The sequence below is a fragment of the Anguilla rostrata genome, chromosome 14, assembly GCF_018555375.3.
Source record: "Anguilla rostrata isolate EN2019 chromosome 14, ASM1855537v3, whole genome shotgun sequence".
NCBI lineage: Eukaryota > Metazoa > Chordata > Actinopteri > Anguilliformes > Anguillidae > Anguilla > Anguilla rostrata.
Window position 1 is genome coordinate 34,707,166 of NC_057946.1, and position 72,089 is coordinate 34,779,254.

At 43.0% G+C, this 72,089-nt stretch overlaps 2 protein-coding genes across 33 annotated transcripts in view; both read left to right on the forward strand.

Annotated features, from left to right (window-relative positions):
* Positions 1 to 10,558: 10,558 nt before the first annotated feature.
* sh3bp2 (SH3-domain binding protein 2) lies at positions 10,559 to 30,985 on the forward strand. The gene is given in 14 exon segments (XM_064307868.1): positions 10,559 to 10,803; positions 20,115 to 20,260; positions 20,860 to 20,962; positions 24,444 to 24,561; positions 25,154 to 25,221; positions 26,475 to 26,560; positions 27,137 to 27,208; positions 27,677 to 27,909; positions 27,912 to 28,255; positions 28,529 to 28,637; positions 29,260 to 29,315; positions 29,583 to 29,658; positions 30,099 to 30,158; positions 30,848 to 30,985. Coding segments are annotated over 14 exon segments (1,635 nt in total). The 5' UTR covers positions 10,559 to 10,777.
* Positions 30,986 to 42,391: 11,406 nt separating this feature from the next.
* The window catches only part of vldlr (very low density lipoprotein receptor), a 42,857-nt gene continuing 13,159 nt past the window's right edge, over positions 42,392 to 72,089 (forward strand). For 9 of the 32 annotated variants that reach the window (XM_064309290.1, XM_064309298.1, XM_064309307.1 and 6 more), the window contains exons 1-13: positions 42,394 to 42,649; positions 54,431 to 54,550; positions 59,243 to 59,365; positions 61,253 to 61,375; positions 61,608 to 61,982; positions 62,690 to 62,812; positions 63,243 to 63,365; positions 65,398 to 65,517; positions 65,836 to 65,961; positions 66,890 to 67,061; positions 68,301 to 68,525; positions 70,761 to 70,879; positions 71,366 to 71,505. In XM_064309290.1, coding sequence (XP_064165360.1) covers positions 42,583 to 42,649; positions 54,431 to 54,550; positions 59,243 to 59,365; positions 61,253 to 61,375; positions 61,608 to 61,982; positions 62,690 to 62,812; positions 63,243 to 63,365; positions 65,398 to 65,517; positions 65,836 to 65,961; positions 66,890 to 67,061; positions 68,301 to 68,525; positions 70,761 to 70,879; positions 71,366 to 71,505 — 1,956 coding nt within the window. In that variant the 5' untranslated portion in view covers positions 42,394 to 42,582. Of the gene's footprint in view, positions 42,650 to 54,430; positions 54,551 to 59,242; positions 59,366 to 61,252; positions 61,376 to 61,607; positions 61,983 to 62,689; positions 62,813 to 63,242; positions 63,366 to 65,397; positions 65,518 to 65,835; positions 65,962 to 66,889; positions 67,062 to 68,300; positions 68,526 to 70,760; positions 70,880 to 71,365; positions 71,506 to 72,089 lie in introns of all 32 variants that reach the window. The other 23 variants (XM_064309294.1, XM_064309293.1, XM_064309302.1 and 20 more) reach the window with 8 other exon arrangements.

A 72,089-nucleotide genomic window follows, 5' to 3' on the forward strand; every position in this document is an offset into this window, starting at 1 on the left:
TCTTGATCTTTCACTGGGAGGTTGTGAAATCTGACATCTGGCAACCATTTTACTATCCTAGTATTTGAATATCAGCCCAAGATGCTACCCGTTTCTTTCTGTACCAGCTGTTATTGCTGTGTTTCTGTTATCAAGCTATCAAGCAGAACAGTACAAATCAGATAAAGCTCTTGAAAAAGACTGCAGCTGAAACTACCACTGTCAAGCTTAACATGATGGCTTCACTGGGCCTTTAACTGAATCCACAGCATGTAGTACTTGTGGCAAAATTGCTTCTAGACTCATACTATAAATAAAAAAACATTCTTTACTCTTTTAAATGGTGTTGAGGAGCAAAGATGCACATTAATGTCTGTTAATAAATGGCTTTCGTCATGGTGAGCAGCTCATCCTGTTAAGGCACTGCTCTTGTGTGTGGAAGGGCCCCATGGTCTGGTATCCAATCCAAAACGTGCGCATGCCGACTGGTCTGTCGGCTGCCAGTCCTGTCGGTTGCCCCTCAGAGCAATGAGCAATGCATAATTGGCCACAGTGTCATCCAGGGAGAGAGGATTTCATTTGGTGCAGTGACCCCTCCCAGTCAACTGGGCACCTCCAGTCTGCTTGCTCAAGCTGTGCAATGAGGTGTCATCCTCAAGCTCACGTCTGTGCAAGCTCAGCTTGTGGACTGTGATGTGAAAAGAAGCAGTGGCTTAACATGGAATGTTTTAGAGAACACGTGCTTGTCTACTCAACTTGACTCCCAAGTTGAGCAGAGGTTGAGCAGGGGTGATTATGACAAGGCATTTCAGATTGGGAGAAGGGGAATTTGAGTGAGAGACATAAAAAGTACATAATCATCAATATTTACATTTTTACCATCCTTTCATCATTTTTGAGTTTTACTAATATAATCTCAAAGTTGGCTCATCCTAAATTACATTTACACATAAACTTGTAGACACCACCGACTAAGCATGAGCCAGAATCTAGATACCTACAGTAGATGTTTTCACATAAACAGACTAGATTAAGCCCAATATAGCTCAGGTTTTCCTCAGATATAGCCTGGCTTGTCGGCAAGAGAACTTTCACTTTTCAACTGAATGTTCAGAAATACAGCTAGTTAAATATGCATGTGTTTTGCATTAAAGTGGATATTTTTTGGTTTTTCTTTCATTCACAGGATTCAACCAGGATAATGTAAAGTGCAAGTCAATGCCAGTTATTCTTAAGCTTCACAAAGTAGCTCCAGAACTCCAACTTGAGGGCCACTACAAACTGTGGAAGGGACAGGTAGGTGTCGAAGTCTAGAGCGATGGAAACATTAATCTGAATGCGGCGTCCCCACCCACAGTACTGACCTTTCAGATATTTACGAACGTCTGGATGTTCGGCCACGGCCCCGACTGCCCACCATCTTGCAATGTTGAGACTGTGCCCTAGAGGAAGGGAGAGCGCATCTGAAAGATGTGACTCAAGGGCGGCTGAGTGCGCGGGGAAATTTCTGCGTGATATTGTTTTTCATGAGGGCGATCGACAGCACACGTTAATAAGTGCAACTGCGTGTGTGGACCACAGAGTGGCGTCCCAGTCCTCTGGATGAGTGCTACCTTAGCCAGGTTCTCCCAGCTCTTCTGTGGATGAAATGCTTCTTCCAATTAATTCTGACATACCCAGTGTATAATATAATTAGATATTATATTGACAGTTATGAGCTTCATTGGTGAATAGTTAAATATGTTGGTACTTTGTGAGTTTGTGCCATTCTGATGTTATTCTGAGCATCAGTCCCTCCCCATCCCCCAACAGACAGAGAGATAGACAAACAGACACAAGCTACAGTGAACAGTTGTGGTGTCGTGGGTGATGGTTCCTGTGATCACACTTCAGACGTCATCAGGATATTATTCACAGGCTAACGGACCATAGACTGGTAGACATGTTTTTTGTTTTATTTTGAAGCCGAGGGCGTGAGCAGGCCAGAGAGGAAGAGCTATGAGAGTCAGTTTGTGTCACATTTAGCGTCTGAATGAGGGGGAAGAATCCGGTGTGTTCAAGGTGAGTAATCTTTTCCATCTGCAAGGAAAACAGACTAAGAATAGAAAGCGATCGCGTTTAAAAAATCAGAGGGCGGAGCGCTTTGTTTTTCCCCCGCTGTTCTGCTTCCTGTATGCCACTTGTGGCGGAACAGCACGAGCGAGCGTAGTTGCATGACCACGAGAGTTCCGGTGGTCGCTGCAGTTTTGCTCCGCGAAACTCTAACTGCAGAAGACAGTAAAGGAAGAATGTATCTAATTAGGCGCCTGCTTCGAAATTATTTCGTCAAACTGTTTATTATGTTTAAAAACACTGTGGGATAACTAGCTCTCTGGCTCCAAATTCTACCCCTTGAGTGACTGATAACTGCATGCAGGGGTGGCAGTACTGTCACAGATTCGATTTGAAACTAAGGCACTCATTAATGCAAGTCAACCACTTTTTTTTTAAACCCACACCTCTGGATATCAATAACAGATAACTAATAGCAAAAAGAATCCTAATTATGCTAAATCTTTCATTGAGTAAAATTAAATCTTAAATCCACTTTTTGCTGTTGGTCATATAACGGAATTGGTGCAAAGTCAGAGCAGAATATAAATGAGTTGGAGCATATGTTTAATGTTTCAGAGTGATTTATGACCAATGTCACCTGAGAATGATGCAGTGGACAAGGATAACTGAATTCTTATGAACTCTTTCCTAATATCCTCCTCTCCTCCTCCCCTTGTCTTGTGAAATGATCAGAAGGAATCAACAATGTAAGGACACAACAAAACTTTTCACAGAATCTGACTGCAGCCAAACGCATGTTAAGGGTTCTCCAGGTCTCCAGCTCAATTCAAACTCATAATTCCTGGCTCTAGGGACTAGTCGGTTCTTCTACTGAAGCTAAGCACTAATTTCTCTGAATGGTTGCAGTTTGCGAATTCCTAAAGCAGTTTTTGTCAGAATAAGATTTTACTTTTTGCTCCCTGTAGCTAGTATGTCCAGTAGAATGTTGAAATGCCATAAATAATTCGTTCCAAATGCACTGCACTTCTAGCACAATATTTTCAGTCACAAAAATTGTTTCTCCTCTCAAGAAGGGGTAGCTGGGGTGTTCAAATATAAATATAAATGGAGCACGAATATTTCAAATGTTTTCATAATGGGCTAGACGGGGGACTGCAGGATGTTGAGCAGGGAAATCTTAACAATGAGAAAGGAAATCGCCTAAATTTAACTCCCCTGGAGTTGAAGGCAGTCTCTGAAAGGTGTCAAAAACCCCTGCAGTTGATGCACTGGGAACCTTCTAGAGGAGCAGCTCCCAAAGTTTGAGCCCATGACCCATTTAATAAACAAGTACATTTTTTGGGAAGCAACCAAAAATAAATAAATAAATAAATAAATAAATAAATCACATTCTTGTAAAATAGCTGTCAACACAACTACATTTACAATTTGACAAGTGCAATGATTGTAATAGATGCATTTCAGGTGAATTTTCCATTCTGTTTACTGTAGGTCAAAGTAGGTCCAGGGGGCTGAATAGGTTGGGTCAATTTAGGTTGAGGGGTCTGAGTATGTCGGATCAAAGTAGGTCCAAGAGCTTGGGGTAGGTAGGACCGTAATAGGGCCAAGGGGCTGGTGTCGGTTGGGTAAAAGTAGGTCCAGGGGGCTGGGTACATGCTGGTTGGGTTAAAGTAAAGCCAGAGGGTGGCTGGAGTAGGTTGGCTCAAGGTAGGGCCAGGAGGCTGGGGTAGGTTTAGTCCAAATGGGACCAGAATCATTTCCAGAATCTCTTCTGTAATTTTCTGACTCATTAGCGATCTACAAACTAAAATGCAAGATGTTAGTATTATATGAAATGCCACTCAACAGCTATTTTTGCACGGTTTAGATTTGCATTTGAACTATGAATGAACTGTATATTTTTCCCACGGAAAGAAGAGAACCGAGAAGACAATGCCCACAAGACTATTCATCTCTGAGGCTACTGGAGTCACTGCTACTCCCACCAGACGCGGAGCTGCGGTTTGTTTCCGTGTTTGTTAGCCTCTTCGATATAATTAGCAATCATTCAAAATGTGAGTGACAGCACACTCAGATATTCACAGAAATCACATTCTTTAGATCTGCGCAGGACTGTGGTGATTTTCTGTAATCTGATTTGGAAATAGATGGTTTTACAGGAGCTGCCATTACGAATTGATCAGAGCTGTTCCTTTTTGTACCTCATTCCAGCTGTATCCAGGTGCTTCCCAGGGCTGCACCTCACAGAATGGCTGTTCAGTACCAGAGCAGTGGTCACAAAGGCCCATGTTTGTGTCTAACAATCCTTGGTGAGGGTTTGACGTTGCAAAGCTCAGTATAGTGGCACAGTAAACTCAAATTGCTTCAGTAAATATATCAGAATTTAGAAATGCATAGACTGCCTAGGACAGTGGTAACCAACCCTGTTCCTGGAGATCTACCGTCCTGTTGGTTTTCATTTCAACCCTAATTTGGAACACCTGACTCTACTAATTAGTAGCTCAACAAGATCTCTAGCCGTTGAATGAATTGCACTTTGTTATGGTTGGAGTGAAAATCTCCAGGATGGTAGAGCTCCAGGAGCAGGGTTGGTTACCACTGACCTAGGAGAACGGTATGCGCCAAAAAAGAAATAAAGAAACATCGGCCAAAGGTTGCTCGAGAAGTTCCAACATGACAGTCTTGCGCAACACATCTAATGCATTAGCATTACAATTAGTCATCATTTTTTAGCCACACACCCAGAGAAACTATTAGAGCATGCACCAGCAGCATGTGGTTCACACATCAGATAGCTCAGAAGACCAAAAGACTTCCACCCCTTTTTCATTTTGCTCTTTGGGGAAGTGGAATAGTCAGTTATCTCCCCCCCCCCCCCGCTGCCAAGGTAATAATTTCAACAGCCTTTGCTGCTTTGTTTTTTCTTCTTTTTTAAAAATCAATTTCCACCCCCTCTTACCAGAAAGCACAAATGTTCCTCGGGGAGTGGGCGGTGTTGTTGTTTTTCGAGAGGCGTTTAAGGTTCTAACGGTATTGGGCTGGTGGGTGAGTAAGGCTGTCTTAAAAGGAAAGGGGTAAGAAAAAAAAAAAGAAAAAAGTTGCCTGTAAAGATCAGGGCGCAGTCTACAAAGCGCTCTCTTGCCCTGTCTCCAACGCGACGCATGGCAGCGCAAAGAGACTGCTAGTGAGGTGGAAGTTGCATAACGAGGGAGCGCGACTACTTCCTCCCCAGGTTCGTGTGACGTGCTGCCTGCACTAATTACACACTCACCCACATTATCTGAGCATGACTCACCATGGTAAGTTCAGCGTGTGTGACTGACTTTTCTCGCACTGTACACTCGACTCTCTTTGTAACAACCGCTGCTGGGAATGAAAAGGCAGAATTTGTGATGCAGCCAAGCATGATGCGCCAGTGAATGGGCGTTCAGGCTCATTGTTATTGGTAAACTATTGCGGTAGGTGACTGCTGATGGCCTTCAGGCTCTTTGTAATTGAAAAACTATTGCAATAGATGACTGCTGGTGTAGAATATGAGGGCTGATAGGGCAGGGACACTGTAAGGAGACAGCACAGTTAGATCAAGCACTTGGGCTGTAGTGCTTTAACCTGTAGACTTCAAGCACGGGTTGTTCGAAATCAGAAAATGTTTCTTTGAAAAGGCGTGACGGCATCTGCGTTGTGACCACAGTGTAGGAGGGATGCCGTTTACTGAGAATTTAGGGGCAATCAGACCAGTTGTGTTAATCCCACCTTCTCTTCTGCTTTGATGAGAATTTGCAGAAAGACAAAATGACATAATGGCAAATGAACAGGCTCGTAAGGTTACGTGTCCCACTGTATGAAATGAAAGTATGATCGCATGTTCATTTAGCAGGCACTTTCATCCAGAGCGACTTACAATGGAAATATCTCTCAAGCTGTAATGTCACCTCTGCACTTTGGACTAATGCACTTGTTGTACGTCGCTCTGGATAAGAGCGTCTGCTAAATGCCTGTAATGTAATGTAATGAAATGTAATGTAGGTTATCTATTCCAGCCTAAAATCTCGACACAATTGTATGTGGGTAGAATAAGAAAAGAGTAAGTGTTGGCAGTGGGGTTGAGATGAAAGTCAAGTTTCAGTCTGAAGGGGTTGCTCTTCAGTGTCCGAAAATGGCCAGTGATTTTTACTCTCCTAATCTCCATGGGAAGTTGATTTAACCGCTTGGGGGGTGGGGGAATAGAGAAATCATTATGCTGCAGTTTATACAGACAAAGCCAGACTGCGTCTCATAGGGTGATGTGCCATAGCATTGGCCAATGACAGGGTTTCTGAGCCACATGGTTGTCATTGCTACCTCTTCACTCGATCCCTGCTCCAAGCAGGTCCATCAGGGATGGGAAAAACTGTATATGTAAGTTGGAATTTATATTGAGAATTGGGAAGATAAAGGAATTTGGCATGTAATGAAAAGTTTGCTTCCAAGGTGGATGTGCTCATTGCTTAAATGTAGTCAAAATTGTTGTGGGATAGATTGTTTGGAGGTGAAAAATCTGCCAAAATGACTTGTTCGGGTTTGCTTACAACGGCGTATACTGATAAAAAAGTAATAAAAGAAAGAAATGATTTTGACCAAAAAGGAACTAAATCAAGAAAGAAACAAGACAAGTGAATATTAGTTTGGGTTTTTAGCGATGCCGAGCACAGAGATTTGAAGGGCTTAAAAGCTGAACAGGTAATTATCTTGCTTCTTCTATTTCTGTTCAAATTTGTTGTAGAACCAAACTGTGTAACAAATGTAGTTGCTTACTTGCAGCTGCTTCATCGACAAACGTTATTGGTGAAATGTGCTCTAGCAAAAATGCAGTTTAATTAAAAATAAAGTTTGTGTGTGGAGCATCGCTAGCTTTCTTGCTTTTTTAATTTATTTATTAGCTTTGTTACAGCAGCCAGCCACCGCTAACTAGCCAGCAATACTACATCAGACTCAACAGTTTTTGACGATAATATCATGCTTGCTGTAGCCCGTAGCTGTAAATTAGAACTATATGTTCATTTTGTACGTACATTATGATGACACGTTTTTTTTCTACCTGTGAATGGCACATGATGTGCTGCCTCCCTACTTTTTCAGTCGTCTTGTCCTCTCCAGTACTCAGATGCCAGGCTGTGTGCATGCTTGTGTGTTTGGAGGGAGAGGCTTTGGAGTAAAAGCTGAGGGGAGGGGGTGGAAAGTTTTTTTTTTTGTTTTTTTTTGCCAAAGTCTAGCTCTGTTACTCATTTCTCCAAACTTACATACTGCACCTTTAAGTGCTTGATTTAAGTAACTGATTGGCTAAAGAGCCTTCACACCATGTTTCAAAGCTTAAATTGGCTGCTGATTGAAAGGAAATCACAAAAACCAACAGAGACTGCGGCCCTCCAGGACTGGAGTTTGAGGCCCCTGGGCTAAGGCCTTAGACCGTGAAAATGCAATGCTGTGCGGGACGGTCTCATACTGGAAGAATGAAGTATCATACTCATCCTCACTGTCACCGACTGATGTTCAGGCACAGTAGCTTTTGTCCCATTGTTTTCCTCCCAAATGTGGAATGCCCAAGCATGCTCCCACTGCGATTCGAGAGCGCGATTTCTGCTGCTGCTCCTTACTACGCGGTGGTCGAGGGTCACGCTCGCACAGACGTGAGTCTTCCCATGACTTGTCCCGTGCAGCTCAGCAGGCAGACTGCGAGCGGCCGAGCGACCACCGGGGTGCGCCGGTGCGTCATGAGACGCTGTAATTCCGGTCAATCGAAACCCACACTCCCTGGGAGGCTCCAGCACCAATCACACGCCATCCTACAGAGCTACTTGCCACAGTTGATCCTGGCAGGTTCTGAGTTCGATACCTGACTGTGGGGCCCATACACTCACTAGTAGAGTGCCCCAACACAAGGGTAATCGTGGTCTTCAATCAAGGCCTTGATAAGTAGAATCGGGTGTCTTAGTGCTGGACTAAAGCAAAAACCTACACCCACACTGAGCCTTTTTGTACAAGATTGGACATCAACCTGGACCCATACTGGCCCTTTTCAGAAAAGATTGGACATCCTTGCCTTAAAAGATACCAGACTCTCCATGCACTATAACTGTGACTTCACAGATACCAGACTGTGGGGCCCACTCATGAACTAAAACAGTGCCTTAGCAGTTACCAGTCACCAGTCCATGGAGTCTATTCAGGCACCTTAACAGGATAAGCCACCCAGCAGCCCCAGACTGTAGGTTTTTCTCAATAGTTGCGCTTCATTTTTTCTTGCACGTCATTAAACATCATTTGCCCCAGAGTGACAAGATATTGATCACCTGTTACGTATTGATTTGCAAATTAGCAGTCTCATCTGTGAAGTACTGTAATGCTGATATGTAAATGATTGGCAATGTCCTTTTGTTTTTGAGCTAGTGGATGCATGACTTTGACACTTCTGGATTATGCGCAGGCAATGCATTTGTGGGGAAATGACATCATTCAACATCTAGCGCAGTTAATATGGGAAGTTGATATAAAACGTCTTTATACATACTTAACTCTGAAATTAAAATGGACTAAAACACGGCTATATTTCTTTAATCTCCTGCCACTTCAGTAATGTGGACAGTGAATGTGCTATATTTACTATTAACAGCGTGCAGACTGCTAAAGTTGATATGTGCATTTAAAATGGTGGAGTTAGGATAATTTAGTGAGCTTGTACTTCTTTTTTTGTGAGTCACAGCAGGTGTCATTGTGGTGAATCATTCTGAGACACATTTGTATTGCATGGTGTGTTTTTGTGGTTTATGGCACAAACAGTATTATGGGTATTTGTGGTTAGGGGATTTCTCCTCTTTTTTCTGCTTACCGAGTACTACAGTTAATATGAATTAATTGGTCAGTACTGTTCTCTTCCTGTATGCTTCCTGTAACTGCTGTCCTGTCAAGAACTCTAGCAGACTAGATTGCAAAACGATTTTATCAAAAGACATCTTAAAATAACACCTAATTGTAATGAATCCTGTGTCCTCCCACCATATGCCTGTGCGTGTGTGTGTGTGTGTGTGTGTGTGTGAGTGTGTGTGTGTGTGCTTTTGCTTTGCTCTCATGTCTCAGTGTTGCATAATCAAACAGCAGAGTTTTTCCAGCTCCATGTACAGGTGCTTAACAGGTGTGCCACAGACTTGTGGTCCGGGTGTCCTTGGTCTTGCCCACCACCACCCCTCCCCCCCTCCCCCCCTCACCACAACTTTCAACAGTTAGGTCCATTCTCAGGCAAAATAGTGCTTTCATTTTCTGCAATGAGCAATATGGTACTGTATATACAGGCTAATATATAGACTGGCGGGTGAAGTTATTTTTTTAAATATTAATCGCTGAAAGCCTGGGTAACTGGTCACTGAAATGAATCAATTTGTGCAAAATAAAAGCATTCAAAAATAGAGAAGTAACCAAACCTGCATTGTGTTAAAAGAAGTTTAAGGAGAAAAAGAGATAAAAATTTAAGCACAGGTTAAAAAAAGAACCACAATTCATGAAGATATTTGTTGTAAAAAAAACCTGCATGCACAGGGTAGACCCCAGGAATGAATTTGAGAACGACGGTGCTATGGTGGTGTTTCGCCTCATTGTCCTCTCTACCATGTCCAGTAGTTTTGCCTCACTTTGGGACGGGATGTCGAGGTGCTAGCAACACAACGATTTCTTGTGTCCCCTTGAGGGCCTTCTGACCGACTCCCCCCAAAATTTGTAGTACAACAGGCAGGCTTCTCCCCACCCACCTGCAGTTGTATTAAAGTTGTGCACTGAAGCAAAGTGCGTCGGACTTCAAAGACACGGTGGCACGGTGGTCTTCTTCTTGCTCTTCAACCTTTTGTTTTGCTTACTGCAGCAAAGATCTCAAAAAACTGGTAAAAGGTTGTTTGTTAACGTATGAATGATGGAATTGTTACAGTACATGCTGACTCTTGAGATTTTTATGTGTGTGTGTGTAGTCTGAGTCTTGAATCGAGGGATTTGTGTGTAAATTTTAAGCTAAAATTTAGTTTTGAACATGCATAGTTTTTGGAAATTTAACAGGGTTATTTTTCAGAGAGCGACCCTGCATGCTTCAGAAAGACAGAAAGAAAAAATGAACTCATCATCTCGAGAACAGAAGCTTTATGTGGTTGATGCGTGATCATTTGGCCCGATCAAGAGACACAAATGAAACCATAGTCATAAGTGAATTGGTCACGGGGAAAACAAAAGTTAGTTTGGCTGAGAGGGGGTAAAGGGGGGGGGGGGCTAAAGAAGCCATTTACTGTCAGTCTTCGAAAAGCCAAAAATCTGTGTTACCGCATCAGCATATTTAGCTATGTCCACGGCTTCAAGTTGTGCTTTTCCGAAGTTGTTCCGATGAGCTATGGAAAGCCCCTCTGGCGGTCACTGGCCAGCCTGCGGGCTCTGGGTCTGAACGCATCGGCATGACCAATCAGGGACCTCCAGAGAACAGGAAGTAGCTTCAGCGGCACGACGGCCAACACAGGGGGCCGGGGGAAGGAGGGGGGCCTTATGAAACAGAGCCTGGCGGAAATGACTTGTCACAAAGCAAACGCCGCCGTGTGAGGCCCTCCTCCCTCCGCTGTGTCTGCTCGGCTAACCACTGTGAGTGCGATAACATGGTTGTGTGGTCCTTCCATCTCCCATGGCTATGTTGATGAAAAATAAAAAATCGTTTGCCTTCTCAAACCAGCAGAGCTCCAGAATGTGCTTCAATGGGAGGGATCTCAGGTAAGTCTGCTTCCAGCCCCCCCGTTCTTCTCTGCGTTCGTAGCTCTACGCAGCGTTTTTGCTGTAGAATACGGCACCGAGTTTGAGAAGAGAGAAAGGACGTGGTGAGCTTTAGTGGTGGTTTGAAGATCATCGCTTGGTGCCTTTGGGCATGGCGAGCGCCCAAGTCCTATGCTTGAACAAGGACAGCACACACGTCGGGTACTGCTTCTGCGGTAAGACTCCAGCCATGAAATCTGACAGGCAGTCGTGTCCGGCTCTACGTTAGATATGTTCGGGTAGCCGTGGGTCCTTCCAGTGGGAAAGAGTTTGCTCACTGGTTGAAGGTGAGAACAGAACCACGCGAGTTGAAGCAATGGCTGAAAAGGAACACTTGGAACGCGGTCTGATAAGGGTTTCGCTTTCAGTGGGAATTTCTGCACTACCATGTCTACCCTTGCGTGACAGTGAATTTGTGTCACGTTACGTGGTGGTTGGATTGTGTGTATGAACGTTATGAACATGGACGCTGGGATACATTTCTTCCCTCAGATTTTGTGTGTGGCCATATATGCAGCTATAACAAAACAGCAGTTACCAGCTAAAATGTTTCAAGAGCGTTGTGGAATATTACGGTTAGGCTTTCGTTTGGTTGTGAATTATGCAAATGCTCGTCTTAAAAGCAGAGTCTTAAAATGTACTCGTCATTCAAATATTGTACTGTCAGAGTCACAGAAAAATAGTCCAGCATGGTAATATCTCCTAGTGGCTATCATTAAGTCAAGAAAAACATTGTGGAGGATGTACCAATACTGTTTTAAGAATTTCCCAACTGTAAGTTTGAAAATGCCAAGTTCATCAAACTATTTTTCCCAATAAAAACCTGTTATGCTGTACAGAATCCGTACAACGCTGTTCCAGGCTGTTAAACCTAAACGGCCATGCTGGTTTGAGCCACACAATATCCCTGCCTATTACTTTGTTGTCAGAGGTGGAGGCAAGAGCATCTTTCAGCGGATTTAACTGAAAAAGAAGGATGACCTATAAAGATGGTACTAGTGATACTGGTTTTTCATTTTGAAATTCAGTCTTTCAATTCCCAGATAAAGTGGACTTGATATAATAATAATAGCATTAGCATTGCCACAATTCTCTAATTCAAAACATATCATGAGAAATAAATGGTATACATTAGAATAGTTATAGACACCATTTAGTTGAACTTTCTTGTTATTGCATGAAAATCAAAGTAAAATGTGAGGCTTATTAATATGTAATGTAATTGAGTAATTTGAATCTGGTCAATGAGGTTTTTGAATTGCAATATGACGTGATGATTGTACTCAGAAGGAATACATGCAAAGAGCATTTCTCCCATGATTGCAACATATTTTGCAGTTTTTTATTTTTTATTTTTTGAAGCTCATCAGAGTCTGTTTGAGTCTATAATTAGAGAGCACTGCTTCCTTTGGAGAAGATTGTGCACATATTAGGAGACAGGAAATGATGCACAGGAAAAGCCACTTCTGCCCCAAAGCAGAAATGCTTTGTGTGAAGGATCGGTAGTTACTTCAGCAATGCAGGCTGAACAGGGGAGGGAAATTCAAATAATACCCACCGAAACCCGGAGAAAACAGGACCAGGAGGGAGATACAGTAGCCACTGGGTGCTGTTAGCTTTTCTGTATCTAAGATTGAGCACCATGACTGTACAATTTGAATGGATAGACAACATTTGCCTTAAATTCCCCTCCTACAGACACAACAGGTACAAACCACAAGTGATTTCAGTAAGTGAAATTGAAAATCACATAAACATAATTTCTCAAATTCAAGCTAATACGGGTAAATCTTGCATCAGTGGGCGGTTCCTAAGAAAACAATGCTAATGCAAAGATGGGAATTTCCTGACAACTTGCAGGGTGGGGGAGTGATTAGATCTTTTACAACCACACAAGTATTTCCTGAAACAAAATACAATTCAAAGCATAGCACTGTTCTGGCGGATTGTGGTGATTGGTGGATTTCAGCACTGTACTGGTGGATTGTGGTGATTAGTGGATGTCAGTATTGTTCTGGTGGATTGTGGTGATCGGTGGATTTCAGCACTGTACTGGTGGATCATGGTTATTGGTGGATTTCTGCATTGGTCTGGTGGATTGTGGTGATCGGTGGATTTCTGCATTGTTCTGGTGGATTGTTGTGATTGGTGGATTTCTGCATTGTTCTGGTGGATTGTGGTGATCGGTGGATTTCTGCATTGTTCTGGTTGATTGTGGTTATTGGTGGAATTCTGCATTGTTCTGGTGGTATTGGTGGATTCGATTGTTCGATTGGGATTTCTGCATTGTTCTGGTGGATTGTGGTGATTGGTGGATTTCTGCATTGTTCTGGTTGATTGTGGTTATTGGTGGAATTCTGCATTGTTCTGGTTGATTGTGGTGATTGGTGGATTTCAGCATTGTTCTGATTGATTGTGGTGATTGGTGGATTTCAGCATTGTTCTGGTGGATCATGGTGATTGGTGGATTTCTGTATTGTTCTGGTTGATTGTGGTGATTGGTGGATTTCAGCATTGTTCTGGTGGATTGTGGTGATTGGTGGATTTCTGCATTGTTCTGGTGAACTGTTGTGATTGGTGGATTTCAGCATCGTCTGGTGGATCATGGTGATTGGTGGATTTCAGCATTGTTCTGGTGGATCATGGTGATTGGTGGATTTCTGTATTGTTCTGGTTTATTGTGGTGATTGGTGGATTTCAGCAGTGTTCTGGTTGATTTTGTTGATTGGTGGATTTCAGCATTGTTCTGTGTTGGGATGTGTTTAGCTTGTCTGGTGATTGGTGATTGGAGACTGTCGGCCTGTGATCTCTGGTTTGCCCGCTCCCACCTGCAGTGCAGCTCCATCATCTAACGATTCTCAGGGGCTGCGCCATGCAGCCAAACAGACGATCAAAGGAGGACACGTGGGTGGAACTCCTCAGAGATCGGATTGCATTATTGAAATGAAGAGGCTTGTGGGCCGCTGGCATGCAAGGAGATTAAAATACCAGAGCAACTGCAACAAAGGAAGTGAGTGCCAGGAAGCTTGCGGTAAAAGGTTAAGACGGAACACATGGCCCCCTGGCATCGTGGGCTTGATGCTAATCGCCTTTTCTCTCCCTTTTTATGATTCACAAGCTTATTGTGTGATTTTCTGGGGTTTTTTTTTTAACTTTTATTCTATTCATGAAAATGGTAGCGCTGTTTCCGCCGTTTTGTTTTTTATATAAAGGGAACTGAGGCTTCAGCTTTGTGTTAAACATCACATGGCATGCCAGTATTCAATCAACATTTGTCCTTAACTATAATTTAAAAGCAAATGCAAGCTTTTAAATTGAAGTTGTGCAACTGTGGCATCAAATGAGAAGACATACCGTGCAACTGATTGATTGATTATAGTTGAAGTGCCTGCTATTTTAAACTAAATTTCAACCAATGTGACTGTTCTTAAATGTTCTAAATAAGAGCTTTTCTGGTTGGGAATCACCCATCTTCCCCCTGACGGTAGTGCAGAAGGAAGTATTGGCCTTATTTGTTAGTCTCAGCGAATCAGGAAATGGTTGAATTAGATGCATTTCTTCTGGCCAGTCCCATGTACACTTCACTTCCTACCGAGTCCTAGTTCCCCATTTTTGATGGGCAGACCTCATCACAACTTCTTTTAATTTGACGGTAGCTTCCAGGAAACCAAGGCCTTGCTCAGCCGATCTTTTACTGGCCACATGCTTGTCCTTGTGAGGATGAGTGTAAACACGACTTCAGCTTTATTATATACAAATAAACGCAATACAAATCCAAAAAGGTGATCTACAGTAGTGATCGCACAAAAGGGGAAAAGAAGGAGAGAACAGTCAGTCATTCAGACTTTGCCCTTTATTCAGATATAAATAGGGCTGCCAGACGTTGCTATGGAAATGCCACACATTATCGTGTGTAAACATAACTGCCAAACTCTCCCGTCTTCCTGCCTTGAAACATCATTCAGGCACGGCTATGTTAATTCACCCTCTGATATTGTCTTTAATGGAGGGAATGGGACAGTCTTGAGCTTCTTGTTGACCTGCTGATTAATAGAATCGGGTGTGCCAAATTAAGGTTGAAATGAAAAACTACAGGATAGTAGATCCCCTGGTACAGGGTTGGGCAGCCCTGGCCTAGAGGTCTGGAACCCTGCTCCCAAAGAAGCACAGTGTGCTGGTTCCAGTTGTCAATTTGTTGTCAATTGATCAATTAAAGTCGTTAATTATATAGTTTGCTCAACTCCTTGGGTTCTTGGGTCTGAAATGGTTGTTGATTTTAAGCTGCAGATCCTGTGGCTTCAGGGTTACCCACCGCTGGTAGACCGTGCTACAGAATAACTAATGACAGGAAAGTATGTGGTAGGCAAAAAAAAAAGTATGTTTTGGCCCATCAAGGTAGCAATGCTTCTTGCTATCCAACCAACGATTTCTCAGAACACTCTCAGAAAGTTTGGAATGCTAGGGTAAACATTTCCAAGCAACATGTCGGGAATAGCCTTAGAATGTCATTCAGTTTTGATAACTGAAGATGAAAATAGATTTAATAGTGAATGGAACATTTACAGTATGTTCATTCTTATCAGGAATGTTAGCAACAACAAAAAAAGTCTAACAAATCTGCCATTTTGAAACTTCCGGTAAATATTTAATATGTATTAGACACACATCTAAATGAATTAGGCACAACATATTTTTCATGACTAAATAATAACCATCAGGGTCATCTGATGCTGCCTGATCTGAGGTTGCCTGTAAGTTGCCAGTAAGTTGTATGTGACATTCTGTGGAACTTGGGTAGAACAATTCATACTTTCTAAGTCATCTTTGTATTAAGAACCATAGTCATCATAACATTACCTAACAATGAAATGATGTAATATTTTTCTATTGTAACGATAGTGGCTTTAAATGGCTCAAATGGCTTTCAATACTTTGTGAATACTGTAAATACTTAAGTTGTGTAAGCAGATACAAGTGTCTGCTGAATGCAGATGCATAATCATGTATAGTCATTACTGGTCCTTTTTGCCCTGTTGACCTATAAACTAGGGAGAGGATAATTAACACTAAAGCAGATTAAGGTCTTTATTCAGCGCTCAATCTCACACTCTTGGTCTGACGTAATAGAACAGGGTCTTGGCGAGAAGTGGCCTGACTGTTGAAGCTGCTGTAACTGCTTACTTCTGTTTAGTAATCTCAGCAGAGCAGCCCTTGAGAAGAAAAGGCAGATAATCAGCCACAGGTGCACACAATCATTCTAACAACTAACGGGTTTGTGGGGGTAAAAGTTTGATTTTTTTTCATCCATCTAGCTCTCTTACTCTAATTCCAGTAAGCTACCGTAATTTAGACCAGCTGGTACGGAAGTATTTTGAGTGACCCAGACCTCTTGTTCTGAACTGATCTGTTTAATACCCCAGTTGTCTATGCCACCAAATAATGTCTGTCATCTCTCCCAGAGCATATATGAGGTCAGGAAAGTCCAAGTGCACTTTGGTAGAGTTAATGTGTTTCCTCTTCCTCTGTACCAGCATTGTAGCCAGAAATATTCTTATATTTGGGCCTGCATAGAACTAGGTGGGCCAGAATTGCCTAGGTGGGGATTCTCAATTGGATGTAGTGGTTCAGTCAAGACAAATGGATACTATTTATAGTAGGTGGCTGTGGTCCACCGTGGCCGACCCATCCGTACACGGTCATTGTGTTCCTAGCAGCCCAAGAGCAAACAGTGTGTGACCGTACTAAGGCAGTGTGGGGATGTGGTTAGAGGATTTGGGCAAGTGAGGCAACCTGTGGGCACTAAAATCATGCGATGTTCAAGCCTCACTCTGAGAAGGCCATGAGCTTCCAAGGTTAAACATTCACAGTGACAAGAAAAAGTTTGCTCTCTTTGCCAAATCTTTTCCACGACACTTTTAACACGTCTCTGTAAAGTTTATGAATTCTTTCCTTTTGGCTACTGTGGAGGCCATCATTAAAAACTGGGTTTGCTTCGGTAGGTTAAAAATGGAAATGTACATCCATCGTGTGTGTGGTAGGAAACCCAGGGAAGGGGAAGGAGCACTATCGCCCCATCCCCCTGCTCCCACATGAAAACAGCTCAGACTTCAAAACTCTGCAGCAGAGGAGACAAAACCCTGCCGCGGGCCGAATTGAGACCCGGGTCCCCCCCCCTCAGAGGAGGGGTCAGGGCAAGGTCACCCCCGCTGCGTCCGAGATGCAAATGGCTACCTTTCGTGGTCGCGAGGGAGGGTCCACACGTGCGGCGTCTGGAACCGCTGGTGGAACTTGAGCCGTTTGTTGATAAGATTTCCGATTCGGGGAGCAGAGAATACCGCTGGAGTGCCTTTCCACCCTGCCCGACGGGAAAGTTAAATTACCCCCCTTTGCTTGAGGATGCCCCGGATCGGCTGTATCCGAGTCTGGGCCGTTAGCCCTGCCCCGTCCCGCCCCATCCCGCCTGGTCTGCGGGATCAGCTGTTTTTATTTCCGTCTGGGGTTTCGCCGGTTGCCGCACAGCAGAGGAGAGAGCCGAGGTTCCTGTCCGTCTGCCGTCCCGGCTGGCAAGGGGCTTCAGAGGAAGGAAAGATGCCAGAACGCGATCAGCAAGCGTTGCCTGGGGAAACGTCCCTCTTCCTGCTCCGCTCCCATCCCTTCCTGTCCACAGAGGGGGGAGGGGGGGCTGCCAAGGTTTCAGTTGAGTCTTTCTCGCTCTTCTCCCCCTGCGTTGCGTCCTGGGGTGGTTAGAGTTTAGAAGCCAGCGCTACGCTGCGCCGCACGGTCACTCGCTCGCTCACTCGTGGATCTCCACCCGGGTGCCACCGCGCTTCTCAGCATGTCCAGGGAGAACCTGACCAATCGGACGCCTCAGAGGCGAACCGGCCGGAGGTAAGCGGATGGAGAGGTGGGAGAGAGACTTTCCTCTGTTGATTTTACCCAGGGACGGCCAGTGTTGCAAACGCATGTGTTTGAAATATTTGGTTGCATGTATTGCTTGTATTTCTGTGTATGACCAGTCTGAATGTAATACAGGTTTCTCACCTCTTTTGTGTTGTCTATACCTCTGTGTCACCTGCATTGCATTACTACAGCTTGGTTATTTTCATTTCAGTTTATAGAAAAGTTTATTGGGGATGTGTTTTATAGCACAATACATTTTTGTGTTCTATTTTTGATCTTAAACTGGGGGGAGGAACTGTTTCTGGTCTTTTGAATTTACTCCATACCTTGATGCTTCTACAAAGCCATTTAAACCAGCTTCTCTGGGATTTTGGTATTGCATTGCCTGGAATTCAGCTGCAGTTAGAAGGAGGAAAGTTGCATTACCTGTTACATCTGAATATTGGACCCAGTCAAGTTCAGGAAAAATGTATGGAGGTCATTGTGTTTCAGAGGGGAAAGAATCTCGGAGAAGAGAGGTGACAGGAGACGAGCCAGTAAAAACAGTATTTCTTAAGGAGTAGCTTTGAAAAGGACTCAAAGTTTTTTCTCCTCTTTAAAAAATTTAAAAAATGTAAAAAACAATTATTTGCACAATCGTGCTAGTGTTGTTAACTCCCTGGAGAGTTTTGTGCTAGAATGTTCCGTGCACGTTGAACGTGGGCACTTTCATGCCGTGAGCTCAGTGCCCGTCTTTCTGGGAAACTGCGCTGTGTGACGACGGAGGCTACGGGTTCAATTCCTGCTCAGACCACAGGCAGTCATAGGTCATGCTGCACCTGGCTTTAGATCCGGGCCAGTTTCTGCACAACGAGGGCCACTCTGCTTGAGGATTTCACTGCAGTTTCCTGCTCTAAACTGTTTAATCACCCCCTGTTATGTATCAAATCTGACATTTATATTCAGTTATAGCTGCAGACTGCACATGCATCCTTGGAGAATATGTGTTGCCAAGGTCTAATACAGAGAGAACCAACACAGGTGTATATGCATGTTTACATAAACAAACATGGGTGTCTTCACTCAAATATTTTGTTAAATAAAGCAGGAGATTGAATCATAAGAAATGTTTTTATTCTTATACTCATCTGATTGACATTCCGAGCTACTATCATTTTCAGCACTGCTTGACAAAAAATGGTTGTTTTAACAAGATTGTCATGTAAATGTACACACAACACACTCTTAACAGTCAGGGAAACAACTTCAGCAGCTAATTTACTAGAACAGCTCTTTTGTGTCATGAATTGGTAGACTTCAAATATTTTTAAAGCTTGCTCAAAGTGAAAGTGCACTTTAAGTATACTACCTGGGATTTTTAAGGCACACTTAAGAGTACTTAAGGCAGACTTACAGTAAGTGTCCTTAAGGCACACTTAAGTGTACTCAAGGCAAACTTCTTTTTTGTAACGGCCCGCCAGTTAATGCCTGTTCATAAAACATTGGCAGGCCGATGGCGGGCCACTGTTTGCTTACTAACTGGGTTACTTGGGTGCACCTGTACAGTACTGTGGGAAACTGTCTGTTTCCATTTGTGTCCAGATAGCAAGCGACTCCGTCCCGGATCTGTACCAGTTTTGGGCCAAAGTCAGCGCTGCCGGGCTGGAATCGCTTGCTGTCTGGGTGGATTTGGGGGAGGGAGGTGGGGGGCATTTCTGTAAAATCTCTGGGCAGCGCCATGGAGCAGTGGTCCTGCCCTTTTTTAACGCACAGTGTCTGGCCGGGCGGAAACCCAGCTGTGTAAATGAATGGAAAGCGAGTGAGGTAGGAAGGACAGTTGGCTCATGCTCCCGCTGTGTTTCAGGGGAGCTAGCGTGTGGCTAGGCGGTGGCCTCAGCCCAGGCAGATGTGTACGGTCGCCGATGCTTCTAGGGAAGAGATGGCACCCCGCTGTGCTTGATGTTTGTTTTGGTCATGTCTCCCAAGATACTGCCTGACCCTTCCCATCCAGTAGTCGTGCAGTACAAAACAATTACACTACCATCTGGCCAAAGATATCAAATATCAAATGAACAAGGACAAAGAGAGTACTTACTTCTTTCATACCCAAGACTCATATTCAGACTCATCAACAGATGTTGTGATTGTTGATTATTCTGAATAATATCATGGTATCGATTATTTTGTAATTAATTGGAATTGTATAGGCAGTATAATCTTCTAATGTGTGATATATTTTTATTTTTATACTGTGTTTATGCTTAGGGTCATGTGCAAAGCAAATTTCATTCATTCATTCATTCATTCATTAATTCATTCAGTCAGTCAGTCAGTCAGTCATTCATTCAAGGAATGGCTAGCAGGTTAGTTGATGGTGTGTCTCCCCTCCACAGAAACATGGCCACCAACTGTACAGAGATATCCTGGCCGGTCCCCATGAGGGCTATCGGGGCCCAGAACCTGCTGACCATGCCAGGGGGGGTGTCCAAGTCTGGGTACCTACACAAGAAAGGGGGGAGCCAGTTCAGCCTCCTGAAATGTGAGTAACTGTACCCCCCGAATCCATCTTCTACAGTACCCTGAATCTGCTTCTTGTACCTCCTGTGGCACTAAGTGTGATGAATTTCAGGTTCTGCTCTCAGTTGTGAGTCATTACCATTGTCTTTGCTTTTTGCTTGACCTTTTTTATGCACTTTAGTAAGTCTCCATATGAGAGTCTGCTCAATGCCATGATTTATTTTTAAAAAAAATACATTTTTGAAAGTCATTCTGAGTATGTGAGAATGCTAAATGCCAAAATGTAAATGAAAATCCACATTTACTATAATGCAATATGTATGCTTCTCCAGTGGCGGAAAACACAGGGTAACTGCAGCTGCCTTGGCTTGCGTAAAGTCTTGTTGGTGATTATATGAATTTCTCACTGAGACACGTTAAATAACACTCGCTTTCCCAAATCAGTAGCCAGAGCCTGCTGTGGCTCCACATGGTCTTTCTACATACGCTACCAACAGTTTGTTTATGCAACCCCAGCAGATCCCCTTTATTTAACTCCTGTTTAAATAAGCAGACGTGCTTTTAGGAGAATGGTTTCCAGATGTAGCACCTTGTAATAGGCGTGTGTGTCTATCCCCACAGGGCCGCTGCGATTCATCATCATTCACAAGGGCTGCTTGTACTACTTCAAGAGCAGTACCTCCCCCTCGCCACAGGGGGCGTTCTCTCTCATGGGCTACAACAGGTTTGTACACGTCCTGCTCATTCACACTTGTTTTCCCTTTCCTTCAAGGATGTGCAGCCATGGTAGGCATGGTAGGCACCGCCTCCCTTGTGAAAATACAACAAAATTAAAATAATTGAATTGCGTATGACGGGCCATTAACCATTATTTTCACAACACATTTTCTGCATAGTATACATATCTTTTGTTAATATAAATACCAGTAATGCGCAGTGAGATACAGTATTTCCTCAGCTGGTACAATGCATCGACATTTTCCAGTGCACTGAAATCAGACACAGTGAAGGCAGCTCTGCCCTGTGTCTACCCCACCTTCCCTGATCGCACATCCCTATTTTCCATCATTTGACTTTGTGAGCCGTTTTATTTTTATTTATTTATTTTTTGGTCGCTGGTTTAGGAACAGCATTTGCTAAAACGGTATGCTAGAAGTCATTTTAGCCAAAGCGCATAGCTGGAGCACAATGCTTCCTTAGTCAACTGACTTTGTAGCCTCTGTCCATACCTTTCAATATGAGTGACTTTTCCCCCCCACAACCTCAACATAACTAAACTTGCCCCCCACAACTTCAACTTGGGAGGCCATAGGCTTTAAAAACTGTTCTATTCTTGCATCTGGAAGAGGAATATTCAAGCAGAAAATCTTCCCAAATATTCTCACAACTGGTCTCAAAGTGTTCACTCGCTGAAGTTCCTGCTTGCATTACCTTTCCACCAACAGCAATTTAACCCTTTGAAGAGTAGTTTTTTGGAATGTTTTTTTTTTCAAAATTCTAAGTCAATGTTGTAGTTCCATTGCTTTTGTTGGGAAACAGACAGTTTTGTGTATTCTGCGTTTGGGAAGTTTCCGCTGGGCCCCAGGGGGGAAGGGGGTGAGCCCCCCTGTTGTATTCAATTTCAATGTGAATGGTACCTGTTTGAATAGGTAGGATGGATTTGAATTTGAATGGTCCAATCGGAAGGAAGCACAGCCTCTATCACCAATCAGAGGCAGTGCTCCCTTTCAACAATACAATTCCACAATATGCAAATACCAGTCTACTGTAAACTGTATAAATCTGATCACCCACCAATACTATTTTGAACTTCCTTGCTGAGTTGTTCCCGTAGCCGGCTGCGTAATAAATCTTCCTGTTTTTACTACAAACTTTTGATCTGCTTCTTCCTGGGCTAACGGTCATTTTACCTGTTTTTGGGAACATCTTGATTCCCCTACACTTTCAATTACCAGTAGTGATTGTTACATCAGCATTAGAATGTTCAGATAAGAACATTGTAATCACATATTTGTGATATTGCACCTTCGAGCCCAAAGTTTTTTGTGAAATATACATGGTAATTAAGGTTAACCAAGTATTTATCCCCTGCCTTTATCACATTTACAGATTTTATGGTTCTGTGTGCAGTAAATCTTCCATAAAGTCTTCAGGATCAGGGGGGAATTTTCACCTCAAAAATGTTCACTGGGGATTCTCTATTGATTCTCTGCTGACTAAACCATAAAGGTCCCCTGCATGCTTTATCCTTTCTTTCATGTACACTGATAAGGGAATAAGTGCAAATTATAGAAACAGAAACAGAAACTAAAAGACGATGCAGCTAGTCAATTCCAAATATATATATATATATATATATATATATATATATATATATATATTTGACATCTGGATGCTATATGGTCAATTTTCATACCTGATTCATAGGTTTCATGTTCATCCTAATTTAGGCCAAGTGTGGCTTTCGTGTATCTCTGTTTTGCATGTGCAGTGTCCGTAGGCCACATCCTGTCTTGCAGGACAGCTGCGTCGTGTCACTCGTCACCTTTAAAGGTCTTAGGGTTTCGACTGCTGCTGCTAGAACCGCCTTCAGATGTTAGTTCCCATGGTAACAGCATGGCGCTCTTGCAGAAGAGCCAGGGTATACCTCTGTTGCTGTTGTTTTCTTGTCCTTTAGAATTTAATCTGTTTTATTTCTGTGGCACAAACAAATCAGTGAAATCACAATGAATTTGCCTCTAAAGCCATGAATGCAGAAGATGTTCTGGTATCTGATAAGGCACTGCTCCAGTGAGTGGATGTTCTGGTATCTGATGAGGATCGACTCCAGTGTGTGGATGGAACCCATGGTCTTCTCTGTGTATGAAGTGGTGTAAAGACTGCACAATTCAGCTTCAGGGTGTAAGAAAACAGTGGCTGGCCACAGGCACTAAGGCAGAGGTGCTTGTGGTTGTCTGCACGCTCCAAAATGGCTGACTTTGCAGCCCTGAGATGATCCTACACATACAATAAGTCATTCCAAATATCGAGATGGGGAAAAAAAAAACTGGGTTAAAATGGATTTTAACCGTTTAAGGTGTAAGGTGAATGGTGAATGTTGTTAGACATTCTAATGCTGATGTAACAATCACTACTGGTAATTGAAAGCGGTGGAGTTCTAGAACACTTTTGCGAATTTTGCGAAGAGAACATTTAAAAAACCTGTTCTTCACAGGGTTAAAGTGAATGCGCTGTAAAGGGCTAATGCTGCTGTATAGCTGTGGAAGTTCCCAGCATTCTGCAGTCAGCTTTGCCAGAGCCCGGTCGGCTCCACGTGGCAGCGTCTGACTCTGTAATTACGGACCGCGTGGCCGTCCCCTCTGTGGTGCTGCATAAATAGCGCTTTAATAGCACGGGTCTGGGCCGCAGGCGAGCCAGGCCAGCACAGCTTATCGCCCGTCTAGCAAGCTCTCATTCTTGAGGAAACTGGTGGCCTGCTTTTAACCGTCACTGAAACTGCATTTTTGTTGTTTACTGTAATAGGAATTATTATCTCGCACATGATCAAGATTCTTAATGATCCAGTTAGTGAAATGTTTACAAATCCATGGGCACAGGGGTGGAGGCTAGGAAAAGTAATTTTGGGTGTTGTCATTTTATCATTTGGATACTTAATGGTCACCCACCCATTTTTATGCGAGAAATACCATTGTTGGTGAATGAATTTGTATTGCAATTATAATATTGTTTTTGAATACATTTTTGTATTCGTAAACTATGTTTACAGAGTTGGAGATTATTATCAGTATTTAATCCTTGAATTGGGATTTGGTATTAATAAGAGTGAATAAAATCTACATTGCAATTATTTTTATTGTATTTGTTTATACAGAGTCAGAAGGGAGCGCATGTTATGTAAACTGTGATTAAAAACTCATTACAGGCATAACAGATATTGGAACTGCCAGACAAACTGGGAAAATTGGAGAATGGGGGTCACACACACTATATAACATTTTAAATAGTTGTAAATATAACCAACAGTGGTCCATTACCCCTCTGTCCCCATTTAATGCTTATTTTACTCTTAAATATTAAAGAAAAACAAAACGGCAGTTTAAAGAACATAACTGTTTTATTATGTGCTCAGGTCAAAATTTTAATTCAAATGTTTACCTCCCTCCCTCCTGATTTGTTTTATTTCTCCTCTCCTGATTGGCTGACAGGGTGATGAGGGCAGCGGAGGAAACAACCTCCAGCAACGTCTTCCCTTTCAAGATCGTCCACGTCAGCAAGAAACACCGCACATGGTACTTCTCTGCAGCCAGTGAGGAGGAGAGGAAGGTGAGGCAGAGGCCTTGGTCATGTGACCAGATGGCGCCCTGTGACATCAGCTTTGGTTGGGCAAAAATAAGTGGATGTCTCAAATAATAATGGTTTATGTGTAGGTTCCAAAAAATTACTAATGGTCTTTATTCCAAGAACCAATCTTCATGTTACTGATGGAAAATGGAATCTCTAGCACTTGGATTACAGACCACAGAAAACACAGAGACAGTTAAAGTATTTTAAGGCCACAGCACAATCATTCAATGTTCAAGAGATGAACATACATTACCTCAGTCTATGACAGGGGTGCAGTCTTGGAGGTCTGGCATGTATCTTCATTTTTTTCAAGCAACTATTCAAGCTACATACAGTACTCCAGTGGTGTTTCCCTAGTGTATCAGTCCACAGTGGAACATTTTCACCAGGGATACGCATGCAAGCCGTAGCTGTGGCACATGACTTTGCAAAGAGCGGCAGATCACATAAATGGTTGGGGCTAATTAAACAATCAAAAGCAGAGACTGGAATACAAGCTGCATTTGTGCTAAATATGTCTGTACCTAAATATTTCTGTACCCTAACTGTAACGCCTGGCTTCCCTGGGCAGAATTGGATGCTTCGTCTGAGGCAAGAAATCGACTACTACCACGACAGGAAGGAGTCACAAGTTGAGAGGTAAGCGTGTTTTTTGTAATACGAATAAAATTAGTGACATTTTTCCCTCATAAGATGGCTTCTGTGGTCATCTGTTTTTTCTATGAATGTGGAAATTAAGGTTGCTGTTAGCCAAAGGGCTAACCAAATATTTATTATTGATACTGGCTTCAGAGTTTCCATATCTTGTAGTTTTCTTCATTTCACTTTTTTTATTTTTCAAATGCACATCACAAAAACAATGAAACAGAATATACACTACATTTAGCAGATTCTCTTTTCAAGAACAACTTTCTTGCAAAGCTGACTTTTTTTAAACATACAGCTGGAATTTGGGTTGCAATACCTTGCACTCAGGTACAGTGACCATGCTCCACTTGTGAATCAAACCTGCAACCTCTGAGGTTACATTACATTACATTACATTCTCATTGCCATGCTACACTGCCACCCACACCAGCACTATTCACAGCAATAGCAAACATTACAAAACAGAAACAAGTGATAATAATATTAACAAACCAACAAGAAAATTGCCATATTTCACATGCTAACAACCGGTTCTGTTACAAAGAGTAACCTTGCTATTATAATATTTTCAAAAACAATGAATGGCAATATGCATTAATGCTGAACATAGGCCCACGCTGTAAAGTGATAAATAAATTCCATACTTGTTGTGCTTAAGATGCGCTCTTACATATAGTGTTAGAGGCCTTGTGGGCGGCGTTATTTCACTGTGGAGGTCATTTCTAATTTAGGCTCCCTTCCTTCCCATATCTGTAGTTTCTCACAGAACTGTAACAGCTACGGCCTCTTCCTCTTTCTGATAAGCCCAGGCCTGTTATTTTGACTGCATTTTGAATGGCTGCTTTCCTGTTCCTTTTCAGTTAAATTAGAGGTCTGTTCAATCTGACTGCTCTGAGGAAATTTATTACAGAGTTTTGCTTTCTTCTTTTTTCGGTTCAAAACAATATTTAAAATGTAAAACTGTTCATGAAACAAGAAATGGTCATTCTATATGCAATCAATCGGCAAAAATATCAGGTCACTTGCATCGCTGGGAAAGTGAAATAATTACGAGCAGAAGTTGGCATGAGATGTAGAAATAGGCACAGGCCCACCTTTGCTCTGCAGAGGTGATGTACAATGTACTATTAGTTAGCCATTTCTGCACTTTCGTACTGAGCTCAGCAAATTGAGAAGATGTGTTGAACAAATGAGAGTTTTCAGATTGAAAATAAAGGGCCCATTGCATGGCTATTTTGTTTTAGTGATCCCGACTCTGATGCGGACAGTTTCTATGGGTCCGTAGAGCGCCCCCTGGACATCAGATATTCTGCCGATGCGCCTGAGGAGGGTATGTACTGTACAGCAGGCTACGGATGGCCACGTGTTAAAACTGTAAATGAACCAGGGTCGTGGGCTGTGGTTCAGAGCCAAAATGGGTGGTTTATCCTGCTTACACCGTGGACATCAGCAAAATAAACACTTAAATACAATTAGCGGAAGTAATAGATCACAAATTTGGTCCTGGGGGACGCCTGTACGTGCTGGTTTTTGTTCCAGAGATCTCTTGAAGAATCAAGGTTACTGAAACGGCCTGTTTAAGTTTTCATAACTTTGTGCTAACGCTGATTTTTACACAGTGGAAGTCTGGGTTATTATCAGTTTGTTCGTTTTAAACTTTTTCCACAAATGTTTTAGTTTCAGTGTTTAAACAATCTTTAATATTTCACACCTGCTATAACTTTCCTACGAGGTAATGTTAGATCACTCATGCTGGGTCTCTATAACAATAAGTATTTGCACTATAAGTACACTGCCTAATGCACATATGAGGGTTTGTAGGACTTGTTTTTTCAACCAAACTAAGCTTGATTTTTAGCAAAGAACACATTTAACAGCTGACGTATTTTACAATCTACTTTTTTAGATTATGTTGTTGATGATGATGAAGATGATGAAGAAGACTACCTAAAGCCAGATGGGTCACAGAACTCAGCAGGTACACCGGATTTCCATAAACATTTCATATTTGTCGAAACCGAAGTGTAGCTGTTAGCTGTCACAGTATAGCTCTTCGAAGTTGTCCCATCACGATTCAAGTGAACTCTAATAAACTCTGTGTTTATGATCATAACTCAAGTCAAAACTACCATGAATGCTTTAAGTCAGTTTTTCTATTCAGTCTATCCGTCACCTCTGGGCTTTCTGCTAGTAAGTCATCGTGCTACTCATTTCTGGCATATGGTGTATAATTTGCAAATAAAGGTTCATTCGGAGGCTTCATCACTGGCATGTTACTGATGCTAATCTGGATGCTTATGTCCTTGCTCTTGTTCTAATGGCATATTGGATATGCTAATACACCACGGACCTTCCCTGAAAGAGGTAGAGATAGTGTTAAAGAAGCACGCAGAACAGCTAGGGTTGGTCAACTCAGATAAACTGATCAGTGTTTTTTGTCTTCCAGATCGGCCCGCTGTGCCCCCTCCGTCATACCCCCCTCCCCCAGTCCCAGTGCAGTCCATCAAGGCCCACCCAAGACTGGAAAACCCCCCGTTGTTCTCCAAAGGCCCCCCGCCCCTCCCGCCCCCAGCCCCCGCCAAGAACCTTCCAGAACCCGTCCCCAAGAAACCGCCCCCTCCACTGCCCCCCAACAAAGGCCCGCCCCCTACCTTACCTTTCGCCCCCCACTTGGTGAAGCCCCCCATGGAGAAACCCATCCAAGTGCCCAAAAGCCCCAGCCCCCCCGTACCTCCCCCAGCCAATCTGAAGAAGCCCCACCACCCTGCCTCCACCATGCCGTCCCGGGGGAGCGGCCCCGCCGTCTCGCTCCCCCGGCCCCCACCACCCTGCCCGTCTGCAAGAAGGGGTCCCCACCCCCTCCCCCTCCCCCCAACCATCGGACCAAGCCCCAGGTGGCCCTGCCTCCGGCCCCGCCCACAGTTCCGCCCTTCAAACCCCCCATGCACAGGCCGTCACTGGGGCCCAAGCCCACGCCCATGTCCCTCCCTCCCACCAAGCCCACACCCAAAGGACCCTCCCTCCAGTAAGAACCTTCTTTCAGCATCACCCCCCCTCCCCCTTTTTCCTGGGACAGTGTGAGAGATTCCATTCACATATCAGGACAGTTCATAAATAGAGCTGTTTGTACAAATGAACAAGCCATAAATCCTCCATATTATAAAAAAAGTTTTTTCCAAAACATTGTAGTTTAACTTTATCTGATTGAAGTAGTAGTGTTTCAAAGCCATTTGGATTCCTGATTTGACGTTCAGCACTATGAGGGTCACAGCCAACAGTCCACTGCTTTTCTCCTCAGAAGGTCATGTCCCGACGGGCAAAGTTTCCGATCCTCGGTGGACGAGATGCCAACGCACTTACGGACGAAGTCGTCGTGCAGTGACGACTCCAACGAAGACTACGAAAACGTGAGTGAGCGCAGCTGCCTTCAGGACCAGAATAACTTTTAAAAACTGAAACGTTGCTTTATTGAATGCATGCTTGCTGAGTGCCATCACTGTGGCTGCTGATTGGACATTTGTGTACTGGGGAAAACCAATTATTAAATGTGCCAGTCTCTTATTAGGATATAACACCAAGACAGCAAAAATATCTGAAAGATCATTCCAGAATGCTGTAACCTGTTTAGAGTGAAACATTTAAAGCTAATAAATCATATCAGAATGTAACATAACTACTGCAGCACACCCCAAGCCTCCAGAATGGCTGTTTTCTGATCTTTGACCCTCAGTGTCAACCTATCATAGACAGAGATGGGCCAGTCAGGAATGAGTCCTTTGTGATTAATATTTTGAACGTCAGAGGGCTATGTCTGGTTATTTATACACACTGTGCTGTCTGCGTGAGCACCAAGCTTCCCCCTCATTTCCACTTCCCCTCACATGCTGTCAATGCTGTTTGTTGCATGAAAGTTCTTCTGTGGTGCCCCTACAATACAATGACGTTGAAAAAAAAAAAAGGTGTTAATATCAGAAATATCAGCTATGCGTACGAAAGGTCAACATTGTTCTCCTGTTTGTTCCTCACTAGGTGCAACTGCCAGATTCTGTGTTCATCGACACAACTGACACCAGTGACGTTGAAAAGTAAGACATCAGACATTTCCACTATATTTCAAAAATGAGCAGACATACATGTAGCAGGAAGTTTGTTTTCTATAATCCTTCCCTCTAACAATGTACCGTTAGAATTGTTTTGGTGTGTTTTGGTGTTACTTCCTTGTATTTTTGTGTTTTCTGCCCTCTCACGGCAGTTTTTGGAATTGCAGCCGTAGCCTTGAGTGTTTGTCTCCTGAGCAAAGCCATCCTCGGGCATGGCCACATTCATAAATCACTAACGCCCTGTAATTACAGGTTATTTAAAGAAACGGCCAGATCTCCACAGGATGGTCTGTACTGCATCAGGAACTCTGGGACAAAGACATCGAAGGTAAAGTCAGTACAGCTTCCTCTGCGCAAAGGAACATCTCACGTTACCAGTTCAGTGACATAATACTGTAAATGCCAGTTAATTCAGTTATGTCTGAATGGACTTCATTCTTCTACAGTGATGAGTTGTAGACCAAAATCCAACCATCATCTGCCTTACTTCATTTTACAATCAGAATGTAAAATGATCAGTTTAGACAGATGGACTATATAAAACACACACACACACACACACACACAGTATAGTCTAGAAAGAATATTTTTGCCTTACTAGGGAAAATCTAAATAAAACGTTATCCATATCCAGAGAGATAAAAATTTTGTAAAATGTAAATCTCTAAAAATTTCCTCACCCTTCCCCAGTCATTGTCTATGCTGCCTATAAGAGGTTGATAAAATGCTTGATGGGAATTGTATTTTTTTTTTTTTACATGAACACAGGTCCTAGTGGTGTGGGATGTCAGCTTAAAGAAGGCCAGGAACTACAGACTGTTTGAGGAGGTAAGTGTGTGACTGTGTTTCTTCTTCTTCCTCTTCTTCTTATTATTATTATTAGTAGTAGTAGTATTAGTAATAATAATAATAATAATAATTAATTAATGATTTTAGTATGTTCCCTTGCTCAATTGCTGTACATGTATTTTTAATCATATAATTGTAATAAATGCAATGATACAATTCGAATTCCTAAGCAATTATTCTTGTCCTATGTAGAACACAACTGCCAATGTGTTGGTGTGTGGTGAAATCAAAGCTTGTTTGAGCGAAGCCGTATAAGAATCCATGAATCATGAACAAACACTGCACTTGCCATTACGTTGCCATGTGATCAATTTGAATATAACACCATGTAACACGCAGATAGCCAATAATAATCGGATGGGCAACTCCGTGTCATTTATTTATTTGTCAGCTTCTGCTCTGAACTGTTGCATTACCCAGCATGCTGATTTACTTAAACTGACATTTTTTGAAAAAGTCACAAGCTGCAGCTGTATACTGTGGAAGGGCATTTGATGAGAATCTTTCTGCTGTGGTCTGACACAAGCATGAACCAGCACTGGTGTGTACAGCTGTTTACTGTAGATGAATTAAACTAGAATAACTGGATGGAATGAACACCAGAAAACACATGCTTAGAACGCGTGTATACAGCATCCGTGTTTGACTCTTGCCTCTGATTTCCCCAGAATTCCAAAATCTACCTGGAGGCGGAGATTACTTTCCCCTCATTGGCCGCCCTTGTGGAACACTACTACAGCCACGCCCTCCCCAACCACGGCTCCCTGTGTCTGCAGAAGCCCTACGGCTACACCGGCCCCAGGTGACTAGGGCTGGGAAAACACGTCCCAATTAAATGACATCACATTACATTACATTGTGTAATGTACACGATGTGTCTATAATCTATAGACTGCTTTCAGAGGCGTGAATTTCATAAAGAAACATAGGCGGCTGACCTGTATTATACACACAATTCATGCAAGTACAACTTTCAGATGCATGGATTTAAAACACTGTCCATTCTTACAGGTTGACCCCACCCTGACTTGGATCTGGATGACCCTCCGCCTACCAGGGTCTGACCACGGCATGTAACAGTCAGCGTTCAGGTGCCCTGAACATAACGCAGGCTGCGTGAGACGAGTCTCATCTTACTACACTGGGTGGACGTTTGGTACAGAGACGGTGTGTGGCACAGAGACAGCGGGTGGCACAGAGACGGTGTGTGGCACAGAGACAGCGGGTGGCACAGAGACGGTGTGTGGCACAGAGACGGCGGGTGGCACAGAGACGGTGTGTGGCACAGAGACGGCGGGTGGCACAGAGACGGTGTGTGGCACAGAGACGGTGTGTGGCACAGAGACGGTGTGTGGCACAGAGACGGTGTGTGGCACAGAGACAGCGGGTGGCACAGAGATGGTGTGTGGCACAGAGACGGCGTGTGGCACAGAGACGGCGTGTGGCACAGAGACGGCGTGTGGCACAGAGACGGCGTGTGGCACAGAGACGGCGTGTGGCACAGAGATGGTGTGTGGCACAAGCGGGACTCGGTGAAACCCTGTGCGCGTCAGGGCGGGCATTTACCGCCGGGAAAAGCAGCACCGCACCGGGAATAACGGTGAAGCGAGGGATCGGAGAGACGGGACAGGAGAGCAGACGCAGGGAGAAAAGAGGGAGAAGAAGAGGTGGGGTTCCCCGGGAGACTAAGTTCTCTCTGTGACATGCCGAGGCCCCGCCCCCTCCCCCTGCTTCGCAAACCCTGAACTGAGAGCTGCTCAAAGCGCCACGCAGCTGCCCTGACTGCGCGCCAGAACTTTCTGCAAAAGCTTCTGACCCGATGCACTGCTGAGAACGTGCTCGCCGCAGGGTCAGTCAGAACCGAGGATAGGCTCGGCCAATGAGAGCGGTGCTCCGTACGGCGAGGCACGGACCGACGGCCCGCTGCTGTGACATCACGCAGAACAAACTCCCCTGACTGGCCACTGCTGTGCCATCACGCCAAACAGACTCTCCTGACTGGCCACTGCTGTGACATCACGCAGAACAGACTCTCCTGACTGGCCACTGCTGTGACATCACACAGAAGAGACTCCCCTGATTGGCCGCTGCAGTGTGTTTCCTTCATACCTCACGGATGCGTGAAACAGTATCTGAAATTACACATGCTATGACTGTTAGCATTATGGTGCTATGGAAGCGACTGACACGCCAGAAATATAGTCGGATGGCAAGGGAAAAAAATTGTTCAGTTTTACCTACAGTATGACGGCGAAATAATTTTTCTAAATACATGAAATTGTTGGGCCTATCCAGGCTGTTCTTGTCTCGTGGCAAAAACACATCCCCTTAGCTTGGCCTATAAAGAAATGCTGATCACCCAAACACAGATACAGAGACCTTACTAAACATAAATATGCATTCTTAATATAGCCAATCCACAAATTGGAAAATAATTTTTTGCATATTATTGATGTAAGATCAATATATGTTCATGTAATGTAATGCATCACAAATCAAACATGTATTGTAGTTTTTTCTACAATATATGTATACAATTACAAATACAAAAGTAAAGATTATTTTAGCGAAATAAATGCACATAATTTTACAATGCGTAGAACACATTTTAATATTTTAGCATGTTTTAACATATTATTTTGTTGATACGGTTGTTCCCAGTTCCAGAATAGAATGTTACGTTGGTTTACTGTGTAGTATGAGATACATATGCTGTGATATAATAATTCAGGTTCTCAAGCCATGGTAAAAAAAAAAAAAAAAAGGTTTGCTTAAGTAAGCCCTAAGCTCTGTTATGAAACAGGACCAATTCATATTCAAGGTTGCCATTGAAGATTATATATCGTTGACACAACGGTTAAGGAATCTTCCAAAGTCATCCAAAGCTCATCATGTTTGATTACAAGAAACAGGCAAACTTTGTGTTCAAGTGTTTCAAAAAACAATTTTTAAATACAAATGGCTTAATGAATCTGTTGTTAAGTGTATCTGACATAAAGATCTGTACATTTGTTAGTGTTTGTAAATGGCATGTACATTCATTTTTGTAAAAAAAAAAGAAAGAAGAAACAGTTAAATTATGCTTTGTATAACTGTACATAATATTAAACTTATTATTTGATTGAAATCTTGCTGTTCTGTTGCTTATTCAGCGAAGCTGAATTTCAGACATGCGTTCCTTTTCACTGTACGTTCTCGCGGAGTTCTGCTGCAGCGCGTCGTACCGCCTGCGGGGGCAACGTGAAGTTCACTTTTTTTTAAACGTTAAATGAGCTGCCTGGAGCTGGAGAATGTCTGCCGTGTTACAGTCTCGATTCAGAAGTCTGCAGTTTTTAGTAGTTTTATATTTTTTCAGAGTCCAGAGCATGTGACAAATAAATGAGTTTTATATCTAACAGGTCCCAATAATCGCTTTATGGTCTTGTTGGTGTGCATGTGCACATCTTCATTTGCATGCAAATGCGTGTGTGGATGTGAGTGTATTTGTGTGCATAAGTGTATACGTGCTTTGCTTGTGTACGAGTGAACATATGATTGTGTGTGTGTGTGTGTGCACATGTGTGCTCCTATATACATATGCGAGTGTGTCTAGCATGTATGTGTGTTGTATAAGCAAGTGCATATTTGTCTGCATGTGTATTTGTGCACGTGCTGTAGCTGTAGATGTCCTGATCATGTAGATGTGCTGTAGCTGTAGATTGCCTGAGCATGTAGATGTGTTGTAGCTGTAGATGTTCTGAGCATGTAGATGTGTTGTAGCTGTAGGTGTACTGTAGATGTTCTGAGCATGTAGATGTGCTGTAGCTGAAGATATCCTGATCATGTAGATGTGCTCTAGCTGCAGATGTGTTGTAGATGTTCTGATGATGTAGATGTGCTGTGATGTGCTGAGCTGTGCAGGTTTGTGTCTTGTCTCATGGTAGCTGTGCTGTACTTGTAGCTGTGCCACACTTTCTGTGTTGTGCTGTGATGTGCTGTGCTGTGCTGTGCATTTATGCCTATATGCAGGCATGATGGCTGCAGAGGTGCTCTGGCTGGCTGAGTATGACGATCGATTGCCTGTGCAGAGCGCACACCTCACATCCTCTCTGCCGAGCTGCTCTGAGCTGAAGACCCCCAGGGCTGTGTCTGGATAACTGTGTGAATGAGCCTTTTCTTCACTGTACTTCTTCACATTGTTTCATCTACGTATAGGATTAAGAAAATATTTAGGCATAGCCCTGTTTCATGGTATTCCACAGTTTTAAATTTTCATGCTCCTGAAATCACTGTCATTAAAATGACCATGCACAAAGCTGTGTGAAACAATGTATAAACTATGACATTGATTAACATTTTTTTTAACCTGTGATTTTACAATACCACAACAGAGGAGATTGTCTTCCTGTCTTAAAATCTCATAGAATTCCATGCTTCCATAGTCTTGTGGCTATCAATCTGGCACCTCCATTCACCAGCACTGTGGTGTTAGGCGGTACCTAGTGGACATGCTATATGTGCATAGTTCAATTGAATGAGGGTGACCAATGTACCCAAGGCTTTCTCTTTGCTTGGAATCTCCAGAAGAGTCACTTGTTCAGATCTTAAAACTGCAGCAGATATGTGCCAGGCATGAAGCTTGCCACTGGGACAAGTTGATTTGTGCCATTTATGATAACCTCCTGGTGAATTATTTTGTACTGCCTAATATATTCGAATATAAATTGATATTTGAACAAACCAATTTGAATTTCATTCAGCTAGGCTTGATTCTACACCAGTTTCAGGCCGAAATTCTGAAAGATTAGAAAGAGTATATCACCATTAAAAAATCGTGAAAAAAAGCTTACTGCAACACTTTTTTTTAAACATACAAATGAATCGACCGATTTTTAAATTTCAGATGTTCCTTAATTCCACCAAGGCTTTACTATTGGGCAACATAATGAGTGAATAAGCCTATTAGCTGTGTTCGGATTTTCATTTAGGAGGGTGTGTCTTCAGAGAATGACCAGCAGATGGCGCCGTAAGTGATATAATAATAAATTCATGAACGGTACGGCGATAAATAAATCATGACAATACTAAATATGCAGAACATACACCTCCTGTGCAGTGAGGGAAAATCTGAAAATACGAATAAATAAAAAAAACAACATCTAATTCTGATGTTTAAACTCACAGAAAATAAGTCTCTCTCTTAGTTTTTGGTGCTGTCCTATCTCTTCTAAGACGTCTATAGCCTACCAGATGTATAGAAAATGGTAGTTCGGTATTATTCCGACATAACGCAGGCTATAGTTTGAAATGTAAAAAGCCTATAATAACGTCAGTGAGGACTCATTATCAGATAATTGCCAGATTCTGTTAAAGAGAATTAGCAGTGCGTATTGGACGCCCACAGACTACCATGATTGCAGTTCCCAAAAAAAGACTGCATCAATTACAAGTTAATTATGAACATTAAATAATATGAAAACAGCACAATTTTGTATTTCGTGTTCAGTCTTTAAACATGATTAACACACGACGCTCTTATTCTGTGACAATCGTGCCTAAATGACAATAAAAAGATTAGTCTTTTTTCCCCAGAAATATGCACATATAAGGCTCTATATTACTATTGAAGTGGATTCTATTTAAAATATGCTTTTCAATCAATTGCATCACCGCTTGATTAATCCAACAGTATTGCGAACATTCAACTTTTTTAAACCAATATCAGCATGAACTGATTGTTGTTGTAGTCCTAAAGTCTATTTTAAGGGACACGTTTTGGGCCCTCTGGCTTTGTATCTAAATCACAGCTATGTGAAAGCGAACCCATTCTAACAACCTTTTGAATTTTTTCATAGAAGGAGCCTACTGACCTTTTCCGCTTGTAAATGTGTTACGACCAGGTTGCATAATCTTATGATTAATTGAATGCATGCAAGGTCACGCAAGAGCTGCAAATAAACACAGTAGGTGGGCACTGTAAAATATTTCGCTATGCTTGTTAGAGATGTGGTCGCTAGTACAGCAGAGTCCACTCATCCATCACCAGGAAGGGAGAAATTCCCTCAGAAAAGGTGAGACTAGCTACAGCTCATATCCAATGATCAGTTTGGATCCCCAGACTTACTCCCTTTCTCATCTCCCTCTTCTGGCAACAAATCATCACATTCAAAACCTTTGTGCTAGCTTACTGGGCAGCTGAAGGGACAGCTCTGTTATATCTTCAGAAGATTGTCAGACCCTACACGCTTAACTGACCCCTCTATTCTGCTACCTCTGGGCATACGGCATCTGTTCTGGCCCCCTGGTGGCAGAATGAGCTTTCCACTGCAGTCAGGACAACAGAAACCCTGCCCATCTTCTGACACAGACTGAAGACTAATCTCTGTGAACCCTTTAAACACCTTTCTCCTGTGGACCATTTAGGTATCCTTTCCTTTTTTCTTCTTTCTCTCTCTGGATTTGCTTTTGGATAATGCCATCCCTATAGCTGCGTAAAGATGTAATGATGGATAAGGTTAGGATGAGGGCAGGGGACACCAGGTCCTACAGATCAGTGCTTGTACCCTGAGATGCCTTAGGAATACACACTGACTACACTAAGTTGGCAGTCATCTGCTTATCTTAAGTTGTAAACCTGGCAGAGCTGTATTATTTTTACTTTGTCTCCCTAATGACACTTCAGTAACGGAAATGTAATTTGCTATTAGCCGGTGTATCAGACAACTGATGTTATCAGGGCTTCAGCTCCGGCCAGAATCTCTCCCTAAGACAGTCTGTGCAGTTTAAAAGGGCTTACATAAATTCTAGCCAGGGTGCCTTTTGCATGGGGGCTATTAATTGTTAAATTAATGTTAGAGATTATGCACTGCGCAGTTCAAGGGAGGAGGACTAGAATTGGCTTCCACACTTTAGTAAATCCATTTTCATTTTGGGCGAATGGGCAAGACTTTACAAATCTATTGATACTACTGCATAGCAGCTGGTGACTGGTGCTTGATCAGTATTAACCAATTATCCATTTTCTTGCCAGTAGAATTCATCGAGTTGTTTCTACTGGCAAGAAAATGCTTACAGTCACGCTAGCATAATATAGCCTATGTTAATGTTTAATGAAAGTGTGCATCTAATTGAACATTAACAAACATGCTTGTTTGATATTGTATCTAGGCAAGATGTATTTGGCCCACACCAATCCGATATATGTGTGAACATCTACTAAAATGTTTTTCTGGCCATTTATTTTCAATTACATCACCCCTTGTGCATTTAAGTAGGTGCTAAGGTACTCCCTTAAATGCACTCAAGAGCTGCAATGGACAAGAGTTTGTGGGGTTTGGGCTTCTAATGGTAAAATACCAGATAAAAATACTGTGTGTGTGTGTGTGTGTGTGTGTGTGTGTGTGTGTTTGTGTGTATACAGTATGAGCTCCATAATGTTTGGGACGAAGACATATTGATTTGGCTCTGTACTCCACAATTGTAGATTTGTAATCAAACAATTCACACATGATTAAAGTGCACGTCCTTAGCTTACTAGGCTCTTTGTCGTTTCTGAGCTCACCAGTGTTTTCTTTCTTCTTAATGATGTTCCAAACTGTTGATTTTGGTTAGTCTAAGGTTTGGCCTATGTCTCTGTTTGTTTTTCTCATTTCACAGCATTTCATTGGCACAGCTCTGGTCCTCTTGTTTACAAATGCCAATAACAGGCTCCACAGGCAATCAAAAGGCTATAATCAAAACTAGATACAGAAAGCTTTCTTATACCTGCACTAAGGAAACAATTGAATACACCTGACTAAATAGAAATGCATGTGATACCCAGATTTGTCCCAAACATTATGATGCCCTGAAATCGCAGATATGAATTCTTTGTTTACAAATTGTACAGAGCCAAATCAAGAAAAAATATGGCTTTGTCCCAATCATTATATATACATACACACACACACACACACACACACACACATATATATATATATATATTACTTGATGGGACAGTTACTAAGAAGAATGCAAATTAGGATGTGCATACTTCCTTCTTGGGTGGAGAGAAACTAGGTCAAAACTGGCCTTCGGGAGGTTTAGTTCTGTTGGTAACTTGGAGAAGGTGCTGGGAAATTCTTCCGACTGTAAGGCTAATTTTCCCATTAATATCAAGCTGTTTCCAGTCATGTTACATTTCTGTCAGTAGAAACATCTGATGATGTGAGGTTTGCTCTATAAACTTGAAACATTTTCCTGTTAATAATTTAAGTTTTTAATTTAAAAGGGGAGACAGAGATTGAAAAAAGGATGGATGCATAGCTCATGATGCTATGTGTCTAGATGCTGTGATATATTGCAGACAGGTATATGTCTTAACAACCATGCTCATTTCCATGCTCAAAAACCTGTGCAAATTTTCCTAGAAGCAGCCTAAGATGTTTTTGGTCTGGAGTATTACCATTGAGCAATCTGACCTTGGAGTTTGTTTTAAAGATGACAATGGGATGTTAGAAAGATAGCCAAAAATATAAAAATATCTCATCTTCCTTGCGTTGCATGCAAGGTCTGCATTACTCTAAACACTATGTTAAAATAGCAGTTATGTATATTAGTTTATATTATATTCAAATTTACAGAGTTCTCAATTTCAAACCCATGAGATAATGCTATGATTTAGCCCTGCCATCCTAGTCTTCCTTTTAGTTCTGCATTTTTGATTACAATTCTCCTTTGTGTCTGTCTCTTGTGTCCTGTCCCTGTGGGTCAGAGATCACGGACAGGGGCTGTGCCTTCACCTCTAAGACCCTTGTCAGTGACAACCTCACTGAAGGCTGATTTATCTAATTTATCTCTGGTATAGGATGTTTCTGTCCTCATTTGTCCACGGGTTTCATGAAGTGCTGTAAATGTCCCCGCCTTGTTTGGCACACCAACACAACAAACCTGTCTCCCCTCCAAACACTGATGGACGACAGAAGTGGCAGTTGGCAAGTCATTTACATTCCATTTGAAGTGCTCCTCCGTCCTTTTGTTTGTGAGGTTTGCATCACATCATCAGATGCAATAATAAACTGCTCTAATTTGTTGCATTTTAATATCATATTACACCTCAGATGCCACAGTTTCAGCCCCACCAAGGCCGATCACAAAATTGTATTATGCTTTCATGCTAATTGAACTACAACATTCACTCCTTGTCTTTCAAACAATATCATGTACTGCTTATTAGCTCTAGAAAGAACATAATATATTTGCTGCAGACAGATGTAACTTGTGTGTATAAACCCCAAACATTCTGGGGCTGAATATCCGTATTTCTTGATTAATCATGAAAAATCACAAGCTGTGAAATCAGCGCTACAACAGCACAAGGCTGAGGGCAGGCCCTGGTGGGCCTGGCCTGCATTGTTTTGACCTTTTCAGTCAGTCTCTTCCTTTAGCCTCGTTTCAGCTGTGGCTCGCTTTCAGCTCCTGCTAAAGCAGCCGCCCTCTCAGCAGCACCTCCCGAGAGGGCGGCCTGTTTCTGAAGCTGCCAGCGTTTCTGCATCTACCTTCTGCGACGCTTGCGCATTTCAGCTGTAGGAATTTCTTAACAAAAATGACAGTGTTGAAGATAAAGATAACAAACGACAGAGTCAGGAGCTCCTTCATATAATTTAATAATACGACCAGTCGAGAAGAGGCACAAGTACAGTCCTCGAAAATATAAAGTCCAATATATGAGTTTATATAGTTTTCAGAGACAAAGAACTGTTGTCCCAGCCTGTGAGATTCATTTAATCACCATATGCAAACATTCCATTATTTGCCAATCATAAGTTAGGATCAGGGAGTCCATAACAAGGCTGACCATGCAGGCCTAGAGGTCCTCTAAACCCCTAAATCACTTTATATATACCACAGCTGGATTCTATTTCCTCTAACTTAGATTCCAACAGGAACAAGAAGAAGAAGAAGAAGAAGAAGAAGAAACTAATCTTATGGTATTGAGTATGTTTTTTTTTCTTCAGTTGACATTTAATTCGTTTTGTCTTATCCTGCAAAGCAACAAAGTTCTCATACTGCCCACTGGAGGAGGACTTGGCATTGGTCCTTATGAGAGCATGTTGCTTTCACAAGTAGCATGGAGATTTACACTGTGGTACAGTTGTTTAGTGGGCTACCAATCAGAAGTGAACTTGAAATGAATAGCCATTATATCAGAACAGAATATCAGAATAGCCAGGCATCATATCTGAACTCTAGCTCTTGTGTGTAGAAATAACATGCTTTACAGGAAAAGGAAATCGTATTTATACATTTGGAAAGAGTAAGTATTCATCTTCATCTTTTAACTTAATGAACATTTTAAATGCAAGAAAAAACAAGATGCACATAGTCTTTAAATAAGTGCTGTGCACGTGGTCTTCCAATCAGGGCTGTGCCCACGGTCTTCTGATCAGGGCTGCGCACGTGGTCTTCCAATCAGGGCTGTGCACGTGGTCTTCTAATCAAGGCTGTGCACGTGGTCTTCTAATCAGTGTTGTGCTGGTGAGAGGATGGAGAAATAGTGAGGAGGGAGGGGTGGAGGCTCTGTATAAAATCTGTATAATCAGGAAAATCAGTACCCTGAGAGCAGTGTAGTGGTGGCACTCTTGGTGTGGTCAGCCTCCGTACTTGCAGTGCTACACAGGCATGCACACCTCCGCAATTTTGTGCAGGTGCTGGGAATAAGAATACCAACTCACTTCTGTCACGCGCCCAAAGTGGTCTCCGGTGACCAGTCCGGGCAGTCACCGGATAGGGGTACACCTGAGCTACAGCTTTCAGGGTGTGGGAAAGCACGGTCATCTTGTGTTCACGGTCTGCAGAGCTAATGCAGCCTCTTGCATTTCTCACTTTCTAGCCAGGGTGGCTTCTAGGCCAGCACTAGGCTAGTAACTGAGAGACTGCAGGGTTGATTCCCAGATGGGGTACTGCCAATGTGCATTCGAGCAAAGTACTTAATCTAAATTGTTTCAGTATATATCCAGCTGTATAAATGAAAAGGTAAACTAAGTTGATCTGTATAAGGGCATCAGCTAAACTGATAAAATATATGTGTAGTTAAAAGTTCAGCAGGGGTGCTTCAGCTATTTGGACTAATTTAGACCTGTGGCTTGGATGTATAAACAGACCCTGTTGCTTTATCATTGTCATCTAAAGTGTTTGTTTGTTTGTTTTACTTTGATTTAAAAACTTTATTTAAGCTTCGTTTGTTGTGCTTCTTTATTTGACTGCCAATGTGACAACATTGGTTAAGGCAGCGTTTTAGAAGCACTAGTGGGTTTATAAGACGAGGCAAAACAGTATTCCATTAACAACCTAAGTAATGCAATAATACTCCTTAAAACAGCCTCTACTGGGATACTAACATTCAGCCACACCTGTACAGTATGGTAATTGTAACTGGGTTATTGCGTGCTGTTGTCAGATGTGTTCAACACTGATGGGTTAAAATGAAAATGGGAAGGTCACGAGAGAGAAATGTGCCAAATTAAATTTTTAACGTTACTTGGCTGACATTGGCACGAGCGATAACATGCAACACAGACACAACCTCGCATCTGGCAGCAGTCATGCTGACGCAGTTCTCTGTGAACAGTTACAATCCCTCGGTGACCAAAGCGTGTTTATTTTCTGATTAATGTAAATAAGGCCACCACTAATTCTCTTAATATAACAGAACAAAACAATGCACATTTTAGCAATTAGGCAAACGGATTCAAGACATCCTCGGAGAAATCGAAGTTACGTCACTTTCAACAACGTCAGCCTGATCAATTTGGGGGCGGAATAATGGACACCTGGTTACAATTAGCCTACTTGTCTGTTATAATTGGAGTTGTGTTTTGGGCGTCATCAACACTTGTAAACGAATTATCGGAACACTTCTTTTAGATTAATGTTTTTTAATTAATTTAATATCCAATTCAGTGTGGTGGTACGTGCCAAAGACCATATTCCAACAGTTTGCTAAAATTATAATGATCATTATTAGGTTGCTGTGGGCTAAATATATTGCAAAAGACCCAGAACAAATTTAAATAGTCGTATCAACAATAACAGCTGCCTAAAAAATATAGAATGAGCCTATATGATAAATCATAGCTGTTAGCGGTTCCGTTGAGGCGCTGAAAGGGTTAATTATGTGTAAATGACAAGTCGAGAGAGGAAAAAACCGAGCTCGACTGGCGCGGTTATTTGCTGCAGGTTCACGCCATCAGTAAATTAGGACATGGATTGCCGCTCTATAACCAGCTTGGCAAAACGGGGAAACTGAGCGTCGCTGACTAAATGAGATAAAAGCGCGTGTTTTACGGTGGTTTCTGTTTGTCCAACAGGCATATCGGGTAGTGCCACAATATCAGCGCAGAAGGACGAGGCCAGTGATCACTGCAAAGCTATAGCCTACCACGAAATGGTCACGTCTATTCTGGGGTTTCTTATTCTACCAATATGTCTTCAACAGTGTGGTTATGTTCAGGGTGAGTACATTTAAAGGTTAAGTCGTTTTTAGCGGTGAATTGCGTTCTGTTGCATGTATACGGCGGTGCTAGTGGTCACGATTGCCACACTGCATTTGACACGGGTCTGAGAAATCTCATTTTTCTCCTTTCTCCTTCTCACCCGAAGTGTATATAGCCTCTATGCCCTGGTACATTTCAGCAGTATGTTTAGCTATATTTATAGGCCTGCACTACGTGTCTTTATTCTCTCCGGGAATATAAATGTCTACAAATAAACCTTTTTGATTTTTACGAGATTAAACAATTGTGTTTCTTCGCAATAACCATACTGTTTTATATATTGTCAGGTAGCTAAATGAACGAGCAGCTAATGCGTTTAGAATGCATCCGGGAAAGACGCACTTGCCTATGTTTAATTTGTAACCTCGAGCTGTTGCAATTGATATTCGCAACTTAAGGTGACATAGGAAAGGGCATATCATTTTATGGAATACTAATGTCTAAGGTTGCGTGAAATATAGTGTTTATTCCATGGGAACGTGTTTCTGGGGAGAAATGGTCTTTGTTTGGACCAAAACCTAAATGAAAAGAATTCGCTTTTTGTTTGGTTTGTTTTATTCACGGTTTTTGAGCGGTTGTTTTTAAACTAAGGCCGAGCCTATTTTTTGTAAATTGCTCAGTCACTTAGTTATTAGTAAGACCGCATTTTCCCATGGAGGGGGTGGCCAATTGGTCATTAACAGGTGACTAAAATTACGTAGCGTTAAAGCGCTTTGTGGTACTTGTGCGTGTTACAGTCGGCCTAACCATACGGCATTTGTTGCTAGTTGTCATTGAACGCATAGGCAGCACTTTGTTCTACCGTGAAAATGACATTTGTTACACTGTCTAGCTTTAGCTACGTGCTATTGTTCCCGTCTCGCATGGTGTAGGCTGGGTTTTTTTGTTGGTTGTTCAGGTTACATCAAATGGAGAGCTACGCAAGTCAGATGGAGCTGGCCTAATTTTAGAAAATTATTTAAATCTCCAGGAATAATTCGGAATACAGTACTGTATAATGAGATTGGGGGTCTGTAGATGGTTTCACGGAGGGGGCGGGGAATAGCTAGACGGCAACACACCGAGGAAAGCTGGTGATTCGCTCGCATAAAGTCCCGCTGTCAGAACGAGGCCCGCCTTGAAGCGCAATCAAAGCTTCTTACAGTGTAGTCGAGTTATGTTTCGTTATGTCTGTTTCCGGAAGAGTGCCGCAGGTTCACCTGTCATGGTTCTGCAGAGTAGTGCTGCTAGAGAGATTTTTCCCAAGTGCGTGTATTGATTCTGTTGACAAGATTTGCATCGATGGAAATGCAGACATTTTCTCTAAAACGAACAGTTGACGAAGGTCATTCAAAGCATTAGTCTGCTTTTGTGGTGTTCTTAATTTTAACGGACTGTTAGGACTACATTTTCTAGAATTATTTATTGCACCTGGTATTCAGTCTTAGTTTGAATTAACTTATTGCAGTATGAGGTAGTTTTGAAGACCTCCATTAAACATGCAGTCACCAGGGCAACATGTTGAAAGGCAACTGATTTTACTTTTCTAAAGATAAATGACTATAGCTAAATAAATGATAAATGACTATGGCAAGGTATTACAGTTTTGCTGACACTTAACACCCCTTGAGCAATATATATTAATTGTCCGTGCTTCGTCTTGCAGAGGTTGGCATATTTGCAAAATGCTTGGAGTTTTCACTGGGCTGTCCTCCCCCAAGGTAGGACAAATCAAGTGAATTGGGATTTACTGGCTTCAGTCCATATAATTTAATACAGTGGAGCACAATTGAATCCACAATTGAATCTCAAACTCCTTTAAAAAAAAAAAAAAAAAAAAAAAAAAAAAAAAAAAAATATATATATATATATATTCTTAGAATTTATTAGGAGTAGATTTGTTGCTAGGATCTTGCAGCACAATTCCATGTCTGCATTATGATTACTGATTTTTTTTTTGTGCAAATGCAAATTGGGAACAAAATGCAGTGTTATCTGTGCAGTTTGCAGATGACTACAGTTTTGCTGGAAGATGTTTCATTACCATTGTTAAAAAAAAAAAAAAAAAAAAACCCATTTCCATTGTCTGCTGTAGTAAAGTAGCTTGTGATGTTTCCTTTGACATGATGTCTGTGTAATGGTGTCTGAATGAATTTGAGCAATGTTGCCAGATTTTTTTTTTTTTTTTTGGGTGGGGGTTGGGTTTGGGGTTTAACAGAATCTCGATGTATGAGACTGAGGTAATGACGGATTGGCTTTCAGAGGGCTTTAGAAATTAGCTTAATTTGTCCTTGTTTTTGTCTAAACAAATTGGAAGGGTGGTGGGTAAGCAATGGTAGTCTCCCACATGAAATCAATTCACTTTCATATTTGTCTGATGCTTAACCTTAGATGACCCTTGTTTGAGGTGGTGCAGCAAGTGGTTTGCAGGTTAAATTGGCATGAGTTTCTGCATTAACTGCAGCCTTAACACATCTGTCAAAACATGTCCCTTTGTCAAATGCAAGTGACTACTGAAAGGTTATATGGTGTCTTTTAATAGAAGTGAATGTACTGCAGTCATTAGTTGGAATTGACTTGGATCCTTTCAGTATGCAAAATTGTTACAAATGTGGTGGACGCATTCTTAATGGCTGAAAATGAATCCTCTTTAGAAAACTGTGGGTTCAGAATTTACTTTGGGTATTGGTTTTGGATGTACCCAGTTACGGGTGTTAGATAACCCCCCCCCCCGTAGTAATTTTAATTGCATGCAAAACTTTGCAAAATTCTTGAAGTTTGCTTTTGGTTTAGTGTAGTAAATTTAAACTTTCTTAGTTCTTTGTTGTACAAAAGAAATTAGGCCAAAGGGGTAGATGGAAAGACCTATCTGAGGATAGGAGTTTTATACTACACGCAAGTTTACGCAACACTGCAGCCTTGAAAAATGTAGATGCAAATTGGTGAGATTGTAAAACGCTCATTAAGATTTGAAGACCACTTTGCAGAGTCAAGGTTTTGAGGAAATGTCTTGAACCAGTACTGTTGCAAAGCTGACTTCGTAATTAAAGTAGTTTCTCGGATCGGTATTGCTTACTGATTTTAAGATTAAAACCAAAAGCCACCGCACTGCAGTTCTTTGGCACAATCTTTTCTTTTAGTTTTATTTACCATGCAGTGCCAATTGCCAGGGTCTCACACTTAAAATTGCTTTGCATTACTAGAACAAGTCCTGAAATGATTCCCTAACATTCCTGCTCAGATTTGGCAAAATGAGCTAGCAAAGCTTGTTTTCATCTAGGCAAGACTTGTTAAAGAAAATTATAGTACTTTTGAGCAGGTAAAAATAATCTACGTTAAGTGCTATTCTTTCGTAGAGTTGGTTACTTGTTGGATGTTCAGAGTAAGCATTCTTGGCTGCTGACCAGTGGTTCATTGTACAACCATTAATTGATTATTTGGTTACGTATTATAAAGATAGTTGGAAGCAAATAAACATGAATTGCCTGCATTGCATGTTTCACACCCGAGAACGTCTTGCTTTTAACTTTTTTTTTTCTAATCAGGAAATTGATTTTCAAGACTCAATGTTTCTGTGAATGTTTAAGATCTGAAAAACATTTCAGCGCTGCCCAACCCTATTCATGAAGATCTACTGTCCTGTAGGTATTCATTTCAACCCCAATTTGGCACACCTGATGTTATTACTTGGCAGCTCAACAAGATCTGTAGCTGTTGAATGAGGTGCTTTGTTAGGGTTAGAGTAAACCTGCAGGACAGTTGGCCCTGAGGAGCAGGGTTGGGTGGCCCTGCTTTATTTCCTGATTGGGTTAATAATTGCTTTGCTAATTCATACAGGTCTTCAGTCTCACTTCATACCCTTTAAGAAATTGACACTTTTAGTACATATCACTATGTGACTGTAGGATACGTATGCCATGAGATCTTGTAAGTTACCACATGAAGGTGCAGGGCAGTTTTGCAGAGATGCTGTGCTGCAAAACACATCTAATGGTCTGGTCTAAAATGGACATGTGTCACTGTCAGCTTCTAAGCTGGTTGATTTATGTGGTTTGCTTTATGTACAGTGCTGTAGCTGTTGGGTGCTGGACTTTTCCATTACCCAAATGCTTTCCTCCCACCGTTAGTGAAAGTAGTGTGGCCCATCATCAGTCTGCAGGTGTTTCATGTGCCCTCATCATAAACGTGTACACTGCTGAACTGGATTTAATCACTTTGCAGAAAGGGAAGCACTGCCATTCAAAGTGCATTGGTAACAACCAATAGAATAACCATGACTGTGATTGGAGGATACCTCCTGGCCACTTCCTGGTAATTCCCACAGGTATCCCAGAAGCACAGACAGCTGTCACAGACATACTTCGATTGGTAGAGCTGTGTGTGATGTCCTCTTGCTCATAAGAATTTCTCATAAGAAAGGGTGGCATCATGACTCCCATTATTACCCTGCTAAATGGGAAATGGAACATTGTTTGAGCTGCAATATTTACACGCCGTGCTGTACTGGCAGTGGATCTGTCCCTCTGCCATGTCCTTGTAGTCCCAGAGCACTTTGTGGCTGGTCTGTGCTCTGATACCATAGCCCATGTATATTAAACAGGCCTAGTTGGAACTGCTGCTGCCATGGTAATTTTGCCCCTGGCACACCTGTCTCCTCTTCTCTGGGCCTACCTTTTTCCTCCTGAATTTCCACCGCTATTTTTAAAGGTGCACGTGTTAAAGATCAGGCACACTTCTGACATAAGAGCATTTACAGAGCTTTTTAAGACGAGCTTTGGATACACCTCTGCCAAAAGCTGGGAAACGATGAGTAATGCTACTTTTTTATTAAAATGGCCAAAAGCAAATTATTAAACTGTCGCAACAACTACTTTTCACATTGAATGTAAATGTTGAATTGGCTGTGGAAAGCCATGGGTGTGCAATAATTCACTAGTGTGTATTGAAGTGTTGAGTTCATTCAAATTGAATTGCCTTGTAATATGTGAAAACCGACTGTGTAGAATGGAAGGGGAGGGGGGTTTGTTCAGTGAAAATTGGTTAACCTTCTACTTATGAGGTCTAGTATGAATATCTGTTGGAAGCCTACCAGGCGCATCATTTTACATGAAACATTTGGCAGATGTTCTCATCCTGAGTACATGTAAAAATGTTTGGCCAGGAACAGAGTACAAAGCTGTAAATGTCTCAATGGGTAGTATTCATTGCATCATCTTACAAGTGCAGTACCGCAGTAGATAAGGTCTGTCTTTAAATTGACACTGAAGTGAGAATTCCTAGGCTAGTTTCTCAGGTTGTGAGGTTCTGGAGGACAGTTTCTCAGTCTACTCTAAAGTTGCATGTTTTCAGACCAGTTTAAAATTTTTAAATTGAGAACCTGGGCTCCCCAACCCTATAGAGGTGCTGGGTTTTTGCTTTTTTGTCTACAACCAATTTAGACCCAACTAACCAGTGTCGTGTTCACCAATTAACTGCTTTAATTGGTAAATTCAATGCAGAGAAACTGTGAAAGTCCGGATACATTGCAGCTCTGTATGACCAGCGTGAGGACTCCCTTTTTAACCCTGTGGAAGGTAGAAAAACTCCTGTAGGTCACTGACATGTTTAGGAGAAACCTCTTTTTCAGTGACATTCAGAACAAAATTCTCTTGCATTTTTAATTCTCTGATCTTCTGGAGTGTTTGCAAATATTACTAGCATCTGAAGAACTTGACACCCCCCGCCACCCACATCTGCTTGTTTCACAATTGCTCAATGTTCCACCGTTGCCTGTAAGGCTCCAGATGAGTGTGGGATTGTGCTGTATCTTAGAAGTTCACTGCCAGGGGTGCCTAGCATAATCTGCTTAACATGATCTTTGGTGTACACATTCTCCAGACAGTGGTACCAGATGGTGTTGAAATTTGTACGTCTGTTGGATTTTCCACATTGGAGTTGAATTTCTGGTTTACTCAATGTTTTTCAATGAGTAACTGAATGAGTGTCTAGATGTTTGGCTAATTCTTTCATGCAGTTGGTTCTGATGGATGTCTTGTGAAATTATGGTTCAGGATCAATGTAGCTCAGGGGTCCTCAATCTTATCCAGAAAGGGCCGGTGTGGGTGCAGGCTTTCATTCCAACCAAGCAGTTTACACACCCGATTCCACTAATCAAGGTCCTTAGCAAAGACTCTAGTGGTTGATTAGTAGAATCAGGTGTGTAACTGCTTGGTTGGAATGAAAGCCTGCACCCACACCGGCCCTTTCTGGATAAGATTGAGGACCCCTGATGTAGCTAATGGAAGCAGCATGTAGTAAAAATATACTGATCCATGATTAGATGTTTCCATACAAGGCATCTATGTCTGTGTACCACATGTGCCTTGCCAGTGTATAAGCTGTGCTTGGTGTGTTTTGTATCATTGTTTTGCTTTGTGGCTTTGCAGCTTATACACTGGGTTTTACTGAATTAAAATGGGGAAAATGGTTGCATGAGGTAGTTGATACTTGAGTATGGGGAAAATAAAGACTCCAGGACATTCTAACTTAACCTGTAATGGCACTGGTTTTCAGTATTCCTGTGCTTTGTGGTGAAAATAAAGGTAATATGTGATGCTCTAGATACTGTGTCTGAGCTGACAGGACATTGGCTGAAAGGTTCAGCCTTTTCTACAGTCCTGAATCTGGTATAATGCTAAATGATTCATGCCAATGCTGATTGTAAGACTTCCTGTTGTGCTGCTGTGCTCAATTATGCTTTAAACTGTAATTTTAAAAGCCTGACTGGGCTATGTTTAATTGTTATTGGTTTGTGAACTAATCAAATGCGAAACCTATATTGTTGGTTTCAGATTTTAATTTGAGGCATTGTGCCTGACTGACAGTGTAGTTTGACTCTGGTACTTTGAACTGGAGTTTGTTAGTATAACTGTAGGCCTACAGTGTAAAAAGGATTGTGTAAAACTGGTCTAGGAATGACCGTTTCTGTCTCCGTGATATGATCAGTACTTTACTATGTTTTAGGAACTGTTTTATGAAATGGAGAGCATTGGTAGTCTGAATGTATTCATGACTCATACCTATAGTGTAACCTTACCTGTAAGAAGAGGTTCATTTTTTAAGTTCATATTGAAGCGGTTTGAGAGAAGCTCTTGGAATCTCCTGGCACCACACTGACCCTTAGGCCAGTTGCATTTATTGAATCTTGCCTGTCAGAGGAGACCTTGTGTTTAAGCCTTTTCTCGGATTTATCTAGTGTCGGGGATGTGATCTATTATGGTTTAGACAGACTCTGAATTTTCTTTTGGACCCTAGATGTCTCTGAGGCCCACTCGTATTATTTTCTCAAGCTGAATGTCCTCCGCTATCAACTGTCAGAGTGTAAAAGCTCTTGTGTGTGTTTGACATACTCGAGTCCTCTGCTTCTGGTTGAGATTTTTAGGATCTGAAAGAAATCAGTATGTATGGCTGCATGTACATTGAGCCTGATGTCAGTGACTTCTGTCTGTTGATGGTCTTCAAGTCTGTGAGCCAAGACTAATCTCAGCCAGACATAGGGAGTATATGACAAGCAATGTCATCGTTTTTGGATTACTGCCTTTGAGAAACAGGCTATATAATTTGACCTGGCAAACTTGGTCTGTTCTTTCGGTCTGCTATTCCCCCGCTGGCATGGAAAGGAATGTCTTTGGCCAGTAGGGTTGTTTAAATGTAAACAAACCTGGGGTGTCCTGGGGTTTACTCCAGTTTTGACTATCACCTTCTGACACACAGCTACTGACCCAGCTGGCTGAAGATTGCTCTTAAAAATAATCTTAAATTTGTAGGCAATATCTGATTTATTTGAATGAAAATCTTAATGTTTATTACGATAATGGTGGTTGAAGAAAAAAATCTGAAATCGACGTTTTTCGGGGCGGTTCCAGTTCCAAATGGAAACCAAGGCAGTGCCGTGTGGTTTTGTTGCGTGGAAAGTACGTTGCCTGATGAAGATGCCCTCTGTACAGCTGTAGCTATTTCCCTACAGAAATCACCCCTTGTGGTCAGAGGCAGCATGTTTTTGTTTTAGCTGAGCTTAATTGACTCCTAACATTTATGTATGGTCTCACTGAGAATACCATGAGACGATGAGTCTCTTGATAATATCATAGTGCTTAGCCCTGCGTCCAACATGACGCTACTTTAAATATGTAAATTTGCTAGTTTTCAATGGACGTTCCCTGTCTCATCCCTCCTCCCACACCTCGCCCATCTGCACAGCCATTTTCTCCCCCTCTCAACCATTCCCTTCCCCCTCTTATTCATGACAGCATAGTGTGGAACTTACTTTACTTTCTTGTCTAGAGTTTTTGGGTGCTTAACATCTGCCAGTTGTGGTGGACATGGCATCTGTTACCATCTGAGGAGTCTGAACTTTTGCATCTGGGCCCTGTACTTCGTGGTGTCTTTTGGTATGAACTTTGAACTTGGTTTTTTTGGGGCCATTTTGGGAGAAACAGGCTGTGGTTTGGCGTTTTCCTTAATTTCTTTTGACTGTAACCTATCTGTCTAACATTCATTGATTAAGGTAGCTGACCTTTGTCTTTAGATTAAAGACTGTTGTAATGTATTGAATTTCTTGATTTTAATCTGGTTGAGTTGTGTATTTGTGAGGTTGATCAGATGGGTTGCTCTGCCAACAAATGTAGCGGTTTTAATTAATATCCTCTATTTACCAAAATCAATCATTTTTTGTGTGTTGGATAAGTGAGAAGTTTTAACTGATGCACTTGAGTTTGGTATTCATAGTGCCGGATGTTAAATGAGGGTGTTAACTGTTAACCGCTGGATTCAGAACATAACTTTTTACTCAATGCTCACTGTGCCGATGCACAAGCGCTTTTACACAGACGGCTGATGGGAGCAATATTCGCAATGAAGCCAAATACTACAGGCCCCCAGCAATATTTTGTGATTTAAAAATGAGTGTCTTGATTGTGGAAAAACAATATCCCAGAGTGCTTTGTAGGATGTTTTTGCTCGTGCCTGTGAGCAGTTTCCCGTCTGTGTCCTGAAGGGTGACTGTGGTGCAGGGGATGACCGCTGACCAGCGCGGTCGTGCACAGCCTCATGTCACCCGCTGAAGGTGGCTGGAAAAATGGCACGCATTGTTCTGCCGTTTCAGAAGGGGTCACGGGTGGCCCCAGCTGCTGTCCCGCTGCCCAGCGCGTGCTACGCTACGCTACATTCCACTCCTGTCCTGGCTAATGTCCGCCGTGCCCAGCGGCCTGGGCGGTTTGTGCTGCGAGCCGCCTCATGAACGTGAATATTGGGCTTTGTGTGAAATCGCTAAATGAAACGGATAAAATCTGTGACTAATACCGGGCAAGTAGTCTGGGTGTCAGGATGACTTGGGGAAGAAAATGCAGCTCTGCTGCAAGACACGTTTGACTCATTTGTTCAATTTAGTGCAAAGATTCATAATCTGTCCATTGTGTATAGTCAATGGGACATTTTTGGAGGTTAAATAAAACTGATGCTTTTGAACCTGGAAGAACCCTGTTAAATGCAGGCTTGGATTTGTGTGATTTTTCTGCAGAAATGCACCGAACATGAGCAGGCTTGTGAAACGAGACTGGTGAGAAGACTGGAACTAACTGACTTACTCGGTGTTCTTGTATGGGCTGTAGCTAAATGGCAAACTGATTGAAGTGGAGAGTTGAATTTTTGATAAGTGAAGCTGGTGTTTTTTGTGATTTCTCTTAATGGAGTTTTCTTTGGACTTGCGCTCCTTTAATATTGTCCTGTCCTTGTTTCCAGGGCCTTGCACCCACCCAGATGGCTCCCCAGCCAGTAATGTTGACCTAACGTGAAGCCATAATCCCAAATGCATGCAAGTGGCATGTCTTACTGGTCAGCATTAATGTCAGTTTCTGAATGTAAATGTGTTCAGATTTCTTCCAGTAGTGCAAGAGTTTGTCCACACGATTTAAGTAATCAGTTGCTTGTAATTTATTTAGCATTTGTTTATTGGGTACAGGTACGTCTTGAGTGCATTCTTTAAAACGACACTATACAAGGTCCTATAACATTTATAAGTCTTGGTCATTTCTGATGCGCTTTTGTGTAGTGGATTTTTTTCATGGATTGTGTAAATTGCAACTGACAAGCCAGATGAAATGGATAATTAAAGACATGTCATTGTGACAATTGTTAGTAGTGACAGCTGTAAAGAATGCAGTGACTAATCGGAAATGTCTTTGGCCATTGTGTGTGTGTGTAAGCTTAGCGTCAGCATTGGTGTGTGAAAATACTAGAATTGAATGGAATGAGTGCATTTACGGTTGTGCCTCCTGTCAAATACGGGTTTTTCTTTGCATAGAACCCTTGTTAAACTGCCTCTTTGGCTAAAAATGTTTTTCTGTTGTGTAACGATCGATCTCTGGCGCTCTGCACTGGACTGGTTCTGATGCTGTGCTGCAGAGACAGTGTCTGACATCACTGGCCAGATGTGGGACTTGCATGGTTATCAATGTGCTCCTTCATGAGAATAGGAGAACAGGCCATTCAGCCAATCTAGGCTCATCTCCCTACAGTGTCCAGCACTGCATCAAGCCTGGATTTGAATAGTTCTGCCTTCTCCACTGCATGACCCATAAAGCTTTTTACGGTCTGACAGCTGTAGATAAAGTTCACACATTAATTTGAAATGAATATTTCCTGACGTTTGGCAGGGGTTTGCCTTCCTTTTCAACTTATGGCTCCCTTGTTCTCCTGACTGATCTCAACCTGAAAAATACTGTTTTCCTTCACTTTTGTTCATTCCTTTATGAACTTTAAAAACTGCAGTCAGTCCCCCCCCATCTCAACAGTCTCAATGCACAAAATACCCCCCCTCCCAGAAGACCTTAAATGTCTTTGGTCACTTAATTTTGGCTTATTTTTTTGCAGAACATTGTCTGCTGTTGGAGAGAGAAGCTCTTGTACGTGCTTCTGTTCCTCTGCCTCTGACATTTTAGGATCTGAAAATCAGGTTTTCCCCCCCACCCCTTATGTCTTATTGTCAGTACGCACTGTTGGTTCATTTTTATCTTCCTTGTTTGCATTCTGCCGTTCCGGCACAAGAGATTTCTCATGTCATTTTCCCAGCGTCTCCCAGGTAACCGAAGCTGGGTCATTTGAAAGCTGAGGGAGGATCTAAACATGTCGTGGGGGAAAACTTAATTTATAATGTATGACAGGACTGTTTCTAGCACGCTTTAGTGTTTCCTAGCACTGAATGGGGCCAGTGTGCATCCTTTGGGTGATGTCTGGTTCAGTCTCATGACCCACATTGTTCTCTTTCCAAATGGCTGGCTTTGTGTGAAAATTGGAGTCTGCAGTTGGCAGACAGGGATGTGATTGTTCTTTTTTTAATTTCCTGATCGAACAGGAAATGCTCTCTCCCTCCCTCCCCTCCTCTCCCTTTAAATGTCTTTGGGGGGAGGGGGGGCACTACTGTTTGGCTTTATTGCTGTACATTTTCTGTCAGATGTCTGAGTGTAAAAGCTCTTAATGTGTGCGCTTGCGAAATGCCAAAATCCCTCTTCCTCTGGTGGGATCTGAGATCGGAATCAGTATTTCCTGTTTTAATTTGAGGAAGTGGGGGAGGAAATCATACACAACACATCTGGACAACATAAGATTTAATCCTGGACTCCATTGACTGGTTCTCTGAATGGCTTGCTTTGTGTGAATGCACTGGGTAGAGGAGAAATCTGATTGGTCTTTTTTTTTTTTTTTTTGCCTTACCCCCCCTGGCAGGAACCAGGACAGAATGTGAGCCGTCGCAGTACCAGTGTGGAAATGGGCGCTGCATTCCTTCCGTGTGGCAGTGTGACGGGGATGAGGACTGCTCGGACGGCAGCGACGAGACCACCTGCGGTGAGTGCACCTGAACCCACCTGTGCAGTTGGGGGGCTTCCTGTTAGACTCTCCCCCAGATGTCCTGCTCCTGTTAGAGGTAGACTCAACCCCAGGTATTCTGAGGCATGTTGCTTCATTCCTGGAAGGCCTGTGCTGAGTCCAGTTACAGCAGAGGTGTGCACTGAGGGTTGTCAGTTTCTGGTTTTCATGCCAACTTCTGGCCTTACTTATTTAGCCCTAACATTTACACCATCTGACATTTTGGCAAAATTGCTTAATGCACCTGAATGACACTGTCCTTGTGCCCCTATATGAAACATTTTACTATGATTGGAGTGAACCAGTGTTGGTACATAAAACCAATTGGCTCATTTAGCCAGAGTAATTGTTGGGGGGAAAAAAAACCAGCCCACATGCACTGGCACTCCAGGACTGGAATTGCTCACCCCCTTGGTTACGGGTTAAGGCTTGTTGCCTTATTGAATTCAATTATTTAATCTGAAAACCTGATATACAGCTTGTTTTGACTTGTTGGTTGATTCCACCAGTGCACTGTAGAATTTCCTGTAGAATTGTAGAATTGACCTATCAGAATTTGGCGATTTAATTGATAATTCTCATTTTAAACGTAATTATTAAATTAAATCTAATATTTTACATGTAGGTCAAGTGAGGGGTTCTAGCATTCAATGTCACTTGGTTCAGTATTCAGAGTGCTGAACATTTTAACAAGGATATTGACTGGAACTGCTGGATTCAGAAAAGAAACATTCCTAATCCTTGCTGGTCTGACAGCAATTAATATTTGGTTTATATGGTGAAGTGCCTCCAGAATTATTACTTCTCACATCACTGTCAACCTGCTCTGGCTCTTGGTACCATAAGATTATGAGCAGCCTCATCAGGTTCACAGTCCAGCAGTGGTTCCACACCCTTTTCATGGAGATCTAGTGTCCTGTAGGTTTTAATCTCAATTTAATTTCAATCCCTAATTTGGCACCTGGTTATTCCAATTAGCAGCTGAGATCTCTAGCTGTTGAATGAGCTGTGCTTTAATGAAGTGAACCTACAGGACGATAGCACTCCAGTAACAGGGCTGGGAACCTCTGCAGTACAGTAAGGTTATGAAGCTGAGGGAGGGAAGGGGAAACGACTCGAAGCAGATTTGAATAGTTTAATTTTCTGTTTGCGGATTAATTTCCTGCATGTATGAATGTATGCTGTCCAGATGAGTGATTGTGTACTTTTGGCGGTCCCTGAAATTGCCAAATTTCAGCATACAAGAAAGAACTGGTGTTTCTGCTTGTGAGCATGTGGATTAATGGTCTGGTAATAGATCTAGAGATCCAAGGTTTCTCACTCTGTGTACTGCTGCAGATTTTGGGAGAGCTAAAAATGGACAGTGAAGGCCAGGGGGTGGAGGGGGAATATTTTTGTTAGGGCAACATTTCCCAGACTCTCATGACCCAGATAAAGGCACACACAGGTATGGGGGGGGGGGGGAGGAGGAGGAGGAGGAGGAGACCTGAAGGGGCTAGTGACTACTGCGCAAATGACCTCCCCCCACCCCCTCCTCAGCCAACCCCACTTGCACACAGACAGGTGGATGGACAGACAGACTGATTGACACACCGCATTAAAATGCAGGACTCCTGGTTTCTGTCGGACTCGCCCCGGACTGGCTTGCCTAGCGCACTCCACAGTGTGTAAAGAATTCCAATGGGCCATTCAAGGCCCAACTGGGCTGGACACTTATTGCCATTCAAACCACAGTGGGATATTGCCACAAGGACGTACTTGTGGACTTGGAGGGGGGCATGAGCAGACTGAAAATGTGATGGAAAAGAGGTCACGATTGCATGAGCAAAAAGGCAATCTAGCGTGCCCCCGAAAACCACCAACGGCATTTTTGCAATCCAAACCCCACTTTTATTCCTACTCCATAACCTTTGACATGCTAAACGTCCTGGTCTTGTAGCAGGGAATTGGCACTTTATTTCTCTGGTACTTTTAGGAACTGAAAATTGTAGAGCTGCAAGTGTAACCCAATTGCAGTTGTACTGACATTTTAAGCTTTCACTGTGTGAAAATTCTTCAGGTTTTTACTTGGCATTAGTTCATGAGAATTTTAGGCACAAGGGAGATCTAAAATGGATAGTTTGTCTTTCAAGTTCTGGAAACGATAAACACTGAATTGGATGCCAAGGCAAGCAATGTGAAAGCTAGTTTTTGCTGACTCTTCTTGACATGAATAGCTTTCTTTGCTAAATTTGATTTTGCTGACTACAAGCTCCTGTCTGTGAGATGCACTTATCCTGAAGCAGACTGTAGTGTTCCAGGAGTACTGGGGTACTGGAGAACAGTTTCTGGTTAACAGGAGTGTGTCAGAGGAGCACCAGCTCTTCAGATTTGCCATGAGGGTAGAACTGTACATTACATACTTGTTGGCAAAAAGTGGTGTAGGGGTGGGGAGCGATCGATGTACAAAGTGATGTGAAAATGCGCATTTTCGCCGCTCAGCAGGGGGCAGAAAGGCTTCGGAGCCACACGCAACGGCCCCCTGCGAAGACGTGGACCGTAATCACATTTCTAAACCCGGGGCTCCTTTTATAGTGGCCGTGTTGGACACACTGCCTTCTGGGTGAAATCGCCCCGACCCCGCGTCGGCGGGCGTCGGTCTCGCAGCTGCTGAAGAAAGTGTGTGTGCCTCACTGCTTCTGTTTGGAAATGATGCTGTTATGGCAGTTTTTTTTGGCTCCATTTTAGGCATCTCCACTTTATGGCTCCATTTCGTGCCCCATTGCATGGCCCATTATGGCTGCGCCTGGCTAAATTTGGGCCCCTTGGTCATGCCAAATGCCCCTTGTTATTCAGCTTGGATATTAATCTCATCCCTCTGAGGTCAGGGATGTGATTAATCAGATGGTGGTTGTGGGGGGGATTGTTTCAGTCCCTAAATGTCTCTAGGGGCCCAGTAGAATTGGCTTTGACCATGGGAGAGGATTTTCAGCTGTAGTAGGACTTGTCCAATCTGTGGATTCAAGTTTTGGTTTTGGCATAGCTCTACAAGGCCTCAATCGATCAACTGATTAGTGTTCAATCAAGATCCTGAGTAGAATCGTGTGTCCTCGTCCTGGGTTAAAACGCAACGTCCTGCACCCCTGAGCTATAGATTGCAAAAGCGCTTGTTTGTATGCTCGTTAGGCCAAAAGCCTCTGCCTCAGGCTCTGAATCTGTATTTCCCCGATTTTATTCAGGAAGAATAACATTATGTGCATATGCATGCAGATGTACACCTACACACACGTACAGTGCGTGTGTGTGCACGGGCCTGTACACGCCCAGGGTGCGATCGCATGCTTTTGGCTGTCGGCCTGGGATTAATTGGTAAGGCCAGGTGGGCGTGGGAGGGGTTGAGTGTGCAGCTGCAGTACCCCCTGGACTCGAAGAGCAGGCCCGTTTTCCTCCGCAGAGCCACGTGATGACAGGATCCAAAACTGCTGGGGGATGTGCTTTCAGATTCTGTTTGTCGGTTTGTAGCCAGAGGCTTTCGGACCGCTGGGAAGGCTAAAAGCCGCTTCTCGCCCCCTCGAAGCGCGAAGGGGTGTAATTCCTGTCTGAAACTCTTAACGGGGACTGTGAGATGCACCCGGCCATTTTACAAGGTAATATCGGAGGTGTGAAAGGCATACTCCCACTACGAGCAGCCGCTTGTCATTAATATAGCGTTTTTAAAAACAAGGTCGGTTTCAGTGACTGATCGGAGAGGAGCGATGACTATGGAGCGAAAGGAGATGGGAGGCCTTTGGCGCATAACTGGGCCTTGGGGACGGCCTTTCGAGTTTAATGTCGGTTGAATGTGTGGGAGTCTTCTGCTCTGGATTGACCTGGAAATTGCACTGTTTACATGTAGCTTCTGAAGCCTTTTCATTCTCATGTTGACCAGAGGTGGATGTATGGTCTGTTAAGTAGCACATGTTTCATGAAGAATGTCAAGATGGACCAGAAAATATGTATTAATTCTTAATTGCTTGCGAGCCTAAACGTCTTGTAATGATTTGCGGTGTAGGGTTTGCATTGTTACACAGCAATTAACAAACTTGACATGTTGTTCCAGAACTCTAGTTGCAAAGGTCTTTGTGCTTACTTGGTGTATTTAATTTCTTATTTTAAATTTAAGGCATTTTCCTCTTTAGAATTCTAGAAATGGCTCTACTGTTGGTTCTTGACCAGATATACCAGCTGTAGCAGCCAGAGCTGTTATTTGACTTGGCATGAGTTATGCAAAAAAATAAAAATGAAGGTTGGCTTCAATTGTGCTACAGTTGCAAATGAATAATTTGGTTCCCAGCAGCCCGAACACTTGTGGAAATAAAAAGGAATGGGTTGATTGGGTTAGTCCATAAACGCAAATAAAATGGGGAGCATTTGTCTTAATGTATATGAAGACGTATTGTCATGAATTGGATTTGCACTATATGTGCACCTCATACTCATACATGTTTTGCTCTGAGGAATGCTTCATATCTCAAAATGGCAGTCCTGTCTTGTTCATTAAATGTGCCATTTGCTCCAAGACTCTGGGTGCCCCAGCATTTACACTGAGCAACATCAAAAAAGGCTAGTTTATATAATTTGTGTCCCTTAGTGTGGGCGATGGGACTCTGTCCTGATGTGCTCAGTTGACCTGCTCTCTGTGTACCCCTGCAGTGAAGAAGACCTGCGCAGAGGCGGACTTCGTCTGCAACAACGGCCAATGCGTCCCGAAGAGGTGGCACTGCGATGGGGAGCCCGACTGCGAGGACGGGTCGGACGAGAGCCTGGACGTCTGCCGTGAGTGTTGCGCACGTGTGCGCATGCGTATGTGGATACTACTTCCTGACTAGTACCCACAGTGAGTCAGGAAGTATAGGCAGAATGTATCCACCAATCAGTCAGCATGATTTTCTGGTTGTTACCAACATACTCTGATTGGAGCACCTCCTATTTGTTTTTTTTTGTTTTTTTTTAATCTATCTGCAAGGTGATGACTTAACCTGGTGTTCAGGTGCTCACTCTACAGTTCATCTGAAGGAAAGATAATCCTGGAGATGTTGTGTGAAGGAGGACGGGCTTTATGCTGTGGAATGCCATATTTCACATTTTGTCTCAATCAGGAAATGCTGGTCTTCTTAAATGTCTTGACTTGAGGAAGAGGATTTGGTTATGTCATGAGGAAACGCATCGAGATTTTTACACCGGCTTTTATTGCTGAGCTTTCTTTTCTGCTGTTGGCTGTCAGACAATAGCAACCCCCAGAGACATTTGGGCTCTGAATACCAGTATTTCCTGATTAATCAGGAAAGTGGTGCAGTTGACCAATTCCAAACCTTAGCAAGAACTTGAACCTGACTGAGGCAACTGTTTGAGGCAGTGGTTTTCCCCAGACTGCCTTGAGCAAACAGCTGTGTAAATGTTAGCGGTGGCTTTGGATAAACACGTCACGACTGAATTAATTTCTCAAGGACTTTCACAGTATTAAATCCTTTCCTTTTACTCTTTCATGCCTATTCATTCATGTGGTTTGTAGATTGTGAAGGACACCAGATGGCCACAGAAAGCAGGCTTTAATGGGGTGTTCGCTTATTTTTTAAATTTAATTTATGTAATAAAAATGGAACTTTCCTTTGTTTGACTATACTTTCTAGTCAAACATGGACTGAGGGAAATATTTGACAAGTTGTATGTTGAGCTCTGGCATGATGTCAGTCTCACCAGCTGTTAATTTCCATCAGCACTTAAATACGCTTGGTGACTTCTGTATGCACAGCATGAAAGATTCTTGTGCTCTGCTAGTTTTGTTGTTCCTTTTTTAATTTATCATTTTTTGATTGTGAAAATCAGTTTGCATGAGTCTTTGGTTTCTGCATGCTAATCAAAAGTAAAGCTGTACAGCTATGTTAGTCTGATTTTACTGCTGGGTCCTTATGCCTGAGGTTCTTCATTCAGTCTTCTGTTTTAAATGTGGGTTCAGTTCATTTAAGGGCACCAAACTCGACCTTAAGCTGGCAAGCGTCCAGCTTGGGCCCCGTACTGCTTTTCACACCAGCTACTTTATTCCAGCACACGTGCTGTGGGTAGCATCTTTACAAGACCACCATTTTCTGCTGTCATAAATTAACGGTGCTTTATTATGCAGTCTGGAGCATATTTGCTATGGTTCCCAGAATTCTAAGTTCATAAAGGATTCTTACCTGGAACAGCAGCTCTCCATTTTAGATAAGTCCCTGTGACGTTATCCAGGTCAGAATCCTGCTTTATGTACTCTGGGCTGTCCTGGCTGTGTAAAGTCCCATTAGCTGACTGGACTGACATTTTTTGGATTCCAGAATCGTCTGTATGCCAGTTGAATTGATAATTTATTCCTGGCCTGGTAGAATACAGTTGTTCCATCTGGGTAGAACGCACAATATTGGCACTAGATGTGATCATATAAAATATCTGTGGCATTTAAGATGGGTCTCCAGGGACTTAAGTTCTCACCTTGTAGGTGCCATGACTGAAGTTTATACAGTCTGAATGGAATGTGATCTAATCCAGATTAACATGATGAAATTTGATGCTCATGTCCGTGTGGACTTGGGACTGGGCTGGCTGTAGTTTCAGAGAAAGTGCGGTAAATCGCTTTTCATTTCACGTTTTGTTTTTTATTCCCTTGCTTCTCCCCCCCCCCCCTTTCAGACACACGGACTTGTCGAGTCAATGAATTTAGTTGCGGTGCCGGGACGACCCAATGCATCCCGGTCTTCTGGAAATGTGATCGAGAGCGGGACTGTGATAATGGTGAAGATGAGGTGAACTGCGGTATGTTCCGCTTGCTTATTTGAGGGTTTTTTTGTTTGTTTTTTTGCAGGGGGGGTGGGGGGCAGCATTAAAAATGCAGACGTCCCTTTTGTTTTGTGGGGACATTCTGAATTCGGTTTTGCCATGTTATGGCAAGTCCCTTTTGGCTTGTCATTTGATACTCTCCCGTGAGGTGTCATTGTTGTGAATCATGGACGCTGCAGAACTTTCACCCCTGTGCTCCCTTCCCCAGGTAACATCACCTGCGCCCCGCTGGAGTTCACCTGCGCCAGCGGGCGCTGCATCTCGCGCAACTTCGCGTGCAACGGCGAGGACGACTGCGGCGACGGGAGCGACGAGCTGGACTGCACGCCCTCGTCCTGCGGGCCCAGCGAGTTCCAGTGCGGCAACGCCACCTGCATCCCCGCCAGCTGGGTGTGCGACGAGGACGTGGACTGCCAGGACCAATCGGACGAGTCGCCCCAGCGCTGCGGCCAGCGCCCGCCGACCCCGCCCACCAAGTGCCCCTCCAGCGAGACGCAGTGCGGCTCCGGCGAGTGCATCCACCGCAAGTGGCGCTGCGACGGCGACCCCGACTGCAAGGACGGCAGCGACGAGGCCAACTGCCGTGAGCGCCCCCCGTGATTGGTTCACCTCGAGCGGGAGTGCGGCGTTTTGTGCCTGCGCTCTATTTTTTTTTTTTAGATCCTGCTTTTCTGCCCAAATGTCAGATTACATGGCTGCACGGCAACAATATGGGTGTTTTTAGGTCAAGGAGCGAGGGTCAGATTTTTACCTGATTTAAGCAACAAGACCAAATACAAGCATTTAAATTCCTGGGAATGCTCTGCAGCTTACGAGAAGAGTCAGTTTTCCATGTCATAACCCCACTCCAACTCCGTTTACCTGTGCAGTACTCCTCTGATGGGTTAGTGAGTTGGAGTGCAGTCAGAATTGATGGGATTTGGGTACAGAGGGAAGGAGGTTGGAAATAAATGTACAGGTCCAGGGCAGTGGCACTGAGTTGGGGACTGCAGGTGTCAAAAGGGCGTGTCAGTGTATTACTGGCCTGCAGCCCTGACCATGGAGAGCCACAGAATGGCTGGTTTTAGTTTTCAAAGCCAACCAAATCAGGCCCCAGAAATCGGGTGAGTAGTTATTTCAAATCGTTGATTAGCTAAATGCTGACTAGCTCTCCAGGCTCAGGCATGCAGACCCAGTGATGCATCGTCACATGGGGAGGACAGTGTGACCTTTTGGGCTTTTGCGTGCGTAAGGACAGCGGGTCCTGTGAGATTTACCTGCCCCATTTTGTGTCCCTTTTCATTGGTCCAGCTGTACGGACCTGCCGGCCAGACCAATTCAAGTGCGATGACGGCAACTGTATCCATGGCAGCCGGCAGTGCAACGGGTTGCGTGACTGTGCGGATGGTAGCGATGAGATGAACTGCAAAAACGGTGAGTCCCAGTGCTGAGGGGGTGGTTGGTCTCCCCCACCCTCCTCATGAATTACTCGCCACCTGATAGAAATGGGGATTTTTGGGTTTCTTTCGTTGGTAATATTTCTCGGTGAAGCTTAAACTGCTAAATTTAAACTAACCCCTGTCCAGAGAGGGGAAGTGAATGAGTGTCTGGACTTGGGCCTGTTTGTGTAATCTCTGGATTTAATGTGTCATTCCCTTTGATTTATCAGCATTAACTGCACACCTCTGATGTTCTGTTTAACAGTTAATTGATGGGGGATAGAGCAAGTGTCTGATCCTCTTTACGGAGAGATTAAAACTTGTGGGATCAAAAGCGGAATGTATGTGTGTCTGTGTAGGGGGGGGGGGGAATGGGTGGTTGCACCCCCCCCTCAAATGCCCTTTCCTGTCTGTCGTTCACCCAGTGACCCAGTGCAACGGCCCGGACAAGTTTAAGTGCCGGAGTGGGGAGTGCATCGAAATGAGCAAAGTGTGCAACAAGAACCGGGACTGTCCCGACTGGAGCGATGAACCCCTCAGAGAGTGCAGTAAGTGGGGGAGGTTGGGGGTGTTGGGCTGGCGACCCGAAGTCAAAGATGGAATTCCCTGTGCTTAATCGGCACACACTGATTTATGCATTTCGACTCTTCCCCAGATGGGGGAAGAATCCTCTCCCATCTGTAGGGTGTGGCTACAGTCATTATTGAAGGAAGGCTGGCAAAGACTAGATTTGTCATTTTGTTTGGTGACCAAAAAGGAGTCCTAACAGATGTTCTTTTTCATGCCCCCCCTCATTAATTTGCAGTTAATTTCCAGACCTCGATGTCTGAGCCAGAGGCCTGGGGTGTGTCATAGCGCATACAGTTTTACCCTGATGGCTGATGGGAGAGAACATTGAGCAGTAAAGCCAAATACTAGTGCCCCCTAGAGGCATTTAGGGTCTGCAATCAATCCTGATTAATCTGTCGAATCATATCCTTGTCCTTTAGTTTCAGTCACTTTACTTCTGAGTGATGCTGACTTAACCTGGTCTCTGGACCATGAATGAACTAGGGACTTCTGACAAATGGGACTTCAAGTTCTTCGGCAACATAGTTCCAGTAAACCCACTCAATGTACAGTTACAACCATGAAGTGGTTGCACTTCCACCTAAACACTTGTTCATTAGCACAGATTTTTGTATGTCAAATGTGTGTTGCTGTATGTAGGTCTGCCTTGGCAGTACAGAATGAAGTATTTGGGATTATGTTTGCATACTGTAACTTCAGCCACACCCTTACTGTGAATGTCAGCTGCAACCTCATTTTCCAGCTGACGCAACCCACCGTTCTGTTACTTCAGATGACTGACTCATACTGTGTCTATCCAATGCCACATGCCATTGCAGCTTTCATTTGGAAGTGCCATGGCCCATGTCTATCCTGAAGTCCCCTATAGTCCTCTTCTGAACTAATGAGGAAAAACAATCATGCATGTGACACATTAACAGTGAAGGCTGTTGCAGGACTGACTGTTCGGCAAAGTATTTGGTTCGATGGACAGTTTCTTTTGAACCGTGTGTACAGTGAGTACATTTTTTTAAATTTTGGTTCCAAGTTATTTGAAGAGGAAGTGCACTCATCCCAGCAGTTTGTTTGACAGGGGTAACTAACTGCATGTAGATGGTGCAGCATTTATACCCTGGTGTGTCAGGTCTTTAACCTTTTATTGTGGCTGTAAATCTGAGTGGGGGAAAAAATGAAGACCCAGCTGGCCAGTTTCATGCAGTTGAAAGAGCTTTTCCTCCTAAAATCAGCAAGCGAGTTTTAGTTGATTTAGTTTGGAAATCTGTATCGAACAGTCTCACATCAATCTTCATTGTTTCATAGTGAATAGTGTTCCTGAAAGACTAAATGGCCGATCATTGATTTCTATTGCCTCCCCCACCACCACCCTTGTGGGCTTCTGTAGAAAGCCTAGGGCAACAAAGTTTAGGGCTTCGAGTTTATCTTCTCAGTACTTGGATTTGTTTATGTACAACAATTTTTATTTATTTTTACCCCAAGGTAGAACTGAGAGCTCTTTGTAGTTATGACCTGTGGATTCATTGGGGCAGGAATCCGGGGAATTATGTTGGCAGTCGGCTGTAGGCAGATGATTAGGTGGCCAGGCACTGAGCCAGTTGGTGGGGAATTTGATCAGGATGCCAGGGTTTGTACCTCTACCCTTTGAGAGACCACAGAATATTAGGACCTCAGTTTGACAGTCTTGTAGTGCAGCACACCCAGCTGTTACATGAGAGATCTGATCAAAGAGGAGCTTTTTATGGCAAATGCTTGAACTGAGTATCTTGTTGTAGAACTAGTAATACTTGTAATCCATGTAACTGTAAATGAGACTTGCAGGCAGAAGCATGTACCCTTTACAGATTTGGATTGGGTGAAAGGCGGCTTCTGCTCTGTACCTAACTGTAGTCTGATTTCAGAAGGTGTGTGTTCGTTCTGCCTGGGTTCATAATGTTTGTGCTAAATTCCTTTTAGAAAATGGTGTTAAGTCTATTACAAACAATAACAAAACTAACAAAACGTGTCTTTCCTCAGATCTGAACGAGTGTCTGCTGAACAATGGGGGCTGTTCCCACATCTGTCGGGACATGGTGATTGGTTACGAGTGTGACTGCACCCCTGGGCTGCAGCTCATAGATCGCAAGACCTGCGGGGGTAAGGTTTAGGGTGCATAAGGGCCCCGTGCCTGCTGTGTAAATTCAAACTCACACCTGCAAAGTATCTGTCATTGCATACATCTGGGCCAATTTAAAACATGCTAAAAATACATTTTAAACTCTGGAAAGCGAACTGTTTAATTGAAAAATCTGCCTAGAACATGAAGAAAAAAATCGACATGGAATTCACCACTGACCCTGATTTGCTCCCTTTTACTCAAGAGGAGTGCGGGGAAACTGCAGTCAGTTCAGTGGCTTGGATGTCTGTTTCTCCCTGTACATTACCTTTTGTTGTATTGATCCTCCACTCTTGCAGATATCAACGAGTGCCTGAACCCTGGGATTTGTAGCCAGATCTGCATAAACTTGAAAGGGGGGTACAAGTGTGAGTGCCACAGCGGGTACCAGATGGACCCCACTTCTGGCGTGTGTAAGGCAGTTGGTAAGAACCGGCACCCCAATCTCTCAATCTGCCCTGCAGTGTCAATGGGTGCATTTACATGCACACTAATGCTCCAGTCTTACCCAGGTTATGGCGATACTCTGGCTATTGAAATGGTCATGTAAATGCCTTGATCTGATTATCGGTCTACGGTAATAATTGGCGTAGTCGAACCCCGATTAAAACACCTTTGTTTTTGTGCATGTATTTGTCTCATTTTGTTTTCGCTTTTTGAAACCACACATGTCAGGCTGAAGTCAAAGATCCCAGATGAAAACTGCATGGCTGCCACAGTTTTCATTGAGCATTGGCCTGTTGTGGAAAGAATCCTGTAAATGCGGCTATTGGAGTAATCACATTACTTGTGTCCATGTGTATGCATTGATGTGAATGAATGTATGCATTTATATGCTGGCATAAACTGATTACTTCCTCTAATCAGGGTATTGGTGCACATACTGTATAAACATGGCCAATTTCACATTCTGCCCTGAGCTGTTGTATAATATGGGGCCTAAAGCAGGGGTGTGTAAACTCCAGGCCTGGATAGCTGCAGGGTCTGCTGATTTCTTTCCCTTTTGTAGTTTCCTTTCAGCCTGCTGCCAATTTAGGGATTGGAACTGTGGTGTGACTGTCTAGCCAATCAGTGATTAAAAAGCACTTAAGTGCTGAAACTCACTGAAAACCAGCCCTTGTGGCACTCTAGGATTTCCGGTCTAATGTTAGGGCAGGAGTGTCTAACTTCAGTCCTTGAGGGATTGTGAGTGATTAAGTCATTGATTGGCTAAAGATCCACAGACCGTTCACCTGCACCCTTCAGCCCTCCAGGACTTCAGTTTGAGGCCAATGGTTAAGGGCATGGAGAAATGTATTTATGAATGAACTGCCATCACAAACTGCCACTCATCGTGAACTTTCACACCCCAAGGCAAGGAGCCGTGTCTGATCTTCACCAACCGGAGAGACATCCGAAAACTGGGCCTGGAGAGGATGGAGTACACCCAGATTGTGGAGCAGCTGCGTAACACCGTCGCCCTCGACGCCGACTTCACCCAGCAGAGGATCTTCTGGGCTGACCTGGGGCAGAAGGCCATCTTCAGGTAGCCAGCTGAAAATGCCACCTCTCTGTGCGGATTGTAGCCATCCTTAGAGAGAGGGAAGAATTTAATTTGTGTATCTGTTTTAATTGGATGAAATGCATTGCTGGAGTTTTTTTTTTTTTTAAGTTTTTTTTTTAAGTGTGTGTTTCTGCTGCCATAAAGGTCAGGGTTGTCATTTTTCCTGATACAATCAGAAGAGGTTTCCTGTAGGCCATAAGTGTGTCTGGGGCCGGTTGACTTGTTAGCAGCATTATCTCTTGCTACCAGCCATGTTTTTCTCTGGTCCTCTGCCTCAGACGGGGCTGAAAATCAGCATTTCCTGATTTATCTGGTCAAAATAATCCCTGGTGCAAATGTTCTCTGTGGTGACTCATGCTCTACACATGGAAACGGTCTTGTTTTTGTCCATCTGTTGCTGCATTAATTTCTTTAAGTATTGCCATTTTAAGATGTAGTGCAACTGTGGATCAATGGTTTTTTCCTAGATGCTTAAGCATCTGCTGAATTGGTAGTAAAGCAGTTAAATGTACTGTATATTAGTGCTATATCTTGCTGCCAAGATGTGCTGTTGCTGGCCGATAAGGCGATTGTTAGGATGGAAATGTTGGAGGTCCCTGTTAAAGCCAAGTAGCCATAGGCAAATTTAGCTTGCATCTTAATTGTATTAATCCGACTTGCTTAATGGATATACTTATGTTTGATATACCTAATAACTGCCTTGCAAACTAGCCATCTAGCTAATGTTACTCAAGTTTGGTATTGCTCCTGGTATTGGCAAATGAACCTGGCTAACATGCGTTCCTAGCTCACTGGATTATTTCGCCTTAAGTTTCATTGACTAGCTAGCAATTCCTATTAGCAATGTACATGACTGAAAGTATTATGGTATTTCTCAACCTAGCTAAAATGTTTTCTGTCCTACCATTCCACATAGACTGGACCAGTTGACAGCAGGAGCCTTTTGCTTACTTCAAATTGATGTCTGACTGAATACATCCTGTTGGACTGGACTGACAAATTTGACTGCTCGGTAGCCTAGAGGACTACCAAAGGATTCATGACATCCCTCCCCGTGACCTCTCATCAACCTCTGCTTTTTGAGGGCCACAAAACAAGTTAACCATTAGTGATGGGTCAATGCAAAGCATGTGTTCTTGCTTTAAGGTCAGGGTTGGTCAGCCCGCATTGAACAGTGATGTTTGTTCAGCGTTTGACGATCTTATGTTGTCCCCATCGCAGCACCGTGCTGGACAAGCGGGATGAGGTGAACAGCCATACCAAAGTGATTGACAATGTGCAGACCCCCGTGGGCATCGCGGTGGACTGGATCTACAAGAACATCTACTGGTCTGACCTGGGCACCAAGTCCATCACTGTGGCAGACTTCAGCGGCTCCAAGAGGAAGGTTCTGTTCAACAGCGGACTGAAAGAGCCGGCCTCCATTGCAGTGGATCCTCTTTCTGGGTGACTAGCAACTCTAAATGTCCATTTCATCAATGTTTGGTTTGGTTTGGTTTGGTTTGGTTTACAAGCATTCTCCGTTTTCTAGATCCATATAATGAGTCTTTACCTGAACATTGATTTGAAATCCAAATCCTTTTTGGGATTCCATTAGTCTATTGGCACAATCATTTAATGTGCCATTTTTTGTAGAGCTGCATGTATATTATTGACACAAGCATTTTACTGTGGTTTATAAAAGGAGTAAATGATGATCCCTAATCAGTTTTGGGATTTCACTCATTAATTTAAACTCTGGTCCTGTAGACTGCACATGAATTTTTACTGCACATGAAAACATTCTTTTGTGGTTTAATAAGTGAACAGTCACTGGTGTATACAGCTGTTTAGAAAATTAAGCCAGACTTAACAAGGATCAGTTTATGCACATGAGCCCTCCAGGATTGGAGTTTGGCAGCCCTGTGCTATTCATATATAAAGAATGGTGCAGGTTTACCATTCTACTTGTTATAAATCCAGATTATGCCATGCATTTCATAGGCAGAAATGAATTGTTACTATGGGTACCAGCCCAAAAGTTGGTTTGTTCAGTCTTTGATAATTAATGGCCACTTGTGTCAAAATCGAATCTCTTATCTCTATCAGCAAAAGACCATTTAAAGTGCGACGTAACTCCTCATGATTGAAGTGAATGAAGGTTTGTTGAATTGGAAAATGCTGTGTAATCGTAAATTCTGTTTATAATGTCAGTTCTTGACGACTGCTAGTTTGCAGCCATGTTTTTAGATTAATCTGAATTGCAGCCTCAGCTAAATTCTGACTTGTCTCTACCATTGGGAGAAAGGAGGTATGTATTTTTGGGTCTGTACATTTTCTTTTGGGCTAAGGTATGCAAAACATCAAATTATTTTCAAGGTGAGGTTCCATAATTAATTTTGGCTGCTGATCCCTAGGATTTTTATGTTTAAATGCTCGTCGTCTTCGTAAAGGCCCACAGCCCACACACGGGTGGAAAAGATTGACACCACTGTGAATTGACCAATGTACCAAAGTTAGTGTAGAAATTTGCCAACCAAGGCAGAAATTTTCCTGAGTAGTAGACATCTCCACATTTACCATTGCCTGAATATGCCATTAACACTTAAAATGGCACAGCTTTTATAAATTAAAAAAACCTGCATTCTGAATCCACATCAAAAATATCCAAGTTAAAGGTTGCAGCAGTACAGATTCTACAGAGCACGGCAAGATAAATCTAATCTACTATGAAGAATCTTATTTGATATACAAATGTGTATGCAAGCATATTTGGAATATTGGAGGTTTGACTTCTTGATTCTTTAGCCTACCTACAGTCTGGAGGAAATCTGGCTAATACAAGGAGGTGGAGCCATCTCCCAGCAATGGTGCACATACAACATGCTAATTTAAGTCCTTGGTGCTTGCATACCAGGCAGCTAAGGGGTCAGCACCAGGGTACATTCAGAGGATCATCAGACCCTACACACCAGCCAGACCTCTCCGTTCTGCCACCTCTGGACGCTTGGCACCTCCCCCTCTTCGCGTCTGCACTTCCCGCTCCCGTCTGCTGTCTGTCCTGGCCCCTCGCTGGTGGAATGACCTCCCCGTGATGGTCAGAACAGCAGAGAATCTCACCACTTTCAAACGCAGACTGAAGACTCATCTCTTCAGGCTGCACCTCTCCCCACCCCTCCCTAGCCTATAGTTCAGCTCATTGTACCTAGCTAGGATAATTTGATTATGTTAGTGTATCTGGTAGGATTGTTTTTGTATGATTAGGTGTGATTCCAGTGCTAGTTTGTACTTTGTACTTGGTAGGATTCTTGCTGCTGAACAAGCTTACTCTACAGGGTTGGAGTCCTGATCGATGTGGTCACTTCTGGCACTACGATCCTTACTTCACTCTAGTGTTTCTTTTGCGCCTCTACATCTTGAAACCTATGCACTTGTTGTACGTCGCTCTGGATAAGAGCGTCTGCTAAATGCCTATAATGTAATGTAATGTAATGTAATGCATTTTGATTCGTTTATTTTTTATTTTTTATTTTTTTTATTTTTTATTATTATAGTCATGGCTTGGTGCTGCTGTGTTTTTTCCAGTGCTCTGGGTGCATCTGCATGGTTTCATTCATGAATAATCTGTAATCCTCCTGGAATGTGTCACTGGTCTTTGCCTCCTGGTCATTAGAGCTCTGTCCCTACCCCCCTTTTTTTCAGGTTTCTGTACTGGTCTGATTGGGGCGAGCCAGCCAAGATCGAGAAGTCCGGGATGAATGGAGTGGACAGGCAGGTCCTGGTTGCGACTGAGATTCAGTGGCCCAACGGGATCACTTTGGGTGGGTAGTCGCATGCCCCATTAAGGCATAACAGGGGAAAAAACCTGTGTTTTACCCACTTCAGCTGTGGAAGCATTTCAGCTGGAAATTGGCTGTGAATGTATGTTTGCCTTTGTGGGCGCTGCATTTGATCATTGGCCCTTTGTACCTCTACCCTGTAATCAATGCCACTCTTCAGCATCCCACTTATTTGTCGAATAACTTGATCCTACGTTTCCTGTGCATGTGGTTAACATGCTCAAGTCCTGTCCCTGAGACGAGTGTAGCGTCTGAAATCCCATTCCTGAAGCCCAGCTGCTGAATATATATGCAGTTGTAGCATCTTGTAATTGTATGCTGCTCAGAACCCTGGGACAGCTTGTTTTGAAGTGTAAATTGATTGGTAACTGAGCTTTCCAACCAGGAGAACCTGTTTTTTTTCATTAGCAGGTCTCTTTGAAGTGTAAGTGTCTGTTTAGTTCAGATGTACGTTTGTATCGACTGCAGATCTTATCAAGAGCAGGCTGTACTGGGTGGACTCCAAGCTGCACATGCTCTGTAGCGTGGACCTTAATGGTGACAACCGCCGGAAGGTTCTACAGTCTCAGGATTATCTGGCCCATCCCTTTGCCCTCACAGTCTTTGAGGTAAGGACCGAGCAAAGGGGAGCTTTTCCTTTTGATTTGTTACTGGTGATGGGAGAGCAATGTTTCATCAGACAGGAATAATTGATGCATCGAAATTCTCCAAATTATCTCTCCAAACTGTTCTCAGGTGACTTTTCAGCCATAACCTTGGGTTTCATGAACCTCATAATAGAACCCAAAAACAAAGCTCTCCCCTGCAAAGCAATGATTGGTTTACATCAGCAGTTTCATAAAGCTTTACTGCCACATCCTTGACTTAACAAGCATGCTAGAGTTGTCTTGTGGATATGCAACAAAGCTGTGGTTTAAGTGGAAAAGAATTCTAAGCCTCCAGCTTAATTATTCACCTTTAAACATCTGCTTCGCTTTGCTCGATTCATGTTACTTACAACCCATTTACTGTGGTGGTACAAATGTTGCCTGTTCAGTTTTTATACATTTTTTAAAATCAATCTTTGATAACCTGGCCTTCTAACTTGTAACACGTTGTACATTTCGGCAACATTATTCATTCTATTGGTATTTTGACCGCTTCTTGTGTACATCTGGACAAATGTCAGAGCAGGGCATCTCATTCTCTGGGT